This window comes from Erigeron canadensis, chromosome 7 (assembly GCF_010389155.1).
Source record: "Erigeron canadensis isolate Cc75 chromosome 7, C_canadensis_v1, whole genome shotgun sequence".
NCBI lineage: Eukaryota > Viridiplantae > Streptophyta > Magnoliopsida > Asterales > Asteraceae > Erigeron > Erigeron canadensis.
In genome coordinates this window covers 36,048,843-36,120,931 of record NC_057767.1, presented here as the reverse complement: position 1 = coordinate 36,120,931, position 72,089 = coordinate 36,048,843, and the positions used below count along the sequence as shown (strand labels likewise).

The window sequence follows — 72,089 nt, the reverse complement described above, 5'->3', positions numbered from 1 at the left end:
ATGGAAAGTAATTTTCTACATCTTATAATTATAGAAACCGTCCCTAACTAACGACCGGCTCGTGTTTGAGGAGCTACAGGCCCAAAAACTTCAACCCTTCTTTGGGGTGCCCAGGGCTTATAATTATAGAAAGTAATTAATTTAATTATATAATTATTAAAACAATCCAAAAATTTAGCTATAAGTATTTAATTTACATCGTTAATATCTTATTATATTTAAATAAAGAAATTTTATGATCTGTATATGGTGTCTGAAAAATAATTAAAAAATATAAAATTGATAACATCACCGGTTTTCAACATATTTAATTTATATTGTTAAATTAATAAAAATAATATATTTTTGAATAACGAGTTAATAGTTGGTGGTTAGTATTTAGCATTTGAGACACCACAGTGATATCCGATTAGATAGTATGTGTAGCTTGAACCAAATGTAGCAAGTAGGATTCGAACCCTGATGGATTATACAAGGTCTAAGATCTTACCAATAGGGCATCCAACCCATTGGTTGTTAAATTAATAAAATGATACAAATATAAAATGAGGATTAGGTATATGGAGAATTGCTCACTAGAATCTCTGTTTCTTTTTTTTATATCTACATCATGCAATTCTTTTTTTACATATATATTTTAACTCATTTAATTATATGTAAACATTGTTGTTTTTCAATACCTTTTAATTACGATTTCTCAATAGAATATCATGAAATATTAGTATTTTAATAGTTATATATATTTATCCGCGTATTACGCGAGATATAATCTAGTTAATTATATATAAGAAAAAGATAAAAATAAAAAATCTTCATTCACATGCATGAAAATCATAGTAAAAGTTCGTATGGCAAAAAAAAATATTATGTGCTAAAAACATATACAAGTAAGATCGATTATGTATAATTTGAAATGTTCATATGTCATATGTACGTGAATATATAGTAAATGAATATAATCATTTACATGTGTGGAAAAAAGAGGGCTAATTTAAAGTTTTTAAAAGATTGTTATTTATGATATGAATTTTTCTTTTTAACTTTTACATGTTAATAAATTTAATGAAAAGTAAGATTTAATATAAATTTTAAAAGTTACACTATATATAATCACACAGCATGATTATGTAAACGTGAAACTACATATTTGCTATATGAAAATTGATATATACACAAGAATACAACTTAGTAATACCGAAAATATACAATATAGTATAGTGTTCGTGTTGTTTAAAAGTAATTTTAATATATATATATATATATATATATATATATATATATGGAAAAGAGAATATAAGGTTGTCCGACACCTAATCTTAGGTGTGGAACCCCTCACACTAATATTTTATTATTTACTGTTTAATGAATAAATGTCTAGCCCCCATGATTTTTATGGTTTAAAAAATTAATATTTGAGTGTCCGACATCTAATCTTAGGTACCTAACAGCTTTATATATATATATATATATAAGATGATCATTTAATAAGAACAAGTTAAAAATACACACCATGTGAGAACCAATAAGAAACTTCCATGTCATCAGTCATTAAAAAAGGTAAAATTGACAAATTGTTAATATTTTCCTTTGATCTCCATAAAAATAATAACCGCCATTCAATTCGTTTTTATGCATCCAAATTAAATTTTATGCACCCAAATCATGTTAGTTTTTTATGCACATAATCTGATAAATTAATTTTGAGATGCACTATTTAAGAATTAGGATGCACACATATATGTAGTTATTAATATTGATATGGAAAAAAGTGTCATTCATCCTATTAATATACTTCAACTGCCATGAACGTGGCATATGCGTTTTCTTTATATATTTTTTAATTGTTTATTTTAATTTACTATTTTATTCTTAAAATACATGTAAAAAGACATATTCAGCATTAATTTTATTAAATATATCAAAAATACCTCTCAATCATCTTAGCCTTTAGTTCATTTCATTCAATGGACATAAATTGTTCTCATTGTTTTTATTTTGAACTTGTTTTCACCGGAAAGCTATCCTAAGATGATCATCTAATAAGAACAGGTTAAAAATACACACCATGTGAGAACCAATAAAAAACTTCCATGTCATCAGTTATTAAAAAAGGTAAAATTGACAAATTGTTAACATTTTCCTTGATCTCCATAAAAACAATAACCGCGATTCAATTAGTTTTAGTTTACGGTTTCCATATCATAATTGCATTCCATTTTCATATTAAATTATTTAAAATCCATTTCATCAAACCAAGCCTCATACGTTTTTGTATTTGTTTATCATTTAATTTCCAAAATTTCTCAACAATATATGCCATTGTTTATTTAACATTATAGTGTATTTGTTTCCAACTTTTGTCATTAATGGATCCAAGTCAAGTTAGTTTTATACATCTAAATCATTTTATGCATCCAAGTCATGTTAATTTTTATGCATCCAAATTAAATTTTATGCCCTCCAAGTCATGTTAGTTTTTTGATGCACATAATCTGATAAATTAATTTTGGGATGCACTATTTAAGAATTAGGATGCACACATGTATATTGATATGGAAAAAAACTGTCATTCATCTTATTAATATGTCTTTTTACATGTATTTTAGAGGACAAAATAGTTACATCCATCCTAAATACTTAACCCCAAAACATATAGCCCCATAAGGATTTTTGAAAATAAAGAAATTTTATGTAAGTTATACATCTAACAAGTACTAAAAGAAAAATGTCGATTAGTGACCATTTTGCTTAGTGACAATTAAAATTTGGTCACTAATAATCTTTTTTGGTTACTGATGTGCTAAATCGAGTTCAAATATTATAAATTAAACTCACTACTACACATTATCGGGCAGTGGATCCGACCGTTTGCAATATAGTTAAGAGGTAAGACTATGTTCGTTTTCGGGGATTGGTTTAGACTAGTTGTTTAGTAAAATGGTTTGGAAAAAAAAGGGTGTTGCTTCAATTCTCTCTTGACAAATAAATTAAAAGAAATTTAAAAGACAATTTACATAAAAGTAAGGAAAAACTTCAAACAATAATAATAAAGATCATCCACATTGAATTCACTAGACTTCAAACATGATTGCATTCAATTAAGTCCAAATTCATTTGAGTTGAAAAAATAATCGTAAAAGGATTAAGGTGCTCACGTGGTACCACCAACCGTGAACAAATGACCCGATCACCTAAATTGCTAGTTAAATTACCCGAGCCGGTACCACCAATGCCTAGACAACCTTACCAACATTTATTTTGTTTGACTATCGAATTAACAATTGTATCTATGTGAGGATAACGTGGTACCACCAACCGTTATAAAACACGTTGACAACATATTCCTTTCATTAAAATGATATTCACTATCATACCATGAATTAGTGATAATTGCTTATAGACAAACAACCATTTGAAAATCACAAATGCATTCAACTAGTACCACTAACGAAGAACACACATGCCACCAATATCAAAATAATATATATAAAGGAATTAAATCATCAAGATCTCGACACAATGATAATTAAAATCAACTCTTTGAATTAAAAATATAGCAATCACATCATTCGTCTAGTTTCATCAAGGTGAATGATTAAACGTTTAGCCACTCATGATCAATTCAAAATAATAATTAAAATGTACCAATCGTTTGAGAAATTGAAATTGCAAGACAATAAAAGTAGATACGATCTAGATGGGTGCTCGTGAATCTTCAATGAATCGATGGAAGAATATCTTGCTCTTGATCCTTGAAAAATCCCTTATAGAACAGCTCCTAGAAAGAGTTTTTTTCCTTTTTTTGAAAATAGGGTTTTGATTTCTATTTACACTCCTCCAAAATCTGATGCAGAAGGCGTCCAAACCCCTCAGCTCCCGTGCACTCACTGCAGTGCAGTGAGGATCCACGGCTTGATTTCTTCTTTAGGTGATTGCGGCGCAGTGGGCTGTGATGTCCCTCAATGCGGCGCAGTCCAAATCCACGGACCTATTTCTCGTTTGTCCATCATGCGACTGCGGCGCAGTGGGCTCATGCTTACCCCACTGTGGCGCAGTCCAGACCTGCTGATAAAAAAAAACCTTTTTACTTGTGAACTTGCTCCAACTTTCTATCTTCTCAACCTTAAACAACTCTCGAACTCACAAATCAACTTCTTGGCCTCAGAAATCATCCGAAAATGTGCCAAATGATCACGTAACTTGTTTAGCGCCTGAAAACACTAACAAACACCATAAACGCGCCAAATGCACATAAAATCAACTTAAAACACTTAATAAAATGGCCAATAACGATGTGGGCGATAGGAATAAATTGTTCACATCAGTTACCATTAAGAAAAAGTGGTCACTAAATTTGGTCACTTAACAAAATTAGTGGCAAAAAAACAACATTTTTTGTCTTTAAACAAAATTAGTGACGATAAGTGACCACTCAAAATTTTGATAGTTAGTGACGAAAATTTGGTAACTAACGACAATAGTGACCAAATTTTGATTATTAGTGACGAAAATTTAGTCATTATGATAAATCAGTGACCAAATTTGGAGTGATCACTTTTTGTCACTTAAGGTCCATCACTAATTTTGTTTAGAGACCAAAAATGTTATTTTTTGACCACTAATTTTGTTTAGTGACCACTTTTTCTTAATGTTAACTAAATAAGGTTATTAGTGACCAAAATTTTAGTTGTTAACAAGCAAAATGGTCCTTAATCGACATTTTTCTTGTAGTGATGTCATATTGTACTATGAGAGTTGCCAAGAGCTATTTTTTCGTGATGATTGTATAATGGATAAATGATTGAACCCTATATTTTGTAGATTAAAATATTAAAATGTAAGCAACTTTATACTTAAATTTAAGTATCTAATGGTTTCTAGTTTATTATGTGTTACTAGTAAAACGGATGGAGATTTTCTAAAGTTAGAAATAACTTTAGGGGTAAAGTTTAACTAATGTTAACTTTTGGATCAAAATCAAAGGTCAAGATTTAAAGATAATCTTTGAATTTTGACCCTTGATTTTAATTCAAGAGTCAAGATTAACAACTTTACCCTAAAGTTATTTCTAACTTTAGGAAATCCTCATCCTAGTAAAACTTTATGTTTCTTAGGACAATCATTTGCCTTTTATCAACAGTATATTGCCGATTAGAATCAAGATGTTCATAAATCGTTTTAACAATGAGTTAAAAATCATTGTCAATTTCCATCGTCAATTTTAGCCTTTTTCTACTAAAATAAGGTATGGACTATGGAGCAAAACCCCCTAAAATATTTATTTGCACGTTATGTTAGTAACACGTAAGCCTCTTTAGCTTTCTTTGTACATCTATCCTATATCTTGGCATTTAAAATTTTTTTTTTTTTACAAACATGGTACCCACGTATCGTGGCAGATACCATTGACAGGGCGTTCATGTCGTGATTAATGTCTCAAAAGTCTAAGCTTTTGGTATGTGTAAAAGAGATAAAAGTTTAAGATGAAGATTGTGATATACAATAATTATATGTGTAATGGCAAATAAGTAAATTAACATGTACTAAATTTATATATTTTTCATTACCACTCAATAATATTTAATAGGGAGTATAGATAATAAAACTTTGATATACTTATTATACCTTGATGTCTTGATGAAACAAACAAATATTTAAAACAGTAATGCTTAAGTAAAGAATTGAACGTGAAACCTCCTCAAGGATTAATGTGATTAGAAAAGAGAAAACTCCCACATATATTAGAATGGTTGCATAGGAAGTCATTTGCAAACCACCAATGGCTATGAGAATAAGTGAGATCTACAAAAGGGGGATTCGTAACTCGTAAGTAAATGAATATAAGACTGAAGGTGACTGAAGAGGATGAATCTTAACACGATTATTTATGAATCTGATATATATATATATATACTTGCTCAACATTATTTATGGGGAAATGATAAACGTGCCACAGCTAACTGTACAAGTCAGTAATTCATAGTAATGATAGATATATCAAATCTTGTAGTATAAATATCGACCTTCTTTATTTATGTGGTGAGTAGGCAATAGGTAGTTAGGCACCATAGTCAATGAATTGTTTTAAGGTAGAAACTTATACAATACCCCGATACATGTTGTAACATTTATCCTTTTCAGTTAAGTATTAGGAGGTTTGGTACTTGTTCTGTTGTTCATTGTGGTATTGGTACTCAAGTACTCAAACCATTCCTATCATTCTTCACGGCAAAAACAACAAATGATCATCAAAATCGGGGTCGGTGATGCTAGGCTTGTGTATACAGACCAGTTGTATAGGGCTCACATCATATATGAGTCACCAAATTTCATCCAAAGCGTATATGTACAGGGAGATGACATTTGTACCATTTATTTTAATTAATCTACTAAAGTTATGCATAAGATACTTGTACTGTATGTTATAAAACTTGTACAATTTGGTAAGTTTATCAAAATATTTGGTACAAATATCAATTCCCATATGTATATGTCTAATCCAATTACTCTTTAAGCCTAAGTCCAAAAATGAAATAAAATAAAACAATTGTGGTCAAATATTTATTTCAAAAACCAATTTGATCTCAAAAATTTTTAAAAAAACTTTTATTGTTATTCACTAAAGTTTTTTATTATTCATGAAAATTATCGCAGTTTAGAAGACTCAATTTATATTATCACATAAAGCTCTTGCATTACACGATACGAATCTAATCAAAATCTAAAAGCACTGTTACGAACTGTGTGAAAAATGAACAAAACTTATTTGCAACTTATCACATTATACGAGTATTCTCTATTTCTAGTCAAAATATGTTTTAGATATATATCACTCATCTGAAATTGTATTAAAATAATTGAGTTTCAAGTCACTCACTTGGTAAATGAACAAAAAACCAATATTAACTCACATGGCACGTAAATTAATAAATAAAAAAGAATAGAAATCTTACACAAATATTTATTTTCTTTAACTATATTACGGTCGTGTGGTGTATAAATTTTTTGTATATGTTATAGAAAGAAATTTATGTAAAAAAATTACCTTAAAATAAATAGATATAGATATTACTGTAACACGTATAACCATCTATGACTTTATGTAAATTTTTTTTTTTTTTTTGCAAAGATGACTTTGTTGTTATTGGTTGTCGCATGTGCACATCCCCGTATAAAATGTCAACACTCAACAGGGTCCGATGCTGACTAATATCATATAGTACGACAATCATAGAGTATTTTTTCCTTTAACGAAGTAATTTATTAACTAGAATGACAACAACGAATTATAGCTCAATAATTCATTAAATTAATATCAATAATAATAATAACAATAATAATTAATAATACTAACAATTAGTCAACCATAAAGGAAAAGTTGAATTTTGATATACGGAATGAACACGGTGTGGTTAATAAAACAAAAATATCGTGTACCAAATTGGACTCCCAATCCTCAAATCATACACATAAACTATTGTACACTTGAAATAAAGTCACCTCAATTGATAATTATAATGGTGTTCAGACCCGTCTATTGGACGGGTAGTCTTAAGATATATAAATCTTATAATAATTGTGAAACATAAAGTGTGTGACCAATATCACAACTAAATAAATACGAAATCTAAAGAAGAAACTGAAAGGACTAGACTCGATAAACCGAAAAACACAATTTTTTTTTTGTAATACCCCCACTGCGGCGCAGTGGGGTTGAGCACTCCCCACTGCGCCGCAGTGGAAAGTCTCGGACCTGCGCGAGAAAAACCCCACTGCGCCGCAGTGGGTTTGGACACACTCTGATATGTCGTATTTTATGCCCATTTCCCATAGCTTAAGTAGTCGATTATTGATGTTTAAGGGTCGTTTTCGTATACATTTGGTGCGTTTATGGTATTTGTTAGTGTTTAAGGTTGATAACAGGTACCTAAGCGATAATCTGAAGAAAACGAAGTTTCTGGAGTAAAACGAGTGCTTACGGACGTTTTACGAGGCAAGAGAGTGAAGATTAGAAGAAAGTCAAAGAAAGTCAATGCTGGTCAACGCAAGTCAACGGGGACTGCGACGCAGTTATATGATGCGTCGCAGTAATTTTTGTCGAGGATAAAACTGCTTCGCAGTCACCTGAAACTGCGACGCAGTTAGACCATATACGCCAAAAGACCAGTCAACGAAGTCAAATGGGAGAACTGCGACGCAGTTTGGTGCCGAATCTGCATAACTTTGGATCATATAAATAGCTTGCAAAAACATTCTAAAAACCCTAGCTTCACTTTCCAGACGATTTTTGAGTGTTTTTCAAGGGTTTTTCTTGTATTCAATCATTTTGAAGGATCTCAAGCTCGGTTGGAATCATTCCGTTATTCGTTTTCAATTCCTTGTATTCGGTAACGATAAATTCTCTATATTTGATTCGTATTTTAATATGAGTGGCTAATCGCCTTTTCATCCATCTTGATGGAGTGAGACAATATGTAAGGATTGCACACTATTTTATAATTCAAGTGATTTGATTTAACGTTGTGTCGTGATCTTAACCTATTAATTCTTTGTTATTTAATTATTAATTGCGGATAATCTAGTGGCAACTAGGGTTGGGTAGAAGTTATTTTGATCGCTTGGTTAGAAGCGATTGGTTCTATGACGGGTACGGTAGAAGGTAATTAATAATTAATAAGGATTAACGGGTTGATGGTTGGGTACAATCAATAGACACAATTGTTATCTGAAATGGCCAAAACCATTGTTGAACTAGAGAAGTTATAAAAAGGCGTCTCGGGGTACCGGTCTTAATAATGGAACTAGTTTATACAAGAGAGTCAAATAAGTTGTTAACTTGATGGGTACGGGGTTGAAGATTAATTTGAGTCTCGGTCATTTAATCAACTAATTGAATTTGAACTTCATCAAATGTGCAATCTTAACATGTTGTCGAGCAAAATCAAGATGGGTGACCTTTAAATTCTTGTTTTAAACAACAAACTCTTCTTTCGATTAATCCTGAGGGATTACTGACTTTTCTTACTAACTACTTGCAACGTGGCAATTGGGCCACAAAATCCCCCCATCTTTACTTGAATCACTTAATCGTCACAATTGCTTATAAAAGTCCTTGCGAACGATCTCGGATTACCAATTTTTACTATACTGCATGCGATCAGGTACACTGCCTGTGAGTGTGTAGTGGTCAGTATTCCGGTAAATCTTGGTTATAAATTTTATTACTAGATTTTACACATCAAGTTTTTGGCGTCGCTGCCGGGGACTTTAATTAAGTAGTTGTTAGTTTTGTGATTTGATCCTTCCTTGCATCCATTTGTGAGGAAGTTATTTGTTTGTAATAGATAAATTTTATTTTTGTTTTAGTTTTGTTTTGTTAGTTTCTGGTGCGGTTAACGGTACTTCTTGTGGTGCGTGTCCAAGTGCTTTGTAGTTGATGAACACAAGAGCCTCTGGTAAACCTTTGCTTAGTCCTCAGTCTAATCCCGGGAAAGCCAGAAGACGCTTGCTTAGATCAAACAACACGGAGCCCTCAAACACCGACAAAATAGATTCAGGTATCGAAAACCGTGACCAACTGGACGTAGACTTGGATCAACACTACTCAAAGAAAGATTCAATGTCCGAGGTTCACTTAAGTACTAAATTCTCCGAAAGTAGTGGTTTTTTCAAAACTAGTGACAGCTCAGAGGAAGAAGATAATCAGGATAAAACTCATAAACCGGATTCAACAGAAATTCCTCAAGCAAATCTTCAAGTAAATCAACCAGTTAGAGTAAAAAGAATGGGTGATCAAGAGCAACCGGTCAACCCCAACAACCGTCTTTACAGTGACCGTAGAAGAAATGAACCCACTAATAGGGGTACTCCTATTCGCCTTCCAACCACCGGAGTTAACTTTTCTCTCAAAGGAAGTCATTTGAAAAGTTTGACGGGGTGACTAACAATGATCCGTATGGCCATCTAGAGAGGTTTGAGAAAATTTGTTGGTTTTACCACTATGGCGCGAATCAAGATGATCATGTGAAGCTTGAGCTTTTTCCACTCACTTTATGTGGAGGAGCTAAGGCGTGGCTCAAGGAACAGCCAGATGATTTGTATACCACCTGGGATGAGCTTCGTGTTGGGTTTATTGATGAGTTCTATTCTATAAGGACTCAAAGACAGTTGGAAAACAAGATCCGGTCATTCACTCAAGATCCAGGAGAAGATGTAGTAGATGCTTGGAAACGGTATAAGGAGATGATCAGGAACTGTTCAGGAAACAATCTGAACACGGAAGCAGTGGTTGAAATCTTTTATGACGGTTTGCTCAAGAGAACTCGAATGGAACTTGCCGGGGCATTTGGGGGGTAGTTTGAACAATGTGACCCCGACTGAAGGTTACAAAATCCTAGATGACATGGCTAAGGAGTTTTCGGATCGTGAAGAACTTGTAAGTAAGAGAACTGTTGGTAAGACTGTGGCAAAGCTAGATAGTAGTGAAGAATCAAGTTTGGTTGCTGAAGTCAAAGCCCTCACAAAGCAGATGAACGAGAGGTTTGACAACTAAGACGTGAGATTCAAAAGCATTGAAAGGGATGTTAAGGTGATTGCTGATGGTTGTGACTACTGTGGAGACATGCATTATTCAGAGGATTGCCCGGATAAGCCGGCTCAAGAAGTCAACTATGTCCAGAATCAACAAGGGAACTTTAATCAGAATACCGGTTATCAAAACCGGTCATCAGGTACTTCTTTTCCTTCATCTAACTTTAATGCTAATAATTCTGGTTTTAGTGGAAGTAGGTTTAGCAGGTTCAACAATCAGCAGAATGCGAATGCTGAATTGAGAGATATCATGAAGGATTTGGTAGGTGCTCAGAAAGCTACCAATGAGAAGATGGCCTCTCAATGGGATGCTATGACTACTAGATTGGATGGTTTGGCTAATAAGCTTGAGCAGAGCTCGAAGAGTACTCAAGCAACATTTCAGGATATTGAGGCAAAGCTTGAAAGGCTAGGGACTTCAAACAGGCAGCCCGGTACCTTACCGAGCAATACTCAGCAGAATCCTAAGCCTCAGCAGAACAGCCAAGGATCTGGAACCAAATACAACCATCCGAATGCTAGAAATGAACAAGTCAACGCGATCACAACAAGAGCAGGTAAAACTTATGACTCTGCAAATTCTTTACCTAATGTTGTTACTCCTCTGGTGCAGGTTGAAGATGAAGGAACCGTTGTAGAAGAGATCGAGATGAAGCCAAACCCGGCCGTGAAGATTCCGGCCGTTCCATCTACCAATGTTGAGAAACCTACTGTTGAGATACCTCCAGTGAAACCTTACCAACCGAAGGTGCCGTTTCCTCAACGGTTGAAGAGGGGGAAGATCAAGGAGAACTTTAAGAAGTTTGTTGATTTAATTCAAAATATTAACATTTCTGTCCCGTTGATCTTCTTGCAGGTATGCCCAACTATGCAAAGTTTCTCAAAGATCTCATTTCGGATAGGAAGAAGCTAGAAGAAGGCAAGACGGCAGTGATGAGTGCCGAGGTTTCCGCCATAATAAAGAACGAGATACCCCCTAAGTTAGAAGATCCAGGAAGTTTTCTTATTTCTTGTTCTTTTGGAATTAAATTGTATAAGGCATTGGCCGATCTTGGTGCCAGCATTAATTTAATGCCTTATTCGGTCTATAAGAAATTGTCTTTAGGTGAATTGACCCCGACCCACATGAGCATTAGGCTTGCGGATAGATCATTCCAATATCCCATGGGGATAGCGGAAAATTTGCAGATTAAGGTGGGTCATATGATTTTCTTGGTAGATTTTGTTATATTAGAAATGGAGGTAGACGTCAATGTGCCTCTAATCCTAGGCCGACCATTCCTTATGAATGCGGATGCTATCATCTGGGTTAAGGCCAAGGAAATTTCTTTAGGTGTCGGTGATGACCGAGTTGTATTTTATGTTGATAGAGCTCTTAAACATCCTTACTCGTGTGATGAATCTTGTTTCAGGATAGATGTTATCGAAGAAGAGGATGCCTTGGAAAAGGAGCTTATGGATTACTTGGATATGGAGGATGGCCAAGCTTTGTTAGCTTGTAATGAAGAAGAACAGGAGATGGTTGATGAGATGATGCAAGAGATCATGGCATTAAGCGTTGATGAAACTCCACCGGATGATGAATCTTTTGAAGAGATCAAGGTTGATAGAAGCAAACGGGTGCTTACTTCGGTTGAGAGCCCTCCTACCGATTTGGAGCTCAAACCCCTTCCGGATCATTTGGAGTATGCATATTTAGAAAGTACATGTTTCCTCTCTGTTGTCATTTCATCTTCCTTGATGGAGGATGAAAAATCTAGGCTTATTACTGTCTTGAGGGCCCATTAAAGGGCCTTTGCATGGAAAATTTCCAATATTCCGGGTATAAGTCCAGAATTTTGTAAGCACACAATAAATTTTGTTGATAATGTCAAACCTATTGTGCAAAAACAACGGAGATTAAACCCGAACATGAAAGATGTTGTGAAGAAGGAAGTTATTAAGTTGTTGGATGCGGGAATCATATTCCCCGTCTCGGATAGTTCATGGGTGAGTCCGGTACATTGTGTACCGAAAAAGGGTGGGATGACTGTTGTGCTAAATGATAAAAATGAATTAATTCCCACTAGAACTGTCAGCGGTTGGAGGGTATGTATTGATTATCGGAAGCTAAATGATGCAACCCGCAAGGACCACTTCCCATTGCCCTTTATCGATCAAATGCTCGAACGGCTCGCCGAGAATGAGTATTTTTGTTTTTTGGATGGGTTTTCTGGGTACTTTCAAATACCCATTGACCCGAAAGACCAAGAGAAGACCACCTTTACTTGCCCCTTTGGCACTTATGCCTTTAGGAGGATGCCATTCGGTCTTTGTAATGCCCCGGGAACTTTCCAACGTTGTATGATTGCTATTTTTCATGATATGATTGAAACATCCATGGAAGTTTTTATGGATGATTTTTCTGTGTTTGGAAGTTCTTTTGAAAATTGTCTAGTTAGTCTTGATAAGATGTTGGAAAGGTGTGAACGGGCACACTTGGTTTTAAACTGGGAAAAGTGTCACTTTATGGTTAAATAAGGTATTGTTTTGGGACACAAAGTTTCTAAGGAAGGGTTAGAGGTCGATAAAGCTAAAATTGATGTCATAAGTAAATTACCTCCACCCACAAATGTGAAATCAATTAGAAGCTTTTTGGGTCATGCCGGTTTTTACCGTAGGTTCATAAAGGATTTCTCAAAAATCACCCGGCCTATGACCAAGTTGTTAGAGAAGGATGTCCCATTTGTGTTTTATAAAGAGTGTCTTGATGCATTCAACTTGTTGAAAGAAAATTTGACCAATGCACCCATTATGACTCCCTCTAATTGGTCATTACCATTCGAGTTGATGTGTGATGCTAGCGACTTTGCTTTAGGGGCCGTTTTAGGCCAAAGGTAGGATAAACATTTCCACCATATTTCCTATGCTAGCAAGACCTTGAATCCAGCCCAACAGAACTATACTGTGACTGAAAAAGAGTTGTTGGCTGTTGTTTATGCTTTTGATAAATTTCGACCCTACTTGGTCCTTAACAAGACCATTGTGTATACTGATCACTCTTCCTTAAGGTACTTGTTCTCGAAATAAGATGCCAAGCCCCGTCTTATTCGTTGGGTCTTGCTTTTGCAAGAATTCGACATTGAGATAAAAGATAAAAAGGGGGCCGAGAATGTGGCAGCTGACCATCTTAGTAGGCTCAAAAATCCTCACCGTGAGGAATTACAAGAGCATGAAATTAATGATGATTTTCCTGAGGAGTTTTTGATGAAGCTTGAAACAGGACCTTGGTTTGCCGATATTGCTAACTATCTTAGTTCAGGTGAAATTCCAGAAGATATGTCGAAGCAAGAAAGGAGGAAACTTTTTACCGAGGCTAAGCATTATTTTTGGGAAAATCCATTTTTGCTTAAAATTTGTGCAGATGGGATGATAAGGAGGTGTGTGCCGGAAGATGAGACCCGACAAATTCTTGATGCTTGTCACTACGGGCCATCCGGTGGACACTATGGACCGTCAGTCACCAGTAAGAAAGTGTATGATGCTGGAGTCTATTGGCCGACCGTGTTCAAGGAGGCGCAAACTTTGGAAGAGGTTTGTCATGTGTGTCAAAGACAAGGTAACATTTCCAAATGTGATGAAATGCCTCAAAACTTTATTCAGGTATGTGAAGTTTTTGATGTTTGGGGCATAGACTTTATGGGACCTTTTCCCCCGTCACATAGGAATTTGTATATCCTTGTTACTGTTGATTACGTTTCGAAGTTGGCCGAGGCTAAAGCCTTGCCAACGAATGATGCACGTGTTGTCATTCACTTTTTAAAATAGCTTTTCTGTAGGTTTGGAATGCCCAAGGCCTTAATCAGTGACCGCGGAAGTCATTTCGCGAATCACCAACTCACTAAGGTGCTAAAGAGGTACGGTGTCAATCACCGCTTTTCGACCTCTTACCACCCGCAAACGAGTGGCCAAGTTGAAAACACCAATCGGGCATTGAAAAGAATTCTTGAGAAGACCGTAGGAGATAACCCGAAGTCTTGGTCCACCAAACTTGATGATGCTCTATGGGCATTTAGGACCGCCTACAAGATACCGATTGGGACCACCCCATTCCGGTTGCTCTATGGCAAGACTTGTCATCTTCCTATTGAAATTGAGCATAAGGCCTATTGGGCGCTCAAGAATTGTAACATGGACTTAGTTGAAGCCGGTGAGTTGAGATCTATGCAATTGAATGAATTAGATGAACTTAGGTTGTATGCTTATGATAATTCTTTGCTTTATAAGGAACGAACTAAAGTGTGGCATGACCGTAGGCTTAGAAAGAAGGATTTTAAAGCCGGTGATAAAGTGTTGTTGTTCCTTTCCAAGACAAGTTTAAGCAACCCAAATTGACATCTAGGTGGACCGGCCCTTTTGTGATCAAACATGTTTATCCGTCTGGTTATGTGGAACTGTTTAAATCGGATGGCACTTCTTTTATTGTTAATGGTCACAAGTTGAAGCTTTATCATCAAGAGGAGGAGAATGTGGGAGTCGTCATTGACGAGCTTCCATTTTTCGAAATAAAGCAATGAGAAAGGACTTCGAGTCTAGCTAAAGACTCGTGAATAAATTAAGCGCTTCGCGGAAGGCAACCCGTGTTTTGATGTGTTTTTGTTTTTGTTAAATTTTGGCAATTTTCAAGTTTTTAAGGTGTTTATGTCGAGTATTGTAGGTCTGGAGCTTCCCTACGCGATCCGGTAATTTTTCCGTGGACGAAATATAAGGTAAGTGTAGGGGGGTGAAAGTGCATCGCAGTGTAACACGACGACGCCGTTTTTGCACATAGAGAAAGCGCGTCGCAGTTTAGGCAGACTGCGAAGCATAAAAATCCTCGACAATAAAGGGTGCGACACATGGAGAGTCAGATCGGGTCAAAGCAATAAGAGGATAGGGTTGTTTCACTTTTACTTTTTATTTAAAAATTTTGAAACCCTTTTTCTCTCAAAGAATTAAAAGCAACCGCCCCTTAATCTTTTTCTTTATTTTCGTTGATTTAGTCTTGTTCCTTCATATCATAATCACGACAAGAACCGGGAAGGTTAGCATATATTCTCTATCTATTTTCTATTTATTTAGTTTTTAATTTTAGGATACTTCTTGGGTTGTGTTTGAAATAATTGTCATGATGAATTTAGTGAGGATTTCATGAATAAATTCGAGGGTTAATTAATTTGTTGGTCTGGTATGAGTATCGTGCTTTAATTTACAAGTTTTTGTTGATTTGAGTTCTTAACTTTTGAATAAAGGCACGCGACCTAAACCCAGAACCCTCATGAGTGCGACGCAGTCTTCAAACTGCACCGCAGTTGAATGTTCCATGAGGGCGACGCAGTCTTCAAACTGCGCCGCAGTTTTTCGATCCGAGGATTAGACTGCGTCGCAGTCTAACCTTGTAGAGACCTGACCCTTATATAAGCTCATATATAGTAACAATTATATCGAGGGTTGATTGTTTTTGGTTTTGTTTGTTTGTAGGCCGCTGCTACAGGTGGACGCAACCCAAGACGGGCCACTTCTTCATCTCATACGGGTAAAGAAGCATTGGATGCGGCTCCAGCTCAAGCCGCCATTGCTCCCGTTCCCGCATTATCCGCTCATCAATGGCTCACTTGGCCTAGAGCCTCTTAAGAAGAGAAAGCCGCATATAATGAACGGTTGGAGAAGTTTCTCTACAAAGACATCGAGGAGCCCAGGTATCTTCCATCTAGTATACTTGATATGTTGGCTATACGAAGGGATATTGAGGGATTTTTGCGGTTGGCAGGTATGGAGAACGATGAAAATGGAAACCCGATTGATCAAGAGTTTAGATTGTGGTTTGATATTTTTGGTAATAGAGAGTCGGTTTGTAAAGAATGGTGCTTAGAGGTATACTCAACCATTAATGTGAGTAAGATTGATAAAGTTAAGGACATTTTTGCTGAAAAATGTATTCATTTCCGGTGTGGGGGTAAGGATAGATCCTTAACTATTGCTGAATTTGGGTTGGCTACCGGTATGTACACTAGAGACTTGTTGAAAATAACCAACAGTTTAGGAAGGTTTTGAGCAGGGGGGGCTAGAACCGGGTTGGGATTCCCGGATGGTAATCAAAAGTCGTATTATACACAGATTACCGGGGGTAATACTTGGGCTAATGGTGTTGGGGTGAGCAACATTAAGTCACCTATTTTGAGATTGTTTTTGAATATGATCACTTATTTGGTTGTTCAGCGGTCGAACCAAAGGGATAAAGTTTACTTGGAAGACATGTGGTTGTTGAGGTTGTTTCACGAGGGAGCCCCGTATAGGTTGGCTTGTGCGCCATACATGGTGGCGAAACATATGGGGACCCGGGGAATGAGAGACAGGAAGTTGGTGTGTGGTCATTACATCACACGAATGGTTAAGTTCTTTGGCTGTGAAAATGATCGGGCGAATGCAGTGTTTAATTTGAATTGGAAACATATGAAGGAGTTTGAGTACGCCGATTTAAAGAGATTTGGTTTGTTGAAAAAACAAACCCATAGGGGTTTGTATGCTTTGATCGACTTTGGTGATGCTGCCCCCGAGGGTGAAGAGGTAGATGATGGTGATGATGATGTTGATATGGAGGAGGCGGATGAGGAGGAGCTTGAGCCACTACGACGTCCTAAACGTCGTGCTACCTCCACTGCGGGAGCTTCTTCTTCTGCCGCTCTCGCAGATTTTGATCTCACCTCTCTTCAGTCTGTTGTGGATAGGATGTTCGAGTCTCAGCAGGCTTTCCACTCCCGCATGGATGATTTTCGTGAGCAGGTGGGGAGTGATATGATTATGGTAGGTTCTGGCCTAGGGAGAGTGGTTTGTGATTCGCGGCGTTACCAGCCGATGTGGGAGGCGCAGTTGAGAGGGCAGGATTTTCACACACTCACCGATCTTCCGGATTATCGTCCACCCTCTATGTTTATCCCTCATCGGAGAGTTGGTGTAGGTTTCTACTTTCCTCCAGAGCATCAGGTTGAGGAGCCTCCTCGTCACGATCCAGGTGCATTGGGACCAGATATGTCGGTCCGATTTGGTAGTTATACAGGCACATATGCTGGTATGAACGTTAGCCAGGCGGGAGCTGCAGAGCCGACCTTTGCTGAGCAGGTGGTTGGATCGTTCTTTGATTATGGTAACATTCTTGGTTACCAACATTATCCACCTCATCCACCACCACAGTGATCCGTTGCCGGTTGAAGACTGGAAGCCGTCTGTCAGCTTAATTTGATGGCTTGTATTATTTGTTTGAACATTTCTTTTTCCGTACTTTCTCATTTTCATTTGGTTGGTTTGTATCCCCCCTTCGGGGTGATGAGACAGCGTATTTTATTTCCCATTTCCGTTACTTAGTAGGGTAGAATGTTGCATGCTTAACTTGATATTATTATGTTGGCTTTTATTTGTGTTCATGTGTGATAGCAAGGTTGTCATTTGCATATGTTGGCAGTAAGTTAAGCGCTCATATTCTTGTTGGCATCATTCGCGCATGGAGCACCACATATACCCGGCAAGTTTTTATTATCCTTATTTTGCTTTTTCGTTTACTTTTCCCTATTTTCCTTAGTTTGGCTTAGTTATTGGACATTGAGGACATTGTCCAACTCAAGTGTGTGGGGGGGGGGGAGGTAAATAGGAAAAAGTCGAGTATTTTTGACGATTTGGCATGCATGTCCTTGTAGTTAATTGCTTTTGTCACCTAATTATAGATTTTAATGAGCAATGTAATTACACCCTTAGTACAAACTTTTAATCTGTGGAATGTGTTTTGACTGATTAGCGTGGCAATCCCTTCTGGATTAATAACATTGCTAGCATGCTTATAGCACCAAAACACTAAATTGTGAGATTATTAATTCATTGCTAGATATGATAGGTGCACGGTTTTGGAATTATTAGCCTTGTAAATTTGTCTCTCTCTTAGGCTTTTGGATTTATCTGGAAGTAAGGGTCTCTTTTAGAGCTCTGAACTATGATGTGCAAGTTTGAGGTTGATTTTCCATTTCCGAGTTATTTCATTTGCTATGAGTATGCCGGTGATAGCGTTGATTCTAGAACTTGTCCTGGTTGATCGTTCCGTGGTTTTCTAGTGAGGAAGAGGCAAATTTAGGATAAAACCTTTGCTCTTTGTATGTTTCACCCTTTGTTTCGTAAAATTTGTTATGTGCATGTTTTGTAATGTGCTTAGCAGCTAACTATACTGGTTAGTGAACCACCTGTCTAAAACCCTTATGTTGCACTCGCTTTTAGTGCAAGAAACAATAGAAAACATGTTGTCATTAGCTTGTTCTTTGTTACTAAATCCACCTAAATATTCACCTTTCCTAGCCATACCAATAGTCGAAGTCCTGGTGGATCATTGGTTGCCTATGCTAGTGGATGGTTTGGGTTTTGCCTTATTATGTCGGGTCGGGATATTCTCATTTATTAGGGGTAAATTGATTTCGTCATGGTTTTTGGAGAAAGTCTAGATTGTTCATCATAGCATATTTTATAAATGATTTGTCACTGTTTCAATTATTATTAAGAGAATACCAATTAGTCAGAGTAAAAGTAGCTCATTAAAAAAATAAAAAAAAAGAACTGAAAAATATAAAAGAAAAAAAAGAGGAAAAAAAAAATGAAAAAGAGCTTTGGCTATCAATTGGTATTTCTCATTTTAGGTCAAATCATTTTTGTAAGTTGGTACTATTACACCAACGAAAGGATCTTGGAAAGTTATAATCTTCAGTTGTTACCAGCAAGTTGGCAAGTTTGTTTAAATTGACATTGGTTAGATTTGGTTGATAAGTTGTTTGATTGTCATACACCACAATGGTGTCGGTTTTTGATCGTTCTATTGGGGCTTATGGTCGGGAGAACTTCTTGGGATGTGGATCGTTGGTAACTAATGGCATGGGTTTGTTGGGACTAGACTATATGTGAAAAATTTGTTAAATGTTGTGTTAGTTCTTTGTTAACACTAATTGTTTACCCAAATTTCCATACCCTGTTTAAATGCCCTGTTTAGCCTAATGTTACAACCCTTAAAGTCCTCTTCTCATAGACGTTATAGGGCGCTAGCGCCTTGGCGATGAAGGAACGAACCTAGTACAAGCCTATGGTTAAAATGTTATGCATCACGACTTGGCTATTGAGTAATTGTTCGAATATTCAACCCCAAAAGTAAGTCAGTTGGAGTAGGATAGGTGAGATATCACTAGTTCGTTTCATTTGTGCTTAGTCGTGTTATTAAGGTTTGTATATCAGTCAAGTATTGTCAAACATTCTAGTTTTCATTTAAGATTAAAACTGCCTAACCATTTATTCTCATTTTTGATTATGGTTGAGCTTCTTTTTGATAACTGAAATGTGGTTCCATAATGTACCAAGGTTTGATTTGTTTTCAGCTTGGATTTGCTTGAGGACAAGCAAAGCTTAAGTGTGGGGGGATTTGATATGTCGTATTTTATGCCCATTTCCCATAGCTTAAGTAGTCGATTATTGATGTTTAAGGGTCGTTTTCGTATACATTTGATGCGTTTATGGTATTTGTTAGTATTTCAGATTGATAACAGGTACCTAAGCGATAATCTGAAGAAAACGAAGTTTCTGGAGTAAAACGAGTGCTTACGGACGTTTTACGAGGCAAGAGAGTGAAGATTAGAAGAAAGTCAATGCTGGTCAGCGCAAGTCAACGAGGACTGCGCCGCAGTTATATGATGCGTCGCAGTAATTTTTGTCGAGGATAAAACTGCTTCGCAGTCACCTGAAACATCGACGCAGTTAGACCATATACGCCAAAAGACCAGTCAAGGAAGTTAAAGTCAACAGAAGTCAAATGGGAGGACTGCAACGCAGTTTGGTGCGAATCTGCATAATTTTGGATCATATAAATAGCTTGCAAAAACATTCTAAAAACCCTAGCTTCACTTTCCAGACGATTTTTGAGTGTTTTTCAAGGGTTTTTCTTGTATTCAATCATTTTGAAGGATCTCAAGCTCGGTTGGAATCATTCCGTTATTCGTTTTCAATTCCTTGTATTCGGTAACGATAAATTCTCTATATTTGATTCGTATTTTAATATGAGTGGCTAATCGCCTTTTCATCCATCTTGATGGAGTGAGACAATATGTAAGGATTGCACACTATTTTATAATTCAAGTGATTTGATTTAACGTTGTGTCGTGATCTTAACCTATTAATTCTTTGTTATTTAATTATTAATTGCGGATAATCTAGTGGCAACTAGGGTTGGGTAGAAGTTATTTTGATCGCTTGGTTAGAAGCAATTGGTTATATGACGGGTACGGTAGAAGGTAATTAATAATTAATAAGGATTAACGGGTTGATGGTTGGGTACAATCAATAGACACAATTGTTATCTGAAATGGCCAAAACCATTGTTGAACTAGAGAAGTTATAAAAAGGCGTCTCGGGGTACCGGTCTTAATAATGGAACTAGTTTATACAAGAGAGTCAAATAAGTTGTTAACTTGACGGGTACGGGGTTGAAGATTAATTTGAGTCTCGGTCATTTAATCAACTAATTGAATTTGAACTTCATCAAATGTGCAATCTTAACATGTTGTCGAGCAAAATCAAGATGGGTGACCTTTAAATTCTTGTTTTAAACAAAAAACTCTTTTTTCGATTAATCCTGAGGGATTATTGACTTTTCATACTAACTACTTGCAACGTGGCAATTCGGCCACAACCCCCCCCCCCCCCATCTTTACTTGAATCACTTAATCGTTACAATTGCTTATAAAAGTCCTTGCGAACAATCTCAACTTACCAGTTTTTACTATACTGCATGCGATCAGGTACACTGCCTGTGAGTGTGTAGTGGTCAGTATTCCGGTAAATCGTGGTAATAAATTTTATTACTAGATTTTACACATCACACTCCCACTGCAGCGCAGTGGGAGAAAAGGCATTTCTGAGCCGCGGGTTTCCACAGCGCCGCAGTGGGCAAAATCTCCCCCACTGCGCCGAAGTGGGCACCAGATCAGCAACCCTAAACTCCTTTCGACAATTGATCAAACTTACAACCTTCAAATTTCAAAACGAACTTCATACTCAATCTTCATGAGATTCAAACAAGTAATTGACACATTTTTAAACATAGTTATAACATCCATTTGATTCAACATTCATATACACCCTCAAATGGGTCATTTACCCAAATTGACTCTTTCTAAGTCAAAATACAAGTTTTGCAAAAGCATGGAACCACACTTGATCAAAACTTTGCTGACATGAACCAAATATACAAATGTATCAAGGAGCTAAGAGGAAGAGGGACATCTAAGTCTCTAACCAAAAGTATACCATTCTTCCGTGAATGGCCAATTACCTTCAAAATTCAACTAGCAACTTCCAAACCAACGCTTCAAATCAATCAAACCTAGTTCCTTCTTCCGGAACTACCTATAAAATGGTAAACAACTAAAATATAAGCAAAGGCTTAATGAATATATTTGCATACATTTATGAACACGAAGGAGGGCAAAGTACAAGGACTATTACATGTAACCTATGACACCGTCATGTCACATTTACATGCTCACCTTGCACACTAAACGCTATACATGGATCCATATAAGGTAAACAATCATAACAATAACTACTATCGGGATTTTTAGGCCCCGGAGGTTCTTAGGCCTCATAACAAATCAACTATCGGGATTCTTAGGCCCCGAAGGTTCTTAGGCCTCATAAACACTATGCCCCAAAATGGGCCTACGCCAAATCAATTACCACACATGGATAAACAAGCTTCAACATAATGTGGTCAATTGACCCAACGTATACATAAAGGTATGCAAAGATACTCACCTCCTCCGCAACTTGAACAATAACGCTAAAACGATTATGCACAAACGAGCTTCAACCTATGATCATAACAAAAAAGTGCATCAGCTTACATTCACAACTTGACTAGCTCAACCTAGTCATACTCAATCACTAGCCTTTCTAAACCCAAACCCAACCCATTTGTCATTGAGTTACTTTCATTCTCAAAAATAACACTAGGTAGTTCAACTTACCATTTTCATCAACATTTCCATAACCAATAAAAACTCATCTTTTCTCATAAACTAAAATTATCACATGAACTTATCAATTTCATAATCAACTCAACACATAATTCAATGACAAGCTAGGTTATCTAAGGAATTGGGGGAAATTAACCATAGTTTAAATTCTAGCAATAACCCCCAAATTGGTTCACTCCATGAACCCTAATTTCAAAAGAAAGATAAAAACTAAATTAGGGGAAATCAATACCTCAACAATGGAAAACAATAGATTAGGGTTTTCAATTCACAATTTCTTCCCCTTTTTCTCTCAATTTTCGGCCACCACCACAAAACCCACAAACCCTAACTTTTCAATTCTTGAATGAAGATTATATGATGGTGATGATTATTACTATAAATTCTTCCTTGAACTTGAGATGATTTATCTTTGATTTTGAAAGAATGAGATGGAATGCATGAAAGGAGTGTGAAGAAGAAGTAATGGGAGGTGAGTCATAAGCCAAAATAGATGGCTGACACTCTTTGGAGATGCCACGCCCCATCTCTCAAATTTGTGGGTATTTTATCCGCTATCCACTAAAGTTCCAACTAAATTAACCCCATAACTAAAAATAAAATGCTAGGAAATTAATTTAATGTCAAAACTATGAAAAGGGGTTAATTTCTTTTACCTTAAAAACATTGGGGTGTTACAGAATCATATGAAAATTAATTCCATATAAATATTGATTCCAGTTTACCCATTTTTTTTTCAACTTTAGTTAAATAAAAAGAGAAACCAAAAGTGTATGACCAATATCACAACTTAATGAATATGAAAGTTAAAGAAGAAACATATGAAAATTAACTCCATATAAATATTGATTTTAGTTTACCTTTTTTTTTTAATTTTATTTAAATGAAAAAAGAAACAAAAAGTGTTGAATATATAATTTGAAAAATACATACAAATTCATCAACAAAGACCATCTCGAACGTTTTTATTTTCTTCGGGTTGTTCCATCCGAAACAGTCCATACATGCACAAGACATGGTCGTAGATCATGGTTAATATGTGTTTGCTTAAAATCTTAAATATAAACTTATGTGGTCTTATTTTATTTTTTATTTTTTTTTTGAAGAAAAGCCATAATGAACACGTTATTCATAACAAAAATATCAAAAATATAAAAATACACTCATGAAATTGATCGTCAAATAAAAGTACTCCAATATAGTTTAAGGTAGATATATTGTCAAAGCTAGTACAAAGAGTTTGTTGCGATTATGATCGGAATTATCGACCATGAATATAGACCATCCAATAATAATAATCCTATTAATTATTATTAACCATATATAAATATTTGTTTACTATTTTTTAATAAAAAATATAGAAAAATAGATGATTAATTAGGATGAAGAATTAGGCTCAAGGAGGAGGATTAGGGGTGCCAAGTGTACCCTCAACCTCCTCTTTTAGTTATGTTATAGATACTTTCCTTTTCCAATAGATTTTGGGTTTGATTATTTAATGACAAGTTTGTAGTTTTTTTTATGGGATTAGTATCCTGAAATGTAATAAACTTTAAACGAATGTCTATAGTATGAAATAACTAAAGTCATGATCATTGTATGTAATCATCTATGAATTTTGTGTATTGTAGGTAAGAAAATGTATCTGACCAATAAAAAGGTAATAATAAACAGCTATATATGGTTATGCATTCTTACATACAATACACATAAGTTAAAGATGATTATATACAATGAACACAACTTTAGTTATTTCACACTATAGACATTCGTTCAAAGTTTGTTACAATTTTAGGATATTTATCCCTTTTTTATCTGAATCACTTGTAACGATTAATGGTTTAAATATTATAGTCTAAAGCACATACAGAGTCTCACCATTATATGATGAAATATATCTTTCGTTGAATGTCAAATACTGACCGACTATTCAAATTAAAAAAATCCACAAATCATAAACTTAATTATTGTACCGTGATGTAAGAAAGGTTCAAGCGAACAACCGTACAATATTGTTTATTTTACGGTTTATAATTGTTTGCTTCAAAAAATAAGTTATTGTTTAGAAATATATCAAACAATATTGCAGAGTTTATAGTGTGTAACTAATTTAAAGATAAAGTTGAGTTAAATTTGTGTAGTCTAACTTTTCAAAATTATTATGGTTTGTTTGTTTAAAACTTACTTGGTATATTAAGTCAGTAGTGGACGTTTGTTTTTCACTCCGGTTTACAAAAACCTATCGGATGGAAAACGGTGGACCTCTTTGCAAAACTAGATTTTAACTTAAGTTAATACTAAAAATATATTAATTCAATCATTTTATCAACACAATCTTTTAATAGTTTAAAAAAAAAAAGATAGTGCCCGTGTGACCATCCAAAATCATCTAAACACATGATAGTAGAAATAGAAGTTAAATGTAGCAACCTATATGGATGTTACAATATCACCACTCTCAGCTTAGTGATCGAAGGATATCCCCCACTTTCCTGAGGTCTTAGGGTGGGTATAAAAGTGTTTCCATAAGGGCTTAATTTGGGTTTTTTAAAGTTCAAATTTAAGTGGGCAGAGTTTATCCATATTAATCGTCGTGTCTTTAGACGGATTAGTAAGAGGGTTTCCCCCATCAGGTATTTGAAATAGACATTTTTGCTTCGAGAGACCTATTTAGCGCGAATTCAATTAAGACAACGTATGCTAGATCTCCCTCTATTGAATCGTAACATGAAATTCTAAGCAAAAATTAGCTTTAAAAAAATGTAGTAACCTATATGGATGTTACAATATCAAGTAACATTATTACTTTAATACCCAACTATATTAAATAATATATTTAAAATTTATTACCAACAGATCGACTTATTTAGTATATGATACATACGATTTACTTTTTAATTATCATATAATAATATGTTTTCAGGTAAATAATTCTTTGAATAAGTTGCATATTTCATCAAATGAGAACACTGTTATAGTAATAACAGTATGAGAATATTTAAAATTTTTATTTTGATGCATTTTAGGTAGGATGAGCATGGGACTGATCCTGTCTCATCTCGGTTTTGGTACTGATGGTATCGGTTCCAAAATTTTTAAATCTATGGTACCGGTAGCGGTCCCAAATAAGGCGGGATCGGGACGGTATTATGAAAATCCCGCGAACTATGAGATTTTCCGGTCCCGTTCCGGTCCCAATCCCAAAATCCATCAAAATTCAATACTGGTCTCGACCATTTCCCAGTACCGGGATTGGGACGGTACCGGGACGAGACATGGGGTTTGAGATTTTGACTCATCCCTAAATATAAGCCCATAATGTATAATTAGTTATCATGATTTGAAAGTTTGACAATTTAATCAATTAAAACTAGAAAAAAAATTTTTTATATGAATCTATCTCAATGAATATGTATCCAAAATGATTAAAAAACAAAAACATTCTCTCTATAAATATATACATATATGCATGTGTGAATACTTACTTTGATAGTATACAGAGGTTTGAGGGAAAAAAAACAAATTAACATATTAAACAAGAGGTTTATATTCATTGAAAATCACTATGAATCAGATAAGTTATCGTGCATCACTATATATACTTATACTTCGTGAATTTCCGTGCATTGATTTTATCAGAATCCAATGGTCAAGAATTTATTCTATTTGTTTTACTTTAACAGTTGTTTTACAATAACTAACCTCTATATTTATATTTTTTACATTTAAATTACAAGTTTGATTTCTTTTTACACATAGATTTAACTTTAACTAATAAAGTACTTTTATTTTCCTTTTTTTTTAAGATATAAATTACTCCTGAATATCGGGAGGTCTAACTTATATTGTCTTATCCGGGCCATGCTTGAGAGCTCCCTTGCATAATAGATCCTCATTCTAAACCTCTCGATGAGAAACCCCTATCTCTCATAAATCTGGAGGGAAAAACTCACCCAGGTCTCCCAAAAGTGGAAATTAAATACATAGCCCCATATATGTTTAGGGTAGGTGAAAATTAAATACATATGGTCACTCCAAACAAATATTTTGTTGGCGGCTGTGTGATGGTGGCGGTGGTGATCGGTAGTGGTGGCGTCGTGACGGGAGGTGGCAATGTGGTTATTCTTGTAAAAATAGTTATTGTAAAAGGGTCAATGTAGTTATTTTAGGAGTTGACGGACCTATGTTGTAAATGATTTCATTAAGACTATTATAAGTATTTTAAGTGGAGATGTATAAATTAATGAATAAAAGACATAAAATTAATTAATTCATTAAGGGTAAAATAGTTATTTTGCATGGAGACATTTTTACAAGAGAGTGTTAAAAAATGTTAGAAGGGAGTGTGTGATAATTTTTATAAACTAGTAGAGAAGTAGAGATATATTTAATAATTCATTCAATTATGAAAATATGTAAAACATTGACACAAGTCAGAATCTACTGAACAACTAATTAAGTATTTTTTGCGTCCATAAAAAATGTTCAGTTTTGAATATTCAAAGTCTTTCTCTTGCAAGTTTAACTTTAAATATTTTTATTTGTATTGTATAATATTTGATTAAAGTTATATGAGTTGATAGAGATTTAGATATGTTTTCATTTAATATAATTTTCATCAAATATTATGTAATATAATAAAAAATAGGTTAAATCTATAAAAAGGTAATATATTTACTTAATATTCCTAATAAAAGGGAAGCTATTTAGATTTTGATTATTAAAAGGATTACATTTTCAAAAAATATCCAATAAAGGGAATATTGTTATTTTTTAACATTAGACATCCCGTTAAGTGACAACAAGACAACGCCATGTCATTAAAATATCCAAGTGAACTGTTAAATATATTCTCCATCATCATCGTCATCGTCAATCACTAGCATTATCCCAAAAATATATGGACCTTAATTTTATACATTACACACTCTATGTATCTATCTTATAAATCTATATCTATTATATTCAACATTAATAATTTAATTATATAGTATAGAAATAAATGTCTAAAGCTCTTGAACTGATAGTTTGATGTCTAGTCCATTGAATGTGCGACGGAAAAAAAAGACGGAAACAAACAAACAACAAATGATTTCAGCTTTCATTTTACTTATAAAATCCCCATTTTCATTCCTCTTCATCCAATCAATGCAGATGTAAGAACTTTAAATAAAGAAATTAATGCACATGAGGGATTTAGGTTTTTCCGGCTAAGTTAATTCCGACCAATAATTGGCCGCTTTAATGCTTTTTCGGTGCATCTACAGCTCTACACTGTCAGGTTGCCTCAATCTTTGGCGGGGGTTATCGGATTAAGACTCCCAATTGCAAACAACCGCTGGATTTAGTCGATCGCCGGAGACTCGCAAATGGCTGGTTTGGACGGAAAAAAATTGTGAGGATTCATTCTCGTTTCGGATGTCGATCTTGTTTCATTGGATGTGATGTATTTAGTATTATATTGTAATTCTGATTTCTAAGAAAGTTAACTAGTGCTTGGTTGGATGTATTTCGGGATGAGGAATGGGTAAGATAATCATTAATGATGTTTGGTTAAGAAAAAAGTAAGTAATCAATACTAGAAGTAGGCAATGACCCATTATACAATAATTTGGGGAGAATGACTATCAATACCCTACTCCTTCTCTCACATCCTATTATTATTATTATTAATTATTATTATATAATATATTTTTTAATGAGAGTATTCCTTACCTATTACATTTCTTTTACCTTTATCCTTTTCCCCTTTTTAAACCAAGCACCTCATATAATCTTGTATTCATCTATATACGATTTGTATTGACGAAGTTTGGATTGAAAAATTAGGGTCATATGTTTTTGGGAATAACAAACATGCTTCTAGTAGCATGTATTATATATGTTTCCCTTCTCACAAATCATTTAAAAAAATATTAAACATTAAGTCATGTGATTGAAATCAATGTTTAAATTTTTAAAAAATTATGAGGGGGAAACATGTATGAAACATGCTACTAGAAGCATGTTTGTTATTCCCTATATTTTTTGGGATGTTGCTAGTTATTATTATGATGATGATGATGATGATGATGATGATGATGATGATGATGATGGAGAATACATTTAACTGACCACGCGGATATTTTAATGATATGGTGTTGCCATGTTGTCACTTAACGGGTGTGTAATGTTAAAAACTAACGATATCCCTTTCATTGAATACTTTTTGAGAATATAATCCTTTTAATAATCAAAATCAAAATAGCTTCGCTTTATTAGGAATGTTGAGTAAATATATTACTTTTTTATGGATTTGACCCTAAAAAATATTAAAGGTGAAAGGTACAAAAGTTAGACTTTGATAATTCAAAACTGTACACTTTTAATGGGATGGAAAGAGTACAAGATTTAAATAATTCATGTAATAAAGGGAAATGATAGATTCTCTTAAAAAAATAGCCTAATTATTCTTCTAATCTATATCTATACTACTATATAAAGCAAACTACCTATTTCTCTTTAAGTAATTAAGACTTTGAAATGATCATTTTACCTCTCTTTTTTATTTACTAATTTAAACGTATTCACTTATATATATCTATAATGGAGATAACTTAGATTATGTTAACATCATCTAAGTTAGATGATGTTCCCTCACAAACCATAAAATTTATGAGGGGCTTTTTGACATATGTAAAAGATGATGTGAGTGCAACATCATGATGTTAACATCATCTAACATTTTTTCATCTATAATTCCCTTAATGAAATTAAATATCTTACAATATAAATTTTCTAACTTTTAAATAACCATATTAACCTTTCTTACATCAATTAATTTACATTCACTAACACGCCACCATCACCGCCGCTACTACCGCCGTCACCATACCTTCATCGCTAACACCAATACGTTTGCGTCGAATGGGTATCTAGCTAGTAGCTAGTAATAACTTGATCATGACATGTATTTAAATCAATGATCAAATTAAGAGAAATAATAGATTTTTTTAAAAAAGAGTTTATCATTTTCCTATAATCAATACGTGACAAAAAACACGAACAGTTGACTTTCTTTTAAAGCTTCTTTTGTTTTTTAAATGGCGACATTGTTTTATAAGCTAAACTAAACAATTGACCTTTTCAATTAAAGAAAAACAGTTAGGTATAACCATAAGTAGTTACATTATTATTGTTATGTTTTGTTTTTTTTGTTTTTTGTTTTAACAACGGATTAATAGTAAACAGTTAGCATTCAATACATTACAATGACATCTAATTGAGCAGTATGTTTGAGATGAAAATCAAGACTCTCAAAAACCTCCTAATAATCCACTCCTATAAATATAAAAAATGACATTCGAACCCTGGTGAATTTTACGAAGTCTAAAACCTTACCAATTCCTTTTTTACTTAATACACTTAATAATTAAAAATTTAACGCATTCAGATAAATTTCATATTTCTTTTTTACTTAATAAATAAAAATCTTAATACATACAGACATTATTTATACATTCAGTCACTTAATACATACAACGATAAATGACTAAAAAAAGAGGCCCTTATTTAGTACTTAGATGGTTTTTTTGATAACACGTATATATTTTGTTTAGTAGAGTTTGATTTAGCCGATTATTATATATATATATATATTGCCGGTAGAGCTGAGAGAAAAAAAAGATTGAATTCTCTAGCTTCTGATTGACTGTTGTTTTATTTTCTTGTGTTTTGATTGGTTAAGTCTATTTTTAGAAATAATTTAAAATTTATTTATAGAAGGATTTTTTCATTAATGAAGTTAAATATAAAACAAATATATTAGTAATTATATTTGGAATTTAAAGAAGATGCTTAATACTTGATAAAAACAAATTATTTTAAAAAATATAGAAGTTTTGATTTATTTTTAATTTAACTTGAACATAATAAAAACCAAATTAATATATGGGTTGGTAAATTGATTGCAGTCTATATAACTAGAACACATTTGTTAAACATAATGAGAAATAGTAGCTTATCAACATTATTACTATATATTTTTAAACATGTGATTTTTTAAAGTTCGTTTAAAAGAATCGGGATTATGTACTCCACCATTATTGTTCATTCAAGAATTATAACTATTTATAGTGTATAATTTTTCTCAAATTTATAATTAAATTTTTTTAACAATAAGAGTTTTTTTTAGCCTACATAAAGATTCATAGAAAGCTTTATATATAATATACGTTTGTCAATTAGAACCACCCCAATTGGGATGACAGGTTATAAATCTTTAACCTTAATCAGACCCACTAAAGTTTCATATCTTTAATTACAACCAAGACCCAACTTGCGTCAACCTGTAGGTTTGTGTGTTATTAGGTTAAATGGGTTGTTATTGGATCAATTTAGTCAAATTAGTTGTTTTCGAGACAAATTGGTTGACGGGTTGAAATGTCAAATGTGTGGTTTTTTGTCAAACAGGTCAATATTAATTATAAACAAATTAATATAAAACTATTTCATGTTGGGAGGTGGACCTAGAGGTGTACAAAAAACCGGGTTGAAACCCGAACCTGAACCCAAAACTGGTCAACAACCGGGTCTGACCCAACCCGGCGGTTACTAACCGTTTGGGTTTTCGTTTTTATATCTGGTTGAGATCGGGTCTGGCACGGGTTTTGGTCAAAAAAAATTGGTAAAACCTGGTCAATACCCAGTCAAAGTTTGACCAAAAACCGGTATCAAACCGGGTTGGGTTGGGTCAAATCTGGTTTTGGCCTCATTGACCAAAAAACCGGGTCGAATTGAGTAAAAACCATTTTTGTACACTAGGTTGACCTGACAACCAAAAGAGCCAACCCGAACTAACCTGAAAAAAATCAAGTTGTCGGGTTAGCACGTTGAGATACTTGACCTAAAAATGTTTTCTTCAAATTGAGTATCGGGTTAGATTGACTATTGACAACCTTAACATGATATACCCAAAATTACACGTGTGTAAAATATTATCTGAACTTTATATTTAATCTATCATATTAAACTTCATATATTAATAAACATGCCAAAAAAAAAAATACTAATATCATAAGACTCATAAAAATATCAATAGAACAATCTTTATAATTAAATTAAACTATATGCTCTTTTTTTTACTCTTTCACAATACATTTTCTAATAATTTGACGTATATTTTTTGCAATGTATGATGCATATATCAATTTATCTTTTTACCCGATCGGTTCATATATCAATTTATCTTTTTACCCGGTCACCGACCGGATATTAATCTAGTTATTTAGTGATTACTTAATTATTCTTTTTCGGTTCACAGGTCGAAATCATCATTTTACCTAATATCATTATGGAACTTTAACATAATTCGATAAATCTACATGTATGTACACACGAAGTTAAAATGTAGTTTAATTCATGCAAATAAACTTAGAACTCATAACCTAAGATAACTTCTGTTATGAGCTCGTTGATAGAGTTATATATATATATATACTAGTCCTAATACCCGTATGATGTACGGTAATTATATAGATTGTATCATATAAAAATTTAAATATGTCTCATACATGATTTGTGAGTATGAAATAAATTATGCTTAAAATAAACCGATGATCGAAGCTAAGTTTAATAAACAATAATGATAAATATAATATATGTTTAGTTAAAATTTAGGATTTACCTTAAAATTTTAAAATCACATTAAAATTGAAAATTGTAAGCATAGAGGATGACGACAAATAGTCTTGTCATTTCGGATCGTAAACTCAATTTTTTTAAGTCTTCATATTATAAACTTGTTATAAGCAATATAGTTGAGTAATTAAAGTGAACAATTGAGAAAGGAAAAAAGACAACTTTATTAATGAAACAACGATCAATCAAATAAGGTGTGTTTTGTATATATAAGCTAAGAGCTAGAGTTTAATTTTAAGTCTAATAAGAAAATTGAATCTATATACAAATAAAAAAAACTAATTTGTCGATCAATGATTACACCACATGTCATTTCAAAAATATCTCAATCTTATTGCCGTATTAAAAAAATATATATATCTCAATCATGTTTTAGTTTATTGGTAGATAGGTTTCTTTTGATAAATATAGATGATTAAAAGGACACATGTCGTTTTAATATATATATATATATAAACTAATGATTATACCGGTACGATGTCCGGATTGATTATATATAATATATGATTTAGAGTAAATTACATGGATGATACATGTATGTACACACGGAGTTAAAATGTAGTTTAATTCATGCAAATAAACTTAGAACTCATAACCTAAGATAACTTCTGTTATGAGCTCGTTGATAGAGTTTATATATATATATATACACACGCATTAGGTCTTTTATTTGCATGATGTGCGGTTATTTAAAATAGCCTATGTAAAAAGAATAAAGATGAACATGAACCAATGTATAATAATGCATTAAAGCATAAAAAAATGTAAAAGTACATGCATAAATCTCATGAGAAATATTGTGAAAATAAAGGGTATGCACAAACAATGAAAAATGTTGTGACACCAAATGGTCCGAACAAAAACCATGCCAATAAATGAATTATGTATAGATTAACTAATCATGGCAAAATAGTTAGAACCATTAGTTATGTTTCAGATTTTATAATTCATATTACACCAAGTTTTTTTTTACCGAAATCCCTTCGCATATAACTTTACCTCCGAAATCCCTTCGCATATAACTTTACTTCCAAAGTCTAATATTCGTAAACTTAACAGAATGTAAGAATGGAGAATAGACATTCAATCTTATCATCAAGTCTTTAAAAGTCAAAAGCAAGTACTGTATTTAAAATCAAAATTATCTTCAATTTTCCTTTTAAATTGTAATGGATAACCATGTCAAAATCAAAACCAAAACCAAAAAAATAAAGCAGATTAATGAAAAAAATATAAACTTAAGCATCTACTTCTCATTCACGTAGATATAGAATTGAAGAAATAAAAAATAGTGGATGAAAAAATTGATGATAATTAAATGTCAAAAATAACTCAATGTAAACACTTGATTGGAACAATCATTTAATCAAATTAAAAACAAAAAAATGAAAGAAAAGATTTACTTGGTCATAACTAATCAAACTAAGAAAGTTTAAAAGATAGATGTATAAAACACATAAAAATTAACCCAATTACTTTTCATATTGAAAGTCAAAAGGAATTAAAAAGATGAAATCAAAAACCAACTTAAAAAAAAAATTATGATGGTGTCGACACAAATGTAATCTATTTACTAAAACTAATGTTGGTTTTTAGGAAAGAAAATCAATTTTATTAATTTCAAAATTTTGTTACATAGCAATATATTTAATATTTTTTATTTCATGAATAAATAAATATTGTGGAAAAAAAATATGAATATGTTACATAGGATTAATTTTAAGTGGCAATATTTAGAGATAACTTTGAGTTGATGTCGATGAATTTAAAAAGTTAGGATAACTACTCTTTTGTCATATATATATATAAACTAGTGCTTATATCGGTACGATGTCCGGATTTGTTATATATGATATATGAAATATATCTCAGATTACCCTTTTGGTACAATTTTTTGAATCTCAACTCGGACTATACCTAAAGTTTCAAAATCCTACTCGTATGATACTTAAAACAGATGAAGGAAGCTTATCCCCGCCCCGACTGTCAGCTGCTGGCTTTCTCCATCTCTCCGGCCTAAACTTCCCCCCGGTTCGGCCCGAGCTGTATGAGGCAGAAACTCGTCCCACGTACGGTTCGGAGGCCGAGCCCCACCCCAGCAGTAAGGGTGCGACTTAGGTTAACTAACACAAAGAAGATACAGTTCACTCAACGATTGCCTTTGGGTTCCGAACTCCATATGGGGAAGGAGCGTTGTTGTTTGCAAGGTCTAGATTATTTACATGGACCCACTTCTCATTCAATTTGTGGGAATTTTATGATTTATAAACCGTCCCTAACTAACGATCGGCTCGTGTTTGAGGATGATGAATCACTTCGTGTCGACCTGTTGGCCAGTCTATTGGCTGTTAAATCCATCCATTTGAGGACTGATTTCGTTATATTTGTTATTTTCAAAATCCTACTCATATAGGACTTGTTTTATGTGAGAATTGAAGCACATAAACATATAAACATATATCACTAACTTTTATTAAATCTTACATAACATATAATAGAAGTCTTGTACTAATTTTGCAAAATATAATAATACAATACATCACTAGAATATAATGTATTTATCATAATTGTGATATGTTAGATTAAAGTTTATAATCACTTCCTATTGTAGTAACACCAACAATTAATGATTCAATTCTCAATTCTTTTTTTTGTCTGCATGCTATTTAAATAATAAAAAGGAAGTTCAGTACCAAAACACAACTCTATATAACGACTACCCATTTCCAAGGATTTCCTCACACTTTTCTAACTAGCTAGCCGGAATCTTAGCAACACCATGAATACCCCAGCTGCCGGCAGCAAACGAAACTCCGACGTGTCCACCCCCGGTGGCAGCAATAGAATCTCCAACGTTGTCAACGCCGAACAGGAAGTTGATAACATCGAACAAACCCATTCATTTAGAACGCCTGATCATCTACTTCTAGAGAGCGAACACCCTGGCTTGAAGCGCCACGATTCGCTAGATATTGAGTCCGCTAAACTACCTGGTCACCATGGTCACCATAACACCAAGGTAATCATAATTACTCATTTTTCTTTTCGATATATATTTATACCTAAGGTGGCATACACTATTCTTCTTATAACATTCTTTTGCTGGAGGTATTCATAAAAACAGTCTCTCTATCCACGGGTAGAGTTATGACTGTATGTTTATATCTCAATTCCCTCGTATTTCTTTTTTTGAGGATTGTTGTTGTTATACTGGTTTGGTTTGGTTGGCACTTTTATTGAAATAACATTAATATTATTGTTTGGATTTATAAGGATTGGGGGGTGATATTAAGGCTAGCTTTTCAAAGCATTGGAGTGGTTTATGGAGATATCGGGACTTCACCTTTGTATGTGTATTCAAGTACCTTTACTAATGGGATCAAACATCAAGATGATATTTTGGGTGTTTTGTCCTTGATCTTTTACACGTTCACGCTTATTCCTGTTATCAAGTACGTTTCCATCGTCCTACATGCGAATGATCATGGCGACGGTACGTATATGCATCTTAATTAATTATTTTCCTATCTAAGTTTTTTTCTTTTATTTTTTCACATGATGATTATAGAGAATTGGTATTTGAATTTAAGACATGATATATGTGATACTATCAAATCTTCTCATTCTAGAATGAGCAAAATTTACCCAAATCTTGATCCAGTTACGTCCCGGTCTAAAAAAAAATGGTACCAAATTTTAAGTACGACCGGAAATGATATCCATTTCTAGCCGGTACCGGATTTATATGAGACTGAAACTGGTACCATTTTTTAATGATTTTCCGTACCAGAGCTGGTACGCGACTCTGTCCCTTATATGCTCATGATCGAGAGGATTTATATCGTTGAGTTGAGTTTATGGTCGAAACTTCTCTAGTTAGTTGGATACGAGTACAACGATGATAATGATTTAATAAAATTATAAATATAAAATAGCCAAAGATGCAATGAACAAATCTAGGTCAGATCTACATCGTGCAGAGGTTAGACTGATCTAAGTTAGGTGGTAACCAGTTTATTACTATATCTTAATTAAAATAATTTGTATATGTTGACCATCCTAAAGCCCGGGACAATCGAAAAGAAACAATTACTCGTAATATGTATTCGTACAGGCGTACAGCTTACATCTTTTCTTAATTTATTTATAAATACTTTATTTCAGCTTTTCAAATTGAATAATGAAAAAGTTTGAATAAAGTAAGTATAAATAATGACTAACTAGGAGGTTTGCAAGCCCGCGTTGCGAGGCCTTAATTATCATTTTTGCGTATGTTTTCTTATTATGATGTGTCGCTAAATATGAATGTTAAAGTCTTTGAGATATGAAATACATATTTATTCAAAGGCACCAATACTAAGAAAATAGTTTTGATGTACTATTTTAAAACACAAAAAAAAAGTATGTTTGAAACCAAAAGGATCCAATGTGCTAAATTCAGAATATTGTTAAAAAAAAAAATAAACGTCTTTAATATAATTATTTAAAAACCCGCAAGGAAAAAAATATAGAAAAAACTAAGAAGCAACTTGTATTAAAAACCTGAACGGAATGTGATTTTTGGCCAAATCTGAATAATGGTGCGGGTTTCTTAAAATCTTTGACATATAAAGTAGATATTTATTCAAAGATAATATCACAAAAAAATGGTTTTGATATACAATTTGAAAACCTAAAAGAAAAAAAATGTAAGAAACCAAGAAGTAACCGTAATTTTAAACTTGAAAGGGATCCAATATGGTAAAACCTGAATTTGTTACAAAAAGAAAAAATTAAACGTTTTCAATATAATTATTTGAAACTCGAAAGGAAAAACATATAGAAAAAACCAAAAAGTAACTCGTATTTAAAAACCCAAACGGAATACGATTTGGCAAAATCCGAATAATGGTACAGGTTATAGTTTGGACGAGTAGTAACTCGCCACGCGAGTAAGTTACTATTCACATTCAATTGAATTAATATAGGAGTATATGATTAAAAATCCAAATGGAATACGATTTGATAAAATCTAAATAATAGTGCTGGTTATAGTTTGGACGAATAGTAACTCGCCACGCGAGCAAATTACTATTTACATTCAATTGAATTAGTATAGTATATAATATATATAATATAAAATTTGGATCGTTAACGGACTTCGGGTGGATTATGTTCGTACCACTAATGGTAGAATTCTACCATATTCCAAAACCACATGGGAGAAACTTACCATGTGAGAGAAAACCTCTTCAACAAACATGGAAAACTTCATTTTTTTTATTTTTAAATTTTTTTTTTTGTCATTTATCAATTGCTTTCATTTTTACAATTAATTAATTTAATTTATTTCAACTTATATATTTATTATGAAAATCATAAATATGTTTTACAAAAAATAAATAAACTTTATAATTAAAATACATGTAAAATCTTGATAAGTTAATAGTAAAGAAGTATATAAATAATGTTTTATAATCTGTTGAAAAAATAAATGAAATAAATTATGGTATTCTTTAATTACTATCAAATTACATGAAACAGTAATTGTAAAAAATATTTAATATCGTTAAATGAATAATAATATTAATTAACCACTGCGCATATAGCGTGAGTGATAGGCTAGATATATTATATAAGGATAATGATAAATCAACCTAATTAGCGTGCTTAAAGATGTACCTAATTGTAAGATGATGACATGTGAAAAAATCAGGGAGCAAGATTAGGAAAGAGAATTAGTAGAATCCACGTGTCAAATTCTTAAGGTTTTAAGCATATCTTTAAGCATACCAATTAGATTAATTAATCATTTTCCATTATATAAACGGGTGATCCAATGGATTAAAAAAAGGATTAGATTGCTATGAAAACGTACATACGATGTCATTTTCAAAATGTTTTTAAAGATGCAGAAACATGACGGTGGTTTCTAATTATATTATTAATTAGTTCATATGTTTTTTTTAGAAATGTTTTATTTTGATTTTTTAAAGTTTTTTTTGTTTAATAATACTTGATCAAAATTATATTAATGGAAACACATTAAAAGTCAATCAGTATTACAGTATACGAGATGAGTACCTGCATAATGCGACGGCGGTGGCGGCAACGGGTGGTGCTAGTGGCGGTGATAGTAACGATGTGGTTATTAATCTAAAAGTAAATGACGTAAATAGTAGTTAGTTAAATTATGGTTAAGAGATGTATTTTTTATAAATAACTTTATTAAGAATATTATTAAAATATTAGGTGAAAATATTTAAATTAATTAATAAAGGAGATAGATAGTTTAGATAAATATGAGTGTAAATTATTTTAGGGATATATTGGGTAGATTTAGTGTATAAGTTAGAAATGTATTGAAAATTAAGGACATTTTGGGTATTCTAAAGGTAGAAGGTTGAAAAGAGGAGAAGGTAGTTTGTTTATTAATATAGACGAGAGCAAACACCCGCGCGTTACAGCGGTGATATGATGGGGTTTTAGGTTATAGAGTGTGATAGGTCATAGGAAGTGATAGGTTATAGAGTGTGATAGCCAAATGTCTTAGCCGTACGGGATCTGCCCTTGGATTTAAAAATTCGTCGAAAGTATATCGAATGACATCTCTAATAAAAGAAAATGAAATTTTAAGAACACCCATATAATTTTTATGATTTATCGATGTACGATTTTTGAGATAAAAGATTTTGAATAAATTGAAGGAATAAATGATTTATGGAGGAGAGAAAAAAAAAATGATTGGTTGAGATTTGAGGAAAAAGAAAGGATAAAATAGTTATTTTAGGTAAATATAGAATTGATAAGATGACATCTTGAAAAGTTACTTAAAATCAATATTGAAAATTTAAATTTAATGTTGAAAATCTAAAACTTTTTGTTTTATAATACAGTTTAGATATAGATAACATTTTTAATCGAATGAATGGAACACCGAATACATGGTTTTGATAATAAGTTAATAACAGATCCGATAATGTCTTTTCACGTGTTTGCATTGAAAATTGGAACTTTTGAAAATGATACTGTATGTTGAACTTCATGTTTTCTTAGTCCGTGTTCACTATTTTAGTATGAATAGTGATAGATTTATTGATGCATAACCATTTTTTTTGCACCTTAATTATAAGTTCTATATCTCATAAACATATTTTTTTTTGCGGACAACAGGTGGTACTTTTGCATTGTACTCAAAATTGTGTCGATATGCAAAGGTAGGTTTAATCCCAAGTGAACAACCAGAGGATCGAGAGGTCTCGAACTTTCAACTTGATTTGCCTGGAAAACGTAACACAATAGCGTCAAAAGTTAAGAAAAGTCTTGAGGGTAGCGGCTTTGCCAAGTTTTCACTTCTATTTGCAGCTATGCTTGGGACTTCCATGGTCATTGGGGATGGCATCCTTACTCCTTCTATATCTGGTAATTAGCTATTTGTCATTTTATTAGCGTCAATAACTTTCAATACTTGTGTTTACAAATCAACCTTTTCAACAGTGTTATCAGCAGTATCAGGACTCAAAGAAGCGACGGATACCATGACCGAAGGTAATTGTATATTCAAAGCTCATCCCATATAAAACCTTCTATTGAATCTTATTTATGTGTTTGAATTTTTTTTACATAAATTAAATATTAATATGGTTTACAAAGTTTTTAATATCTGTCTTAATATATTTTCCTATTATGAAAACCTGTCATAAAAACCATAAAAGACGAACAGACAGTACATTTCTATTCGATATTAGCTAGTACTAGATTTGGCATATATGGTGTTATTCCATGGTATATCCCGACATTGTGTCACAAAATACAAACAGTAACAACTATCGTGGTTACCAAGTGTAGTTTATTTAAAACATAGAAATCAATGAAAAGAAAAAAGTAAAATAAATTAAAAAAATATAATTTCTAAATGATCGATCAGAATTTATTCCTTTTCTGAACCAATTTTATTAACTTCTTTTTTTTTTCAAATGATATGAATAACCATTTTCTTAACAAAAAAAAATTCTCTATAAATTAATAATAACCATTTAATTTTATTTTTATTTTTAATTTTTTTTTGTAAAGTTAGTTTCGATTCGGACGTGCTAGATACAATTTTAACCAGCGATTTGTTGGACCTCCAACCTCCACCTCATGGAAAATAGCTTGAGATAGGAAACCCAAGACTCAAACCAGAGACCTTGAGGAAAAACTCATCTCCGGGGCCCACATAGTGAATTTAGAACCATTTATGTATCAAATACTTAACGATTAGAATAAAAACCACTAGACTAAAAACTCATCGACATTTAATTAAAAAGTCTTAACAAATTTGATAATAACATCTTATTTTCAAAAGATTGCTAATAACTTTTTTACAACAAACATTTTTAATAAATTAATATACCTTATACCTATTTATTATTATTTAGTTATTTAAGTATTTAAAAACACATTGATCCATTAAAACATAAAAAATTACAAAATTTCTTTTATGCATCTGTCTTTGGATGTGTTTACATCAAATAATTTATGAATGTTATAATTTTCAATAAATAATGAAAATTTGCATCGATGTGTCTATGTATTAGTTCTTATTTGAGATACAAATAAATCGATTTAATGAACTTGAAATTCAAAAATATTGATTTTAAGTGTTTTTATTGGAATGTCATCTATATATTCATGGGATATATTTAATACAGCTAAAAGTGTAGATGAAACCTAACTATTGGGTTAACTTCAAGTTTTCTTCATATTATATTCCATTGACATGGGAGAGTGGATCTCAAGAAGCATATACTCCATATTTTTTATATGGACAAACAATATACTTTGTTGAATAAAAAATTTTTGTTGACTATTAAATGTCAGTATAACTTTCTAAAAGTATTAAAATTAATATACTTTTCTTTCAAAAAATTTAAATCGTGATTTCCGTTTAGTTTATATATGAAAAATGCCACCGATATGTTTTCTAACCACTGTCATATATAAACAAATTAGTTCACACATAAACAAATCAGGTTATACTCAATATTATCTATGTTTATATATAAACGATTCTCACATAAACCTTATCTTAAATATACAGATATATTATATATATATATATATGTACAATATAAAATTCTATTAATTGATGGTCATTTGAAAGATATTATTAAAGGTTAGAGTCTCTAGTGTTTGTCTCAAACTCGTTTGAAAAGTATTGTTATAATATTAGTCATCATTTATAATATTTTTTTTAATCATTTATAATAGTTTTTGTTTATATATTTGAGTTCGTTAAGAGTTAGGGGTCTTTTTTCTTATTGTGGTGGCCCGTGCACTTTAATTCTCAGGGCCGTTTCTATATAGATATGTTGTTTGAGTTGATGATAACTTTGAAATGTATTTATGCAGGAAGGATTGTTATTATATCAGTAATAATCTTGATAACTTTATTCATGGCACAAAGGTTTGGAACTGATAGAGTTGGATATGCTTTTGCCCCCATCATTTGTGTATGGTTCGCCCTCATTGCTGGAATTGGTGTCTACAATTTCATCAAGTTTGACCCTACAGTTGTCAAAGCCTTAAATCCTAAATATATCGTCGATTACTTCAAACGAAATGGAAAAGAGGCATGGATATCACTTGGTGGAGTTGTCCTCGCCATTACAGGTACTTTCTATATAGATGATTTTCATTTTCAATTTGTAAGAGTTTATGACAATTTGACTCGAATGTAATAGGAACCGAGGCCATGTTTGCTGATCTTGGACACTTTACTGTCAAATCGATACAAATAAGCATGGGTTGTGTGGTTTATCCAGCGTTAATGGCAGCCTATAGTGGTCAGGCGTCATGGTTAAGAAAGCACAGCAATCTAGTGGAAGACACGTTCTTTAAGTCAATTCCGGATGCCTTGTATTGGCCTGTATTTGTGGTGGCTATTATGGCAGCCATTATAGCAAGTCAGGCAATGATTTCAGGGACTTTCTCAATTATCAAACAATCGCTTTCGCTAGGGTGCTTTCCTCGTGTTCAAGTCGTGCATACATCCGCTAAGTATGAAGGACAAGTCTATATACCAGAAATGAACTATCTTCTTATGATTGGTTGTGTTCTTGTTACCGTAACGTTCAGAACCACTGAAAAAATCGGCCATGCTTATGGTAATTAAGAACTCTACTCTTTCAATTTCTTTTTCATTTCCATTTATTATATGCCTTAATACATAGGTTAGTTTAGGAGAAAATGGGTAGAAGAAAAATCACCTATATCTCTAAACTCTAGCTAGTACCCATAAGTCATTTTTGCTATATTTGACTTGCTGAAATCATTGAAGGCATTGCGGTGATATTTGCCGAGACGTTAACATCGGGGTTCATGGCGGTGATCATGCTTGTCATATGGAAGACGAACATATTTTTGGTGATCTTATATGTCCTTGTGATTAGCTCCACAGAATACCTCTACTTAAGCGCGGTTCTCTACAAATTCGGCCAAGGGGGATACTTGCCATTTTCGTTTGCTGTCGTGCTAATGTTCATTATGTGCACTTGGAACTATGTTTATCGTGAGAAATACAACTACGAGCTTGATCACAAGGTATCCCGAGAGGCCATAAAAGACATTGTTAAGGACTCACATATTAGTCATATGGGAGGACTTGCAATCTTCTACTCTGAGCTAGCACATGGCATTCCTCCAATCTTTAAACACTACATTGACAATGTTCCCGCCTTACATTCGGTTATTGTCTTTGTTTCCATCAAGTCCTTGCCAATTAGTAGGGTGGCACCCGAAGAGAGGTTCTTGTTCCGAAAAGTAAAGACAGACGAGTTGTATGTATTTAGATGCGTCGTCAGGTATGGGTACACAGATGTACGCAATGAAAAGGAGTCATTTGAAAAGCTTCTAATTGAACGTTTGAAGGATTTCATCGTGTATGATTTTGGAGTTGGTGAAAACCAACAAGGTCGCATAGCGGACGATGATGTGGTTAAACTAGACAAAGCTTGGCGAATGGGAGTTGTGCATTTGGTGGGTGAGCATGAGATCATTTCTAGCAAAGGGTCGTCGATTGGGAAAAGGTTCTTGATAGATTATGCTTACAATTTCCTGAAGAAGAACTTGAGACAAAGTTACAGTGTTTTCGAAATTCCTCATAAAAGGATGTTGAAGGTTGGTATGACTTACGAGCTCTAATGAGGATAAACGGACTTTGTGTGTTAATTAGTTGATATATAAATAATCGACTCGTCTCCCAACTGATTTGAACTTTTCCAAGATAATCTAAAGGTTATCTATTCAAATTTCACCAATACGTTATCACATAAATGTTTAAATCCGAAAAGCCCAGATTATAACTTTTCAGATGAGTACTCTTCCTAGCACCAGCTTGTGTTTTCTATTTTTCCAAAATATCTTTTGGTTATCTATTGACCTTGATTAAGATCTATGCAATTAACTCGTGTAATTGTCAATATGTAAGTATATATGTAATTATGAAAGAAATGTATACGAGATATTTTGATTGCTGCAGTAGTGTCCATATGTTGTTATTATCATTGGATTATGGCCTTATGGGTGTGTTTTGCAGACATTGCCAGACGTTTTAAGAGCTTAAAGCTATAGGCTTTTAATATAAAGGAATCTTTTATTTTATTTTATTTTGAAAGATGTGGTACTTAAACAGAAAGTCACAGCTCGGAAAAGTTCTTAAAAAACCCCAAAAAGTCTCTATAGCTTGATTAGCATTTTGCATGGAAACTCACCACCATAAGACGCTTCTCGATCTCAATCCTTTACTTCTTAGCCCTGATGGCCGCACGCCCATTATCGTACTCTACGTATATATTTTCTCTCCATCGATACATATTAAAACCACATATGGACCGGCTCTTTTTCATAATCTATGGTGTGGCCAATGTCCTGCCCATTCTCCTTTACATGGTGAAATCACACCACCATATAGGGGTGTAAGTCTTATATATGAAAGTCGTGCCAGGTCGATATCCTTTTAAAACCAGGTCAATACGGTCAGGGTTATTACAGACCCGGGTCAAAATTGGGTTTTTTGTATATGTAAATTAGGAATTTTGACTTCAAAAAATAATTAGATGAGTATTACTCGTATACTAAGATTTGAACTTACGGAGTATAATGATCTAACATAATTAATAATAAGAGTTTAGTTATAATATTTGTCTACGAATTATTATAGATATATATGTATAATGATGTGTAGTACAGTATAAAACTCCTCATTCCTTCATTCCTATTCATTTTTCATTCTATTCTTTGATTTTTATCAAACTCTCACTTCCCAGATTTTAGCTCATCTTGTTTTAATATCAACGCGGTATTCACAATCTTTGTAATTCCTATATTTTTATTACGAGTAATAAATAAATCATAAATACCCCATGAATACCCCATAAATCATAATATCAAACAATCTTTATCAAACTCTCAATTCCCAGATATTTATTCCATATATAATTATAAATCTCTTCACTAAGCAACACCATGAATACCCCAGTTGCGGGCAGTACATGAAACTCGGACGTGTCCACCCCCGATGGCAGCAACAGAATCTCCAACGTTGTCGTAATGTTGAACAGGAAGAAGTAGATAACATCGAACAAACCCATTCATTTAATTTCAAACACCTGATCATCCACTTCCGGATGAAATCGAACACCTTGTCTTGAAGCGCCACGATTCCTTAGATATTGAGTCTGCTAAACTCCCCGGTCACCATAACACCAAGGTATCTTTTAATTTGCTTTGGTTACATGCGTATTTAAATTTATTGAAATATATTTCTAATAAAATTATTATTGTTTGGATATATAAGGATTGGGGAGTGATACTAAGGCTAGCTTTTCAAAGCATTGGAGTGGTTTATGGAGATATCGGGACTTCACCTTTGTATGTGTATGCAAGTACCTTTACTGATGGGATCAAACACGAAGACGATATTTTGGGCGTTTTGTCCTTGATCTTTTACACTTTTACGCTTATTCCTGTTATCAAGTACGTTTCCATCGTCCTACATGCAAACGATCATGGCAATGGTACATATGCTATCTTATTTATCCATTTGGCTAGTTTTTTGTTGATGTATTATTCATTAATTTGGGTTCTAGTTACTTCACATGCATGATCAGAATGAATTATATATATGAATCTAAGACGTTTCATATATACAATACTATCGGAACTTCTCATCCTGTTACGGATGAGAAATTTTTCCCAAATCTCGATCCCATCCTAGTCATGGTATCAGAAAGTGGTACTGAATTTCAAGTAGGACCATGACTAGTACTTGTGTAGCTTCTGGGATTTTTAGGGCAACCGGGGATCCTTTTGTAGCTTCTATTTGTAGCTATGCTTGGGACTTCCATGGTCATTGGGGATGGCATCCTCACTCCTTCCACTCTGGTAATTAACTAGCTACCTACCTACTTGCCATTCCATCAATATCAACGACTTTCAGTAGTTTTGTTAACATATCAATTTTTCCAATAGTCTTATCAGCAGTATCAGGACTCAAAGAGGCAACAGATACCATGACGGAAGGTAATTATATATTCAGTGCTCATCCATCCAAAAATTCTAATAAAATTAATACGATTATATACTACTCGTATATTATTAGACTAAGGGATGGATAGCACCTCTCACATATCTTATTATGATAGCAATACCTAATCCCATCAAATGAGGGATATTGAAGAAGTGAGATATAGACCGTCAAGTTCCTACCATACTGCTTCCACAGTAGTGATTAATTTACATTCATAGGCCTTTAGCCTAGCCGTATTGAGGTTACCCCTCAAACTAGAAGTTGTAGGTTCAAATTAATCACAACATCCACTTGCTGTTTTTATAGTTCCTAAACTATATATCTTGTTGAGGTCCAACATTAATGTAATCGGTCGCAAAAAGAAAACAAGTGTTCTAATTACTTTGAAATGTATTGATGCAGGGAGGATTGTTATTATATCAATCAGTAATAATCTTGGTAGCTTTATTCATGGCACAAAGGTTTGGAACTGGTGTGTACAATTTCATCAAGTTTGACCCTACAGTCGTTAAAGCCTTAAACCCTAAGTATATCGTCGATTACTTCAAACGTAACGGGAAAGAAGCATGGATATCACTTGGTGGAGTTGTCCTCGCCATTACAGGTACTAAATTTTACAAGATGATTTTCAATTTCGTATTCTACGAGTTTGTGACAATTTGACTTGAATGTTATAGGAACCGAGGCCATGTTTGCTGATCTTGGACACTTTACTGTCAAATTGATACAATTAAGCATGGGTTGCGTGGTTTATCCGGCTTTGATGGCAGCATATAGTGGCTAGGCGTCATGGCTAAGAAGGCACAGCTATCTAGTGGGAGACACGTTCTTTAAGTCAGTTCCAGATGCCTTGTTTTGGCCTGTGTTTGTGGTGGCTATTATGGCAGCCATTATAGCAAGTCAGGCAATGATTTCAGTAACCTTTTCAATCATCAAACAATCCCTAAACCTTGGGTGCTTTCCTCGTGTTCAAGTCGTGCATACATCCGCTAAGTATGAAGGACAAGTCTATATACCAGAAATGAACTATCTTCTTATGATTGGTTGTGTTCTTGTTACCTTATCGTTCAGAAATACTGAAAAAATCGGTCATGCTTATGGTAAGAACTCTACCATTTTAATTTCTATTAAAGAAAGGAATTAGTCATTTCCGTTTATTATATGTCTTATTGATAATATATCTCATTTAGTTTAGGAGAAAAAAGTAGAAAAAAAGTCACCTATACCTCTAAACTCTAGTACCCGTAAGTCAGTTTTGCTACTGTTTTGACTTGCTAAATTCATTGAAGGTATTGCGGTGATATCTGCCGAGACATTAACATCGGGGTTCATGGTTGTGATCATGATTGTCATATGGAAAACGAACACACTTTTGGTGATCTTATATGTGCTTGTGATTAGCTCCACAGAATACCTCTACTTAAGTGCAGTTCTCTACAAATTTGGCCAAGGGGGATACTTGCCATTTTCGTTTGCCGTAGTCCTAATGTTCATTATGTGCACTTGGAACTACGTTTATCGTGAGAAATACAACTATGAGCTTGATCACAAGTTGTCTCGAGAGGCCATAAAAGACATTGTTAAGGACACAAACATTAGTCATATGGAAGGACTTGCAATTTTCTACTCTGAGCTAGCACATGGCATTCCTCCGATCTTTAAACACTACATTGACAATGTGCCTGCCTTACATTCGGTTATTGCCTTTGTTTCCATCAAGTCATTGCCCATTAGTAGGGTGGCTCCTGAAGAAAGATTCTTGTTCCGAAGAGTGATGACAGATGAGTTGTATGTATTTAGATGTGTCATGAGGTATGGGTACACAGACGTACGCAATGAACAGGAGTCATTTGAAAAGATTTTGATTCAGCATTTGAGGGATTTCATCGTGTATGATTATGGAGTTGGGGAAGATCAACAAGGTCGCATAGGGAACGATGATGTAGTTGTACTCGACAAAGCTTGGCAAATGGGAGTTGTGCATTTGGTGGGTGAGCATGAGATCGTCTCTAGGACCGGGTCTTCGATTGGGAAAAGGTTCTTGATTGATTATGCTTACAATTTCATGAAGAAGAACTTAAGGCAAAGTTACACTGTGTTCGAAATTCCTCATAAAAGGATGTTGAAGGTTGGTATGACTTATGAGCTCTAATGAGGATAAATGGGCTTTGTGTGTTTATTAGTAGATATAAGAAAAATCTTAATGACTGTCTCAATTGATTTGAACTTTTTTCAGGTATGATATGAACCTTTTTCTGATGATATTGAGGTTAATGATTTAAATTTAACCAAATGCATTATCACACAAATGGTAAAATCGGAAACCCCAAAATATAACTTGCCAGATGAGTCTTTTATGTAAAAGTTGTAGCAGCTTGTGTTTTCTATTTTTCCAGAGTTTCTTTTTATGGATGTCTGTATGTTTTTTTATTATCATTGGATTAGGGGTGTGTTTTGCAAACATCTTTTAAGCGGCTTTTAGGAGCTTTAAACTTTTTAAATAAAGGCTCGATTGGAAAAAAAACAGTGTCATGCTTAGATACGGTATTCAAAAAGAGATTCGCAGAGCGCATAAAACCTCTGGCTCAACCCTTTACTTCTTAGCCCTGATAGCCACACACCATAAAACCGAACTTTAAGACTCACTTGTCATAGTGTACATATATGTTTCACTCGTTTGATACATATATTGAAATCACACCACGACACCCACGAAGCAATTATTTTTTTAATTACTCGCTATAAGTATAATATTGAATTGAAAAGTAATTTCGATTTGATCTTAACCTTTACAAAAATCATTCTATTTCAAAGAACTTCTGTTATGAATAATAAGGTACCGAACAAGAGAATTAGTACATGAAACGAGATCAAAGATCAATATTAATGTCGCGAAATAGACTCCAATAATATTTAAACCAAGTCAATACACTTTCCACAACAAGAAGATAACACCTATTTTTGTAAAATTAATTATTGTGACCAACAACAACTTATAGCATCAAAATGCTTAATTGTTCCTAAATCTTCAACTAGTATCTATATATTAATATATAGATATAATAATTCTATAACTACCACAATGTTTGCTATAAAGGAGAGATATATTGTGAAACAATCGGTTCTGCAATTGGCACTTGATGAAAGGTAGAGATCGATCAAGGACCACGAGGGCGGCTGATGCAAAAACAACTGAAGGTGTGATCCTCCGGCAACATTCCACCTCCTTTGCTGGTGTCTATGGCTTCCAACAACGTCACCACCTCATTCATCTCTGGTCTCTTGTCCGGATTTACATCCCAACATTTTTCTAAAATACTTGAGAAAGGGCGTGGACAACACTTTGGAATGATTGGCCGTGAATTCTGAAACCAAAAAGATGCATAATCCGTTAAGAATAAGGAATCACTTTGACATATATAAATTATTTAACTTTGAATTTTCAAAAATTAATCGAGTATACGTCACCTGTTTAACCACTGCAGAAGATAATTCGGCAGATTTAAAATCAGCATATGGCATGTCGCAACAATAGATTTCCCATAAACATATGGCGAAACTATACACGTCGCATTTTCTGTCATATGCGTCTCCTTCAATTACCTAAAACATAAAAAACATATCTGATTAGTATTTGAACATGCAAAACTTATATGATAAAAAGTGAAATAAATTATAAAGTAGAATTTTTTTTTTCTTTTTTTTTTTGGTATAATTAAAAGTTAGACTCTACTTGATTTACAATTTTACATACCTCCGGTGCCATGTAACCAATAGTTCCGGTTGTCAAGGTCATCTCTGTAGGATTTTCAGCTTCAACACGTGACACTCCAAAATCGGCAATCTTAAGCGTTCCATTCGTATCCAACAGTATATTTTCTGTTTTGATATCGCGGTGTACAATCTTTTGAGAGTGGAGGTAGCTTAATCTGGCATATATAACAATTAATGAGTACTTGTTTTAGCAAAGAATTGAATTACCTACACTAGTAGATGATAAAAGATTGCTAAAAAAAGGTTCAATAGTACACACCCTCTAGCGAGATCAAGAGCTAGTTGGACGACGATCTTGAAAGGGAGTTTCTTTTTGAAATTCTCTATCAAGTATTTCTTGAGTGTCTTGGCGCCTTCAAGATATTCGACCACAACACAACACGCTCTAGATTGAGTGTTGGTGACATCTGAGATTCCCAATGAAGCCCCGATGAACTACAATTGCAAAAAGGTCTCAATTTAAATATTGGATAAAGCAATAAACACGAGAAAAATCTTAAAGTTACATGAAACATATATGTCAAAAAGATGTACGTACCTTTGATACATTAGGATGGTTCAATTTGTGCCAAATCACGATTTCTTGCAAAAACGACGCACGAAGACCCAAAGCCTCCGCAACTGTCACAATCTGATCCTCTCCCCAATCTAATACCTTCACTGTAAAATTAACCAATATTTTTAAGTCTACTCTATCCAGTACTATAAAACCTAACCAACATAACTAATTAATTACAAAACATTATACAAGATATATTTACGTAAAAAAAATTGTATGTACCTGCGACGTCTTGGCCATCATAAACACCATGCGTGTAAAGAGTACCATAAGTACCATGATCAATGACATCTTTGATTTCCAATTTCTCCAAATCAATCTCCCAATCTTCCTTATATTCGCTTCTGTTTGGAAAGTACTTAAGCACCTGTTTATCTAACTCCATAATCAACTTCTCTAAATCAATCTTATCCTCCCCTCCAAACGATTCTTGTGACTTTGAAGTCGAAGAACCAACACTGCCAGAATTTGATCCCTCGGAAGCCATGCTTAAAAGAGTGGCAAGAAAACTTTTTAAAGTACTACCGTAATTATTAATTAGAACAAATAATGAATGCACAGAGAATAATCAACACGATTTGGGGGATTTATTATATAGAGTTGAGCTCGACCAAGTTCGAGTAGGATTCTTAAACGAATATATATATATATTATATATAAATATAAATAATTGAATACAACAAAATCAAGAAATTAGTAGTTGAGTAGGAGTAAATCTCTACTGTGGTATTTATCTGAAAAGTTTACATAAGCGGCAAAATTCGAAACATAAAATAAAATATTATACACGTAGATTTTTAACTTTAATATCAATAAAAAGTAAATATATATAATTCGGATAGGATTCTTAATCTAATATATATAATTGAATACCAGAAAATCAAGAAATTAGTAGTTGAGTTGAAGTAAAACACTTACTGTCTTACGGTCGGGCCGGGGACCGGCAAGAAGAACGGTCCGGTCACAGATGTTTAAACGGGCGTGCAGTGAACCGGCGGTTGAGCCGGAAAGCCGGCGATTGAACCAGTCCACCGGAGAACCATTGGACCGGCAATAATCATCAATCATCATCACTAACATCAAAACTTACAAAATCGATTAATTAATCATACAAACTTACAAAATCAATCATTATCACCAACAACAAAACTTACAAAATAAATCAACATCAATGAATAACGCCGGCGATGAAGAAGGCCAGCCATAATCAATGAGTTTGTGTGTGTGCGTTTTATGGGAAGATGAGAAATGAATTCAAAGCAAATAAATATAAGAGAACCTGCAATGTCACGTGTGGTGTGATGACTAGTCTTTGATTTTAAACAAATAATTATTAATCCCGTAATTCATATGTCAGGTAATGATTTTTTAATGGCTATACATAACCTTTGTTAGTGGATTAAATATGTATAATATTTTTTTGGTATTATTGAATTTTTATGCAATACGTATATATATACACATATGTAATTATGTATTATCCGGTTTTTAATCCGGTCCGACCGATCCAATCGATCCAACCAGTGACCAGTAAAGATTCTGGTTTGAGGTCCAGTCCGGTTATAAAAACATTAGTTACAGGGTGTATCTATTTGAAAATTTTACATAACTGGTAAAATTCGAAACATAAAATAAAATAACTACAGTTAAGGATTATACACGTAGTTTTTTTACTTTAACCAGTAGAAAGTAAATAAATAATAACAATATTTATTTTTGGTTATTTTTCTATCAACGAGTGTCACTACCATATGGTTCTTGGCAAATTGTATGGAATACCTTCCTTGTTTCAATATCTACTAACAACCACTACTACCGTAATTCCGTAAAACAATTGATGTATATATCTAAGAAAATGTTGTAAATGCGCATGGGTTTTTACTTTTTACCAAGGGATTAGTTCCCTCGAATGTAAGAAACTTTCAACGAATGTCTATAGTAGGAAATAACTAAAGCTGTGTGTATTATATGTAAACAACTTTGAAATAATGTTTATTGTATGTAAAAATTTCGTTTCAACTAATTACAATCTGACAAGTGGCACCTGTATATGGTTGCCATGTATGTTTTATTACATACAATAAACATTTTTTCAAGTTGCTTACATTCAATACACATAACTTTAGTTTTTCCTACTATAGACATTCGGTCAAAGATAGTTACATTCCACGAAACTAATCCCTTTTACCAATGGGTAATAGGTTTGCATTTTAGATAGGTATATATCTTAAAAGTTGGAAACACTTTTACTACTAAAGTTGAATAAATCTTGACTTTCGAATTAAAATTAGTGGTCATGATTCAAAGATGACTTTTACTATTGATTTTGGATTGAGATCCTCTAAAGTTATAATCAACTTTACTAGTAAAGTTGATGATCTTGACTATTGAATTAAAAATCAAGGGTCATCATTCAAAAATGATTTTTGAATTTTAACCCTTGAATTTAATCTAAGTGTCAAAATGTCTTCAACTAGACTAGTAAAGTTAAAACCAACTTTTGAAGAACAAGAAAATGTTTTATGGTTTTTAATTTTTAATTTTCTAGAAAATGAGAAAGGTTTTTATTTTCTAAAAAACAAATAAAAATTTTGAAAACGCATTCTAATTAGAAAATTAGAAAACATTAGAGATGTGAGAGGAAAGGATGGAGGAAATGGAAAATGAAAAATAGAAAACAAGGAAAAGATGTTTTCAAATTTTTCATTGAAAAGTGGAAAACATTATATTCTATTTTCTTGAAAAATATTCTTAGAAAACTATGATTAGAGTGCGCTTTTTATTTTGTACGTTTTTTTGAAAAACAAAAATGGGGAATAAGGTTGTTTTCAACAACCAAACGCACCTTAAAGGATCTTAATCCTTGAATTTTAAGGTTGATATGCTTGTGGGATCTTTCTTTGAGAGTTACTATGTGGTAATACATGAGCGATTAAAACAATATAGTATACCCTAAGTAACATTCATCCTTATAGGTATGGTGAGTTGGAGCTATTTGAAACACGTCGTTTAAAAAGAATACAATTGTCAAAGATGTTAGAATCTCACAAAGATGATTGTTTTTCTAATTTATCTAGAAATTTTAGTCTTATATGTTTTCAATATTTCTGTTACATTCTTTTACTTTGATTTACTTAAATTAATTATATTTGAATTAACAATTTGTTTTTTCAAATGTATTTTACATTTCAATTACAGTTTGATATATATATATATATATAATAGAGATCCTGGAAGAAAATGTCTTAAGGAGAGAAGGTCCTATGAACTAATTAGAACGCGACATGTGTCAAAATGAAAAAGATGCGTGGTGGCATTTTGGTAAATAAATCAAACTTTTCTGAAGTGATCAGCCTGGGTTCCGATCAGCTTGGGTCTGGATCAGGTTGGGTCAGGTTGGGGTTTGTTCAAGTTGGGTAAACTTGACACAATTTACACATAATCTACACAAATGTAGATTATGGGTTTTGGGTCAGCTTGGGTTCTGGGTTGGGTCAGGTTTGGGTCAGCTTGGTGTCTGGTCAGGTTGGGTCAGCTTAGGGTTGGGTTAGCTTGACACAATTTACACATAATCTACACAATGTAGATTATGGGTTCTGGGTTTTGGGTCAGGTTTGGGTCAGCTTGGGGTCTGGTCAGGTTGGGGTTGGGTTAGCTTGACACAATTTACACATAATCTACACAAATGTAGATTAAATCTACACAAATGTAGATTACGGGTTTGGGTCAGCTTGGGGTTCGATTGGGTCAGCTTGGGGTTCGGTTGGGTCAGCTTGGGGTGGGTCAGCTTGGGCTGAGTCAGCTTGGGTTGGGTCAGCTTGAGGTGGATTGGGTCAGCTTAGGTTTGAAGTCAAATTATTTACAAAAATGCCACCGCACATTTTTTTTAGAGGCGACGTCTCACACTTTGATTGGCCCATAAGACCTTCTCTCTCTTCTCTCCTTAACACACCTTCTTATTTGATCTCTCATATATATATATATATATATATTTAATAATTCATCTTAACTTTAAAATATTCTAAACTTAATGTGTATTAGATATCTATGGGTTGAAATTTAGTTATTTGTATTATGTGTAAGCAAATTATTAAAATTGATACAAATGAATATAAATTCCATTACTTTATTAGCTTAACGTGTGTTCACAAAGCGATTTTCCTCATCTATTCTCAGTTTTTGCCTTTTGGTGTGCACTGATTGTGTCATATACTCGACTACTCGTATTACATAAGTTGTAGAACGTATCAAAAAGCATAGGTATCGTGTCTCGATCAAGATCTTTAGGGCTTAGAGTGAATTCTTAGCACTCCAACAGTAGAAGCCTCCAGCCCATATTTCGTTAATCAACTGGCCCAAGCTGAAGCCCAGTTCATGGTCCATTATCTTTCAATGAGTTACATTTGTGGTCCCCACACTTTTATCTGATTTATTTGCAATTTTGGTTAGATCATCATCTAATCATGTTTTAGCGCCTTTACTTTCTTCATCGTGGTTAAATAAAAACAAATATCTTAAAAGTTATTACAGTTTGTATTCTTTTTTTTTTTAACTACTACTAATTAAAAGTGCATGAAATGCAATAAAGAAAGGAGAAATTCTTTTTTATATTTATTTTCAATGAAAGGCAACTCCAAGTTCATCAAATTAGGGTGTTCAAAATGAAGAATCATATTTGGCCAACTTCAAATTCTACATTAATCAAAGCTATATATGGTGGGGGGTTTTAACAAATATTCGTGTTGGGTGAAAATAATGGAAGAATTCTAATGAAATATAAGGGGGAACAATCATAACTAACTTTTTGTGTTATGAGCATGAGAAGTAAAATATATGTAATACTCGAAAAAAGTATAAGATGCCAATTATAGTAGCCTAATCACTTTCTTTTATTTAAAACCAATATCTATTGATCCCTTATATAACGAGACAAAGTATCCGCGCGTTGCGGCGGTGAGATGGTGACGGTGATAGGTCATAGAGTATGATAAGTCATAGGAATTGAAGTGATAGGTTATAGAGTGTGATAGCCAAATGCCTTAGCCGTACGGGTTCCGCCTTCATATTTAAAAGTTCGTTGAAAAAATATCGAATGATATCTCTAATGAAAGAGCATGAAATTTTAAGAATATCCATATAATTTTTATAATTTATCGATATATGGTTTTTGAGATAAAAGATTTTGAATGAACTAGGAGAATAAAATAATTTATGGAGGAGGGAAAAAAATGAGTGGTTGAGATTTGAGGAGGGAGAAAAAAAAATAAGTGGTTGAGATTTCTTCTAAAGATATTATGAATAAGTGATAAAAGTATTTTGGGGTTTTCACTTGTGTAAAGTTGAAAAATTAGAGAGAACAAATGTTTTATAATATATTAGAGATAGAGATAGAGATATAGATAGAGTAATTAACCTAAATGTTTGAATAATCACAAAGTTTGTGTAGATGTTTGTTGATGCGTATGTGATGTATCATTCTAAGGGGCAAGGGTGTAGTACTAAAAGATTGGCAAATTGGCTAAATCGACAAATTATCGACGAATCACAAGACGCCACGTGTCGTTGCAAAAAACAAGCCAAAAGTGATGGTGTAGGATAAAAATCTTGCCAAATTAATCAATTTGATAACATAACAAAGGTAACCGGAATTCGAATCAAACTTGCCGGAAAACAAAAAAAGTGGCCTTTTTTTATAAAATGAAACTTGGGCTTAGAATTTGGGGGTTGGGAATTTCAAAAGTCGGAGACACCATGGCTGCTAACCCGAAGGGTTTACCCCACCAAAATACGCCCCGGATCATCCGAGTCCCATTTTTACGAACATTTGTATCATCATCGCCCATTTTTACCGGCAACCTAAAAAACTGTTCAACGGTATGATCAACGGCTAAAAACTACCTTTTTCCGGCTACCTATTGCTTTAATGGAACAAAATCCGGCAATGCCACCAAGGAAAAATCCGGCAACACTACCGTAACACTACCAAGGAAAAATCCGGCAATGTAAATATATAAATATACATAAATATACGTAGCAACAACAGCAGTAGTAAACCAAGAACCCAAGAAAGGGCTCGCTGAAAAACCACAAGCCGCCGTAGCAACAGCAGCAGCAGTCTCACCGGAAAACCCAAGAAAGGGATCGCCGGAAAACTGAAGGAACAAGTAGTAAAAATAGCCAACTACACCCTTGCAAAGCCAAACAAAGTTTTGGCCGTAAAAAGTGAACATTTTTTGTCGGCGACGACCGGAAACCCCAATAAGGGGTTTTGGATCTCACCGGAAAGGGTGATATATCACGTTAGGAGCATCAACAAGTTTTATCAGCACGTATTCCGGCAATATAAGCCAAGAAAAACGTAGATCAAGCCTCAAAATCGAAAACCCCCAAATATTTTTTTAGGTTTCCGGCGAGCACAAGAACCAAAAAAAAAAAAAAATGGTCACAAAGTATACGCTCCCAACGTTCACAAGGATCGGCCAAAATTAACCGATATATATAACCAATACTAACCGATTAAACTTTCCGATACAAGCCGACGGAGATGCTATAGTGTAGGCGATTAGCCGATGCTTGCCGATGATTTTTGCCGATAAAACTAGCCGACTACACTCTTGCTCCTAACTCATTGTATTCAAGAGTCAACTAAATAGTCACTTATTTTCTTGCAACTATATGTTCGTTCATTTAACAACGTACGTTCTTCTATAACTGGCAACCTACATAAACTCACATGGAAAATGCACCTCAACTCATCAACCAACTAGTTGTCCGTTATAGCCTATAGGTAGCTCACAATTGATTCGTGGGATCGTGGGTCATGAATAAAATGTTTAATGATTTTTTTTTCATTATTATACTACAAAAACACAATTAATTCGACATGATGTATTAAGCATTATATAGAAACTCACTCTTATAAATAGGAGCAAACCTCGCTAGTAAAAAAACACATAACTTTTCTATCGATCGACTTTATTTGAAAGACAAAGACGGTGTTTGAAGAGAAGTAAAATATATTTGAAACATTTGAAATTTATATTCCGTTAAAGCCTTAAACCTTACATATACTCCTAGTATTTCCTGTCTAGCTAGCTAGCCGGAATCGAATCCTTCGCAACACCATGAATACCCCAGCTGCTGGCAGCAAACGAAACTCCGACGTGTCCACCCCCGGTGGCAGCAATAGAATCACCAATGTTGTTAATGCCGATCAGGATGTTGATACCATCGAACAAACCAATTCATTTCGAACACCTAATAATGATCTACTTCTAGAGAGGAAACGCCCTGGCTTGAAGCACCACGATTCCTTAGATATTTCCGCTAAACTTTCCGCTAAACTCTAGCATCCATGCCGCTTTGGGACTTTCGCTACTATATAATTAATTTTCTGAAATCATTGAAGCTAGGTATTGTGGTAATATTTGCCTAGACGTTAACATCGTGGTTCATGGTGGTGATCATGCTTGTCATAAGGAAGACGAAAGTACTTTTGGTGATATTATATGTGCTTGCGGTTAGCTCCACAAAATACCTCTACTTAACTGCAGTAGTTCTCTACAAATTCCGTCTGAGATTAAGCGATGCTTGCCATTTTCGTTTGTTGTTGTGCTAATGTTCATTATGTGCACTTGGAACTATGTTTATCGTGAGAAACACAACTATGAGCTTGATCACAAGGTGTCTCGAGAGGCCATAATAGACATTATTAAGGACACAAACATTAGTCATACGGGAGGACTTCCAATCTTCTAGATGCATGATTAAAGATTAATTGCTGAAAAAAATTGAATTACCTTCACTATAAGATGATTAAAGATTGCGAGAAAACGTTAAAACTCACTCTCTAGCTAGATCAAGACCTAGCGGAACTACCATACAAATAGAGTAGACTGATGTATTGTGATTTTCTTTTTGAAAAATGGTGTAAATTTTGGTGTTACGATTCAAAGTAATACGGGATACCGGTCAATATAATTAATTCCAAACTTGTAAGAGATCTTTCTGACGATAAAATTTATAAAGACTTACTCGTGCAACTATATAAGAAATTAAAACCAGCAAAATGCCGAAAAACTATTGGGCTTAGAGCCTTTTCCTAGCACTCCGATAGTATAAGGTATAGTCCCTTGGCACCAAAGAATGATATGAGAAAAATAAAAATCCTTTAACTTTATGTAAATAGATTGGCTGTAATCAAAGTAGTCTATTACCATCTTTTAATTTGACTTAGTGGTTTTCTGAAAAATGAAAATTAAAAGCATAAAAGAGGTACCAAAGTAATAAAAAACTGTAATTTTTTGAAAAAGACAAATTGAGTTGGAACTATATAGATGCATACATCTTTACCTTTTTATAAAGCAAAAGCTTATTTTTATTTTTAGAAAGTTCTGTCTTTCAATTACCGAAATTGTCTTTAGACATTTTATGCTTTTAATGAATTAATTTACACTTCAATCCTTATCTTTTAAAATATTTTCACTATAACCTTTACATCAACTTACAATCCTACACGATTTGACACCGCCACCACCACCAATAATACCATCACCGACACCACAAAACCGCTGTCCCCGCTAACACCGCCGCATTGCGCGGGTACCATGCTCGTTTATATAAACAAACTACCAAAAAAATTTTTAACACTTTACCTTTAAAATCTCTAATTTACCCTTTTAATCTATACTACAATTTAACACTTTTTCCCTAAAATTCCAAAAATATCCTTAAAAAAACAACCTTCCCTTCTCTGAAGTTGCTCACATAGTATACCAAAAAAACACACATGCGTTAAATTTAATAATCAATCAACATAAAAAACGTTCACTCTAAAATAACAACTGTGATTTACACTTTCAGCCGGACTAAGAAACATTTGAGTTGAATCATACATTCCAGTAATAACACAATACCACTACTTCCAACTTTTTTTTCCTATGTCCCGCCGCATCACGCGGGCACAAGGCTAATAATAAACAATTGTTGGGTCACTCTCATAACTACAAGTTATTTATTTTAATGATTGATTACGTAAGCTCATTTGTCTGAATTGGAGTATAAATAATACGTCCTTAGTATAAACTTCCAGCTCAAAATTTCGTTGGTCTAATTAAGTGGCCCAAACTGATACCCAGTCCAAGGTCAAGTAACTTTCAGTGAGTTACATTTACGGTCCCTGCACTTTTATTTGAATTATTTGAAATTTTCGAGAGATCATCATCTAATCATGTTTTAGAGCCTTTGCATTCTTCATCATAGTTGATAAATGCAGATATACTAAAAAGTTATTAAAGTTTGTATTTCTTTTAGTTAATAACTATCGATTAGAAAATTAATGATGAGTTGGTGTAGTGGTTTCGAGTTCTCCTAATGACTTATTGGTCTTATGTTCGAATCTACATTCCACTAACTTTGAGATATATGTAATCCTTCTATGAGGGCTTGACTTGGGTATAACCAGGTTCAAGTCTGAGAGGGCAGGGTTTACCCTTATTAATCGTCGTGCCTTCGGGCGGATTAGTAGGGGTTTACCCCATTGGGTATTTAAAATAGGCATTTCTAATTCGAGAGAGCTCGTTAGCGCGGACCCAGCTAAGACAACGTATGCTAGACCTCTCGTTGTCGAATCGCGACACGAAGTTTCAAGCGAAATTCACCTTTCAAAAAAAAAAAAAACTATCAATTAGAAGTGCATATCATGCAATAAACAACGGGGAAAATTATATTTTTCCAAATAAAAGGTAACTTTTGCGACTAAGAATGAAGTTACTAATCAAATTGAAACAAATAAAGACATTAACAATTGATTTGCTAGTGATTTCTAGCTCTGGTTAGAGGCATTCTCGGTTTACCTAAGGTCTTGAGTTTGATTTTTAGGGATGTCAAAATCTTGGTGTTTTTCCTTCTGATGTTTGGTCAATATTTCGTTGTCTAGAGTACGTATAAGGTTTCACCTTTATATGGTGAGGATTCTTTGATATCGTATACCGATTGAATGTTCTAAAAAAAAAATTTATTTGAAATTTATATAAAAATATTGTTCAAAATGTGATGGTTCACGTTGTGGTTTTATAGTGGTACCCTTTATTTGTTGCAAATTGATACGAGTATCAATTAATAAAATGAAATATGGGTTTGGAGAATATGGGCCTGGCCTTTTAGGGTTAATGCTTCTTACATAAATATCCTTCTCTCCTTGGTCATTCTATTTCTTTTAAGAAACACCTCCATCCTCTTTCTCTACATAACTGCTAATCTCTGGCCGCCATACAAAAAATATACCTAGCATTATTATTTTCTTTTCAAGACCCATTTTCTTATATGCAATATCTGATTAATAATACATGAAAATACAATCTATTATTTATTTTTTATTATTATAGCACATAAGTTCTTCATGGAGATGTAAATTTTTACAAGGTTTCCATGATTTTATTTGTGCTTATATAAAAATTCTTTGTGAATAATCCTATCTGCTTAAGTCTTCTTCTTTTCTATGAAGTTGTGCTTCAATGTAATTGGATGACATGAACTCTTCTTTTTTGGTCTGCGTTGATAGGATTTTGTATGGTCATGTTTGTAAAAAGTTTTTCAAGCTTTATATGCTGGTGTAGTGATGCATTATTAATAACTTTTTTTTTTAATTTATAATAGCACTCTCAATTGCTTGACTAAAAATCAATGTCATATCAACAAATCTTTTTTTAATACATTTTTTTACAACCTAATAATGAGGTATTTCAAGGTTTGTAGTTTGTTTATATTTTGTATTTTAGTTGGGTTTTTATTAGTTTATTTGTTAAGGGTTATTAGTTTGTGTGTGTTTATACAGATTTGTGTATTTTAACAAAAAATATGGTATAGTTTTTATTGTTAGGTATTGAAAGTCTGGATTTTATAACATAGTTTATTATGATGCATTAAATTTTGAATCGTGCGACATATTTCGACTCTAATAACACCAAGATAATTTCCACATGACTTCAAATTTATTCTCTCCTACTCCAATATTATGGGTATACACATTTTTTATGATTTTGATCAAAGATCACACATAATCATAAAGTATAAGCTCAGTGTTTGATTTTAGGCCAGATTTATTAGGAATATATATATAATTAATAAGGTGATCTACATAAATCATTTATCGACATAAATCATCCTTGTGGTCTATACCAAAAGTCATTTTTCGTCTCGGAAGATTAATAACATCAGTAATAGAGAGGATAGGGTTCATGTTTCGTAATTTGATTTAGTGGTGTTTGCGGTTTGGCTTTTTTGTGATTAAATAAAAATTAGAACCTTTTAAAAAATAGACTAAAACAAATTGATTCTAAATATGGTTTTTGGTTTGGTTTGTGACCGAATCATATTAAGTTAATCATATTAAGTTTTTGTTTCGGTTTTGGGAATATGATATGGAATTTGTTTAATCTGGAAAAACTTATATTATTGTTATACATTTTAAAAACAATTTATTCTTATCCAGTTTTTTTTTTCCCATAAAAAGTAATAGTTTGTATTTCATAATACTTATTTACAACAAATCTAAACAATATACACATGCACATTGCACATACTGATAACACCTACTGATAATACCCTCTGATAACCCCATGTGAACCGTTATAGGATGTGAAGGTTGTCACTTACAATATTTGCGTTGTGGATGTCTTCTTCAAAATAACATTCTTTTAGATATACAGAAAAAACAGTTAGTAGTTGTAAACATATATAATTCGTCTTATTTGTTATAAGAAAAACTCACCCATCGCGTGGCGGAATCGGTTGAGCCTCAAGCTGGTATCGGTTGAGCCTCAAGCTGGTATTGTACGCTATCATGTGATGGGTTAGATCTGCTTTGATTAGACACTTTACCAGATTGGCTAACCTAATTTCTTTATTTTCAAGAGATTTGCACAAAATGCCTTTAGCTACGCTCTATACAAACACATAAAAAAAAGGGTTCCGGCTTTAGTCACGAGGTACAAAGTTTCACTAAAACACTTTGTAATTAACATACTAATAATATTACATGTACAAACTTTTGCAAAGTTGAAAAGAGAATTCAAAAATATAGAACCAAAATAAAAATAACATAGAAAATCTTATATTTTATGCGTTGTTTTTCTGCATACTGAAAGATCTCCAAAAATACCATTTTGGTTCCAGAAGGCGAATTTGGGTTTACATATTTGAGGAACACCAACTTAACAACCAAACTATAAATAAAGCTCAAAAGTGTAGAAGTTTAGTTGGTAAGCAAGTGTAGCAACTAAGTTGTATGGAAAAAGAGCCTTTTAAGTGTAGCAGCTTAGTTGGTAAGCGGGTGTTCCCTGCATCTGTGGAACCAAAGGTTTGATTCCTGAAACTATCATGGTATTTTTTAGAACTTCTTAACATGTTGAAAACTAATGCATAGAATATGAGATTTTTTTTCATTGTATTTTTATTTTGTAACTATATTTTTGAATTTTCATCTTCAACTTTGCAAAAGTTTGTACATGTTATATTATTAGTATATGGTAAATTACAGAGTGTTATTTGGTGGAACTTTATACCTCATCCATGATTAAAGGCAGAACCCGTTATTTATGTGTTTGTATAGAGTGCCAATGAAGGGCATCTTGTTTAAATTTCATGGGAATAGAGAGATTAAGTTAGCCAATGTAGTAAAGTTTCCAATCAAAGCAACTGATCTTGCTCCGTCGCATGATAGGGTACAATGCCAGCTTGAGGCTCCACCGATTTCGACAAGCAAGGTGGGGTTTTTTGTTTATTATAATTTAAAAAAATTAGACGGATTATATATCTTTACACCCATGCGAGGGCACATGACATAGTTAAATTGGACCAAGATTGCAGTTAAAACATAGTTTCGGTTATTATCTTTGCTTAAGATTTTAAGAAGGGTCCATCAATGCAAAAGTTTAAAAACCACATGGATCATTTTTGCATTTAACTCAAATCTAAACTAAACCCCCAAAAACTACATCCGGAAAATAAAAGAGACTATTGAATATTTGATAATACTAATCTTTCTTTAGATCTACTAATAAAATAAAACAGGATTAAGATGTTCTTGAAACGACATGTGGCGTAATCCTTGATCGACACGTGTCATTTTAATTAATTTATTATACTAAATTAACTTTTTTTAATTGTATATAGATTCAATTTCCTTAGTATACTTACAATTAAACTTTAACTATTGGCTTATTAATATAGAAAAATATTATAATCTTATTTGATTGATCGTTTTGTCATTAATAAATTGTCATTTTTTCCCCCTTAATTCTTCAACTCCTATTACTTATATGAATTATAATAAGTTATTAACATGAAAATTCAAAAATTTGAGTTTATGATCTGAAATCAAAAGGTTATTTGCCATTATCCACTATGCTTACAAATTACGATTTTGATGTGATTATAAAAATTTAAGGTAAATCCAAAACTCTAACTAAACATATATTATATTTATCATTACTGTTTATTATCATGTAGCTTTGATCATCGCTTTACTTTAACCACAATTTAATTCATACTCACGTATCATGTATGAGGTATATTCGAATTTCTTTATGATACAATCTATATAGCTATCGTACATCGTACGAGTATTATAACTATATATCACTCTATGCAAGACGGTATTGTATTTAAATTTGTATCAAACACTCTAATATATGGTAAGATGTGTAGTTATGTTATTTCTTTTAACTTAAAACCTTATGTGGGATCATGAAAATGTGTACAATTCGCTTAAGATTGAATTGAATTTTGATACTATTGTGCTGAGGTACAAATATAACCTTTTACAAAGTTATTGTCCAAAAAGATAATGTATTCTACTGTCCAAAAAAATCCAGTGTCCACAACTGATAGGACCATCCATACCTTTTCATCTTCGACCATAGTGTCCATGATAAGTCTTTGACACACTATGGTCGAAGAGGAGACACCAATTTGTCCAATGGGCTCCTCTTCCTGTTTCTTGTGGTTTTAGAATGGAACAACATTAAGCTTATTTACTGGGCTTTGTACGAGTTGGGCTAGAAATAGACGTAACAAATAAAAAGGATCGAATTTTGAGACAGTAACTTGCGTATATGATGAGTTACAATGGAAGTTATACGTTTGATGATTGACCACTGTCGACTGAAAGGCTTTATTAAGGATTATATTATATAAATCGTGGTCATAATACCAGCAGTCTCAACTCTCAAGCTTAATTAATATGAATTACTCGTATTAGCTAAACACCATGTTATGAACTTTCGTCAACTCAATGGCCTAAACCATGGAACTATGTTTTTAACTTTTTATACATATGAAAACAGGGCTTATGTGTGAAAAAGAAATTTAGGTGGCTCAGAATTGATTCATGGGTGGCCTAATATTTGTGAACTGTTACAAATGAAATAGTGATTGATTATGCCATATATCCCTATAAATAAGGACAAGCCTTACTAAAAGAAGATATAATTAGTTCTTAGCTACTGCAAAATGGGTTGATTAAGGATCTACCTTTGGGTTGCAAAAGCCATAAAAACGTTAAATACACCAATGATTACTTCAAATGAAAGAAAAGGACGTCTAGGCCTAGGTTTCACTTCGTTGAATCATCCTTGCCATACATATAGGTACTTAGCTTCCAAGCATGCTAAGCTAATTTCTTATTAAATTCTGTTTGAGACGATTTTGAAATTCCTTTTTATTGTACTAGGATGTGAGGCAATGGTTGCTGATCTTGGGCTTTTCACGGTTAAATCTATGCAAATAAGCATGTGAGCCGTCCTGACTATAATGTATAGTGGGCAAGAGTCATGGCTAATAAAGAAAACACCATTATGATGAGGTTGACATGTTTCAGGTTTAAATGCCTTGTACTCGCGGTGCTTGTGATGGCACTTTTGGCTGCGATTATAACAATCCAGGTGATAATATTGGGGGCTTTCTTGATCATCAAACAATCGCTTTCTTTCAGGTGTGTTCCTCGTGTTGAAGTCGTCGTACATAACCTAAGTAGGCCAGTGAGTTTCTATACTCGAAATAATTAAACAATCTTTTGATGGTCAATTATGTTCAGAACTAGCAAGAAGATCAGCAAGCTAGATATCAGTAAGTATGTAAATCTCTTATTAATTTCCTATACTGCTATACGCTTAATGCATTTTCTACATTCTTGATGTTAGTTATACCATATACAAGTTACACTTCTGCAGTGTAATCGATGACAGAATTGCCGTCATAAGAAGATGTTCATTTCTCGTACGAAACTTCTCCAGCCTACTTAACTGATGTTTGAACGACTTTGATATCGAGGGAATCACCTGAGGGAAAGCGATTGTTTGGAGAGTGACAAAGTTCCCAATAACATTGTCTGACTTGCTATAATTTCTGCCAATAGCCACACTAACAACCAAGCAGTGCAAGTGTTTAAAGCCGACTTATATGAAACACATTTTCCTCTTTATTGGTGTTCCTTTCTAAGCCGTGACGCCTGACCACTATATATTGTGATCAGAGGCAGATAAACCACACAATCCACGCTTATTAGTATTAATTTGACCGAAAGTTGACCCGGATGACTAATATCCAACCGTCCTTTTGTCTTGGTTTGAAGTAGTCGATGATGTATTTGGGGTTTTATGGCTTTGGCAACAAAAGGTCGAACTTCAAGACGCTATAGGCTGAATTTCTAGCAACGAGTGTGAACCAATGTTTTAAAATCCGGGAATTTGCTATTCAATTGGCCCAGTTGACCCGGGTTATGAAACATTGGGTAAACCATTAAGCAAATGATGAAGTCAAAGGCGTACCTGTTAGTTCTGAACATTTAATCCATGAATAAACTTATCAAGCGAGATTAGTACCTATATTAATTAGACTAATAATTGTATTCGGATTTTTTGTCAACATGATTATGAACCTGTGTTATACATGTTTGTTCCTTCAAAAAAAAAAACTGTATGTAATTAGACTAATAATTGTATTCGAATTACTCGCATAACTAATGATACTCACTATTTCAATTTCTTCGAGTCAAACAATTTGATCTGTATCTTTAGGCATGGTTTTGATTATTTGTATCCAGTAACCCATATATCGTTTTGTACATTTCACTTGGTCTAAATCACTTAACAGGATGATATAAATCATCCGTTTGAAATGGGCCCTTTTACATGCATGCCATTGTCATGGGCCTTTTCATGTGACTTTTATATAATAAAAAGTTAACTTTATCTTTTTCCTTTCTTTTAACTTTTTTTAAAACGTAAATGTTACATGTTTATAATACGAACCCCAACCGTAACATCAAATGTAGTCTGTATGAATGTTTTACTTTATCTTATGATGTCATTAAGTAAAGTTTTGAGATAATAAATTCCTAATGAAGATATTACTGTTAGGTGTTTTCTTATTAAGTAATTTACAAAAGTCTAATTGTATTAACATATTTACTATTTAAGAATTTAATACATTAAGTCAAGTTTTATATATTTTTTTTCTTGTGTAATATATTAAATAAATTATCAATCACCTATTTATTTATTACTTAAATTATACAAAAATTCAGAAAGGGTTGGAGACACAACTTGTTGCCCTTTTGTCTACTATCATATTGTAACTTTTTTATTTTTCGTTTATATGAGGTTGACATAAATAAATTATTTATCCATTTAGTAATACATTCAATAGTTATAACTAAACAAATAAACGGGCCTTCAGTTTGATCGAAAATGAATATTTCTTTTCTTGAGAATAATTTAAATTACTTGTTTTTTAATAAATAAAGAAAAAAATATCTTACGGAAAAAATAAGTTAATTGTCTCCTTGAAAATTAACCCTATATATACATTATCCTTTTAAGTACTACAAGTTTACAAAGTTATTTGGACTTATTTAGGAGTACCATTGTGTCACTAGACACTATTTATCCTTTCTTTCATTTCCAAATTTCATTAATCGGATTTAACATGCACCTAAGCTAGTTGTAACTATGTATCTTGGCAAAAGAATGAAGGACATTGCCAAAATTTGAAATTTACCAGGGCACTATAATTTGCATTTTGCGGGGACTACTGGACTAGGGGTAACCGGGTAAGGCCGTAGGGGGCCTTCTCACTTTTGGCCCGGGCCTGAAAAAATAATGGGCCCAAGAAAATACAAAGAGGAACATGTAAGTCGTTTCGGGCTTACTCGCCTCTTCCAATACTTGCGATTTTATTTTTTACTTGGATATTTATTTATTTTTAAAATATATTCACTGAGAAAAAAATACGATTATAACATACTTATAATGTAAACATTTTAAGAACTTACGACCGACCGGAGTATGAATATTTGTGTTTTCTGAATAAAGCTCATGGCTATGAAGTAGGGATGAGCACGGGTTAAAACCCAGCCCGACCCGCAAAAACCCGGTCCCACCCGCGACCCGCGAGAGCATGAAAACGTGAACCGTGACCCGGCCCGTGAAGAAATGGGTCGGTTCGGTTCGAGTTGGGCAGGTCACGAGCGGGTTAAGGCTTTCCTTCACACTTTTTCGGTTTTTGCCTTCACCCGACCCGGCCCGACCCGACCCGTCCAACCCGTGACCCGCGAAACCACCAAAAGCTTGACCCGTGACCCGGCCCGTTAGGGCTTCAGGCCGATCGGTTCGGGCCAGTTCCGGGTCGGACGCGAGTCAACGATTTTTTTGCTCATCCATACTATGAAGTGTTTGATTGATAAGGGATCTAACAACTCGTTACCAAATACACACACACAAAATCACAATCAAAATTTACCAAAGACGTACCATGCATGGCTGGTGAAAATTAAACTAAAACAAAATACAAAAAAAATAATATATTTATGAATATTTTGTTGGATTAATTGATTATTATTAAACAAGTATTAAAGTAAAACTTAACAAATATGATAACTTCTTGACCATTGAATCAAAATAAATCTGTTGGGCGAAAGATTTATAAATTAGTATATACGATGATACAAGAAAATAATCATGATGCACAAAGATTTTTCTGCTAAAAATTAAATTTTATTTTATTTTTTAACTTTAAGACATGTTTATTTCAACTAGAACATTTAATTTGTTGGATAGTTTTGATTTAATCTTAGAAATAAATTGGATGTTAGGGCTTAGCCAACATTACTTGCGCCACCGAGAACCCCATCTCAATAGTCCTTTCACTCCTTTGCACCCACGACAGATATGACAATAGTAAAACCATCACCACTAATAATTAACTACATATTGTTGGAATAACATCCGTCGCTGCCACAATCATTATCTAGCCATACTAGCCACCCGTAGGTTAGCTGGAATAGTTCCCCCCACCTTCAAACCATTCTTTATATTTTTCGGGTATAGTTAACCCAATCATGGAAGAGACGAATTGAAGATCGAGAGCTAGCATATAAAGATCGAGAACTATTTAAGTGTAAAGTTATCTTGTAAAAATTTGACTATGTACAATTTGCTAGAATATAATTAAGTTACAAATAAAAGAAATAAACTCTCTCTCTCTCTCTCTCTCTCTCTATATATATATATATATATAGTGAAAAGTTATTTTGAGAACTTTTTTTTGCGAGAACCTTTGATAACTTTTCAAATCAAACCCAACCGATGATTATTCTTTACATGAAAATTGTTTTTTGATTATTTTCTGAATAACTTATGTGTAATTTTGAAATTTATAATTGTTTAGAGGCATGTATTATCATCCGTTATACAATTATGTGAAGATTTGGATTCTTGATCACATGTGCACGAATATTGTTATGATTACATGTGATCGACTTGCATACATGTGATCATAACAATATTCGTGCACATGTGATCAAGAATCCAAATCTCCACTGAATTGTATAATGGATGATAATCCATGCCTCCAAACAATTATAAACTTCAAAATTATGCATAAGTTATTCAGAAAACAATAAAAAAAAATAATTTTTATGTAAAGAATAATCATTGGTTGGGCTTGATTTGAAAAGTTCTCAAAGGTTCTCGCAAAAAAAAAAGGTTCTCAAAATAACTTTACCCTTATATATATATATAGGGCAATCAAATAAGAACAGTTTTAAAATAAGAACGGTGAGAACACCTTAAAAACATCATTTTAATGCATTAAAAGTCTATAAAACTGACATAGTGAATAACTAATTATCATTATTTAAGTGTTTAACAACACATTGATTCATCAAAATTGAAAAAATCACGTTTTTTGTTGGATGCATCATTTTGATGAATATGCATCCAAGATGGATGCACAAAACAAAAAACATGATTATTTCGATTTTAACGGATGAATTTGTTGTTAAACACTTAAATAAAGATAACTAATTATGCACTATGTTAGTTTTATGGACTTTTAATGCATCAAAATGACGTTTTTAAGGTGTTATCACCGTTCTTATTTTAAGTGTGTTCTCACCGGAGTGTTACCCCATATATATATATATAATGAACCCGTAGTAGTTGACATATATATATATGTATATATATATCTCGGGTTTAAGTCTCCAATGTAACCAGCTAAAATTTACAATTTGTGTTTCTATCGTGTAATACAATGGAAAAGAGAGCATCAAGATTTAGTCAAGGCAATTAAGAAGCATTGTTCTGATTTTCCTTAAGAGTCCAAAAAGCCGGTTGGATGAATGACCATATCAAAGCCATTTATATTTGATCATATATTTTATCCTTTTTAATCATGTTAATATAACTAACTAGCTAGGAAATTGTAGTACACAGTCTTATATAACGAAAGTGTTTGCCGATGGAATATATAATGACAATATATTAAACATGGCTAGATTTTCATCTTAGAGCGATGGTAATGCCAAGTGTTTTTTTCAGCGTGGAACAAATTAAAAAACATGTTAGGAATTGAATTTAGGATCCCGGCATGCTACGGCAATATGTGGTAACTTAATTATCCAACGCGTGTTATCATCGGGTCATCCGGCCTGTTTGACTCATGCATTTATCATCATGTATCAGGATCGTGTTTGGATTAGTAATACTACATACATGTGTCAGAGTTGTAATTTATGAGTTAGAATAATCTTTGAGTGGGTCGGGTTTGGGGTTCAACATTTTCAATCCGTGAACTCATGAACCTGAACCTAACCCGATTCACAATCCTAGCTACTTAAGGCCAGAGCAACTACTGACTTACCTATATGTACGAACCTAAAACGAAATGTTGAGGTCCACCCACGTTCGATCTATCGTTAGCTTACTTAAAAGATCGAACATGCCTAAAATCTTACTCGTATTCGTTCGTAAAGAAACTAACTTCTCATCACGAAGCTAAAATCAGCTAATTTATGCCCTAAATGAATTAAAGATCTTAACTTTAAATGTTGTACTAATTTTCTGTTATTTATTGTGTCACTTTTTGATTTCATGAGCTCAAAATTTTACGATTGATCAGTTTTGGGCACACAATCCGAATACCCATGTTGTTAATTTATACTACTACATATGATTAAGCACACATTGTTTCTTGATGCAATTTATCAACGAAAATGGCCATCAAATCAAAATATAAACCTAAAGCATCGCAAATTAAGTTCATTCGGTTGTAATTAGATACAATAGTACTCATTCCTAGCTAGTACTCATTGTTCAAAATTTAACTAATTGCCATTCGTAATGTACGTTGATTTATAGATTGAAAGTATAGTTACAAACAATAATAACAAATCAAAATTACTTGCGATTCATAGTGTTGATACATAGAAGCACATAATTATCACAAAAACTAATTAATTAAGCACATATTGTTTTTTGATGCAAATTTAATTATGAACGAGAATTAATGGCCATATATAATCAAGCATCGCAAAATTGGGTTAATTGAAAATTAGACACAATAGTACTCTAGTCATTGTTCAAAGTTAACTAATTGGCATTCTTAATGTTGATAGATCGAAAGTAGCTAGCTAGTTACAAAAAATAAAAATAATTCAAAATTAATTGCGATTCGTAGTGTTGATATAATCACACAATTGTATTATCAGAAGTACATATATAATTAGCAACATCACACAAACTCATATTCCAGAAAGGCACACTGCACCCTGCGATCGAATTTTGTTATTCTTTCTTTTGGGGACTAATTTTCGGATAACCCTAGCTAGCTAGCAGATCGACAAACACACAAAAGCTCCCAAATTGTGTTCTAGCTTCATCGTTTCCTTTTTATTTGGGGTCAGGATAAGCGTAGCGTTTCTGCGCATCGTATCATTATCATACAAGTATTAACTCTAACTTGACCCCTAATAATTAAATTCCCAACCCGGCCATAAAGTAAAAGTAAATACATGATGAACCCTAGTTAAAATCTATTTCTTTTATCGATAACGTTGAACTTGAAAAGATTCGTGGAGGGGGGAGCAATAGCTTTTTGAGGAACTTGGTTACCTGCGGTAGTAGTAGATCTGTAATTCGACGAAGTTTCTTGATGATGATGAGCATGCCGAATATTATTAGTATGATCTAATTTCTCTTCATTACTACTACTACTAGCAGCCCCCCCTTTGTTATTATTATGATTAGCCCTTTCACCATCAAGTTCCCTAATCTTATGCAAATACTTCTTCAATGGCTCAGTATAATCATCAAAACCTAGATTCAACATCGCCCAACACACGTCGTCTCCATTCACCGTCTTCCTCTTCTCTTTTCGACAATGATCCGAGGCTTCTCCAGTCACAAAGCTAATGAACTCAGAAACACATTCTTGCATGGTTTCTTTGGCTTCTTTGGAGATTTTTGCATTTGGGGGAAGGATTTGCTTCATGATTCGCCCTACATTCGCTATCGGTAGCAACCGATCTTGT

At 33.4% G+C, this 72,089-nt stretch overlaps 3 protein-coding genes and 1 pseudogene across 4 annotated transcripts in view; 2 read left to right on the top strand and 2 right to left on the bottom strand.

Moving 5' to 3' along the window:
• Positions 1 to 34,277: 34,277 nt before the first annotated feature.
• Positions 34,278 to 43,731, top strand: LOC122609432 (potassium transporter 19). Its single transcript, XM_043782474.1, has 8 exons — positions 34,278 to 34,443; positions 35,093 to 35,355; positions 35,610 to 35,829; positions 39,489 to 39,737; positions 39,813 to 39,863; positions 41,709 to 41,969; positions 42,041 to 42,463; positions 42,637 to 43,731. Exons 1-8 carry the CDS (start codon positions 34,278 to 34,280, stop codon positions 43,497 to 43,499), a joined length of 2,496 nt encoding a protein of 831 aa, XP_043638409.1. The 3' UTR covers positions 43,500 to 43,731.
• A 1,091-nt stretch (positions 43,732 to 44,822) lies between these two features.
• On the top strand, positions 44,823 to 48,037 carry LOC122609431 (annotated as a pseudogene).
• A 760-nt stretch (positions 48,038 to 48,797) lies between these two features.
• Positions 48,798 to 51,485, bottom strand: LOC122607445 (serine/threonine-protein kinase STY13-like). 2 transcript variants are annotated; one of them, XM_043780418.1, is made up of 8 exons: positions 51,373 to 51,485; positions 51,137 to 51,291; positions 50,441 to 50,706; positions 50,198 to 50,319; positions 49,919 to 50,094; positions 49,640 to 49,814; positions 49,354 to 49,488; positions 48,798 to 49,250 (listed from the first exon to the last, which is right to left on the bottom strand). In XM_043780418.1, exons 3-8 carry the CDS (start codon positions 50,703 to 50,705, stop codon positions 49,044 to 49,046), a joined length of 1,080 nt encoding a protein of 359 aa, XP_043636353.1. In that variant the 5' UTR covers position 50,706; positions 51,137 to 51,291; positions 51,373 to 51,485; the 3' UTR covers positions 48,798 to 49,043. The 2 variants fall into 2 exon arrangements, with proteins under 2 accessions (XP_043636353.1, XP_043636354.1); XM_043780419.1 differs by lacking the exons at positions 51,137 to 51,291; positions 51,373 to 51,485 and having other exon boundaries at positions 50,441 to 51,054.
• A 19,708-nt stretch (positions 51,486 to 71,193) lies between these two features.
• Positions 71,194 to 72,089, bottom strand: part of LOC122608185 (nuclear transcription factor Y subunit B-5-like) — a 1,051-nt gene continuing 155 nt past the window's right edge. The window contains exon 1 of the mRNA XM_043781275.1: positions 71,194 to 72,089. This exon is cut by the window's right edge and continues 155 nt beyond it. Coding sequence (XP_043637210.1) covers positions 71,585 to 72,089 — 505 coding nt within the window. The 3' untranslated portion in view covers positions 71,194 to 71,584.

Coding starts and splice junctions, on each gene's coding strand:
- LOC122609432 (XM_043782474.1), top strand. CDS start 34,278: ATGATACTTAAAACAGATGAAGGAAGCTTATCCCCGCCCCGACTGTCA. Junction 35,356..35,609: donor ATGGTCACCATAACACCAAG/GTAATCATAATT, acceptor TGGATTTATAAG/GATTGGGGGGTGATATTAAG. Junction 39,738..39,812: donor CCTTACTCCTTCTATATCTG/GTAATTAGCTAT, acceptor CCTTTTCAACAG/TGTTATCAGCAGTATCAGGA.
- LOC122607445 (XM_043780418.1), bottom strand. CDS start 50,705: ATGGCTTCCGAGGGATCAAATTCTGGCAGTGTTGGTTCTTCGACTTCA. Junction 50,095..50,197: donor ACCATCCTAATGTATCAAAG/GTACGTACATCT, acceptor TTGCAATTGTAG/TTCATCGGGGCTTCATTGGG. Junction 49,815..49,918: donor GCTCTTGATCTCGCTAGAGG/GTGTGTACTATT, acceptor TATATATGCCAG/ATTAAGCTACCTCCACTCTC.